Source organism: Pleurodeles waltl, chromosome 5 (genome assembly GCF_031143425.1).
Source record: "Pleurodeles waltl isolate 20211129_DDA chromosome 5, aPleWal1.hap1.20221129, whole genome shotgun sequence".
Lineage (NCBI taxonomy): Eukaryota > Metazoa > Chordata > Amphibia > Caudata > Salamandridae > Pleurodeles > Pleurodeles waltl.
Genome location: NC_090444.1, coordinates 365,222,628 through 365,294,716, shown reverse-complemented (window position 1 = coordinate 365,294,716; position 72,089 = coordinate 365,222,628).

The window sequence follows — 72,089 nt, the reverse complement described above, 5'->3', positions numbered from 1 at the left end:
CAAGTTAAAAATACATCTTTTAGTGAAGTTGGTTTTTAGATTGTTAGTTTGAAAATGGCACTTTTAGAAAGTGGCAATTTTCTTGCATTACCCATTCTGTGACTCTGCCTGTTTGTGGATTCCCTGTCTGGGTCAGTTATACAGTTGGGCTGTTTGTGAATCCCCTCTAGACAGTGAGACAAAGGGTCCTGGGGTGTAGCCTGCATATCCAGATGAGTCCTCTGTGCTAGAGTGGAGGGAGAAGTGGTCACTTACACCAGAATGGGCTGTGCCTGCCCTCTCACAATGCAGTCCCCAACCCACTGTCTGGGGCCTGGCCTGGGCAAGGCAGGATCTTGCAAACAAGAGAGACTTCCCTTTGAAGTTTACCAACTTCAAAGGCAGAAATGGGTATAAGTATTGGACCCAAAACCTCTGAAAGTTAGGTCACTTTGTGATTCAACAAGAACCTCTGCCAAGGAGAAGAGCTGAAGAGCTGAGGAGAAGTGCTGCCCTTGTCTGTGACTGTGCTTTGTTGGGCTATCTTCAGTTGCTGCTTCTGTGTGTGAAAGGGGACTGGACTGGACTTTGTTGTGCACTCCTGCTTGAGAAGAATCTCCAAGGGCTTGAACTGAGCTTGCCTCCTGTTTTGAAGTCTCAGGGCCATCAAAGACTTCCTCTGCCAGCAACTGAACTCTATGCTGAGACTCCTGCCCTGCCAAGTGGTGCCCTATCCAGTACCAGGGCCCCTTGAAAGGTGAAGTTGGCAGAACAAGAGCTGAAAATCCACACACAGAATGCTGTGCGGGGATATTTTCGATGCACCATCTGCAACGCAGTTGATAAATGACCAGCTGCCAGCTTTGTTGATGAAATTGACGCTCCTCCTGCATCGCAGCTGGGAAATCAATGCATCGCGGCTAGAGAAATGACACACAACACCCGCTTGCAGCTGCTGATAATAATGCAAACCCCATGCAGCGCGGTTTTCTAACACCGTGCGACCGGATTTTTCCACACATCATCCCTGGGTGTCAAAGTAATCCTGACTCTGCATGGATCCAAGATCCCCCATCCCGAAATCAATGCATCGCTCTCTTGTGAGGGAGAAAAACAACGCATAGCCGACCCGACTGGAGAAGAAACAACACACGGCCTCCATTGCAAGGAAGGAATCAACACATCACTGACTTTTCTGATGCACGCTCTCCCATGCAGCTTTATTTTTGGCGCAAACAAGTTACTTTGTGCAAAATCATCGTTTCTATTCTTTTCTATGGAGTAGGATTCTTATTCTTTTGAAAATTCATATTTTAACTATAACTTTTAACTTGTGTGTGTTGGATTTTGGTAATTTTGGTCTTGTTTGATTTAGATAAATATTACAGAGTTTTCTAAACTGGTGTGGTGTACATTTTGTAGGGTTTTCACTGCATTACTATGTGTGTTGGTACAAATAATTTACACATTGCTTCTGAGTTAAGCCTGCCTGCTCGTGCCAAGCTACCACGGGGGTGAGTGGGGGTTAACCAGGTGTGTTTCTCCTTTGCCCTGACTAGAGTGAGGGTTCTTGCTTTGACAGGCCAACCAAAGACCCCATTTCTTACAGGGATCATGGGAACTCCTGGAAAGTTGAATCAAGTCTGTTCAATCCAGGTTCACAGGAATCAGACAGCTGAACCGGCAGAGAACGCACCACCTTTGAAGGCGAATTAGTTTAATTTGGACCAGGCATAACAAGCATCCCCAAGGATCTTGCATCAAAGGAGGAAAGGTGGCTAAAGACAAACACTAGCCAAAAGAGACTGTAAACAGTAATGAAAAGACCAGAACCCATAAGAGAGGTTAGTGAGTTAGAGGAGATGGTACTTCAAAAGCAATCAAAACTTGAGACGGAACAAAATCAAAACAACCTAAAAGGGAGAGGAAGATCAACTACAAGTACTCAGGTCCCAATTAGCCATATCCATCTTCAATTGACATTGAATATGATGACTGTCTGATAGACATTGATGAACCCTCTTGAGTTCTAACCCAACAAAAGAAGTGATTTAAATCTTAGAAGCCACTAACCAAAGTCAAAAAGATTAATAGAGTGGTAGGGTAACTGTTAGCGGACTTGCAAAGTCTTAGGCCTCCAGCTGACACAGAATAGAATCACTGTAGCTTTAGAGATATGGTAGTGATGGTAAGGTAGAGATAGAAAAAGTAATAGCTTGATCTGGAATAACACTTATTTGCTTGGTCTGATTTAAGCAAACGTGGCACAGCAACACTGCAAAATTCTGTTTGTAGTTTTCGGCCTTTGCCTTTTCTGTCTCTGTAGTTGGATGGATGTTAGATGTTCATCTGCTGGGTGGAGATTTTTCTCGTATTTCTGTACACAACCATTAACCTTGTTGTTAGTCGATCCTTGCATGGAGGTAATACTTCACATGTTCCTCATGATGAAAGTGTTTATACTTATAATGTTCATTTTCAGATGTTGGCCTATGTGAAAATCATGCAGGTAGGAGATTGCTTTGTGTGTTCTAATCTTCTGGCCTCCGCAACTGACGGGCCTGCCTATTTCCATCTACCTTTGTCACATTCTTTTTCCTGTGCTGTTTTCCTCAATCTATTTTATCAATAAAACTTCATTTTTGTTGTTCTATGTTGCCTATGACAAACCCTTAGAAAGAGTACAAATAATAACCAATATCAATATGTATCTGGGTCTACCAAACATGCTTATTATCCCATTAAGGTTTTTAAGCTAAGGGATCAGAACGAGTATTTAATGAACATATTCATCCCTGTAACTAACTCAACTGCTACTAACCAAAGCATTCATGATTTAACTTGCAAAACTAATAAAGATGAGAGAGTCTTTGTAGACAAGCTAAACAAACGATTAGACTAGATGAAGAGAAAGGGAGCAAGAAAGTTAACACAGATTATGTTTTTGGAAAGAGAAAGGACATTTTGAAGGACCCACCTCCAGGAGTTTTGATAATGCTAAGAAGTAAACTTTGCTCATGATATAAAAATGGGAAGGAAATGAGGCTGTCGACATAGTGGGCTGGAGTAAGTATGAGCGTAGTTAGAGGTAAGTATCAAGGGTATCTATTACTTTTGTGTTAAATCAGCTTATTACCAGTTACCACATAATTGGATAGGTAGCTGTTATGCAGTTTTAGCATTTTCCAGAATCTATCATACTAATGAGTTAGGCTCACTTCTTGAACATTACATAACATGAAATAAGAAGACTTTAAAGTAGATCCTTAGCGATATCTTTGGAGCATTAGTACCCTCAGTAGGAGTTGCATTAAATGGCGTCAAGATCAGAAAACGGACAACTTCAGTAGACAAGCTTGCTACTAATACTGCAGGTGCCCTAACTGACATTAAGGTATTAAGGAACTGCATGCTATAAGAGTCATGATTATGCTGAACCTCCTTACATTAGACTTACTGCTTCCTAAGGAAGGCGGAGTTTGCAAGGTCATCTATGCAAGGGAATGCTCTGCATATTTCCCAAAGTTAGATAATCAGCTTAATGGCTATGTCACTAACATTACAAATGTCATGCATGACAAACTCAGTTGGAAGGAACAGATGCATGGGAAGAAATAGGTTCAGTATTTGGATCTCGTGGACCATAGATCATTGGAGATTGTGGACAAGTTAGTTTCCTCAGAGAGTGGGGCATCTCTTGGATAAGCCGAGAGCTGTGTAATCCCCCTTCAGAAGGTTGCATGGGCATGGGTTGGGCAGCAGAGGACATCACAACAAAGTCAGGCCAGTCTTTCGCAGCTGGAGCTATGCTTCCACTGTCAGAAGATGCCATGATTACGCTGTTGATAGAGCATTGCACTGAGAACAGAGCCCTCACATAAAGAGAAGGGAGTGGATGAGTGGTCCTGTAAAGCACAAACTAATTATAGAGTGTGGATTTAATTTGTCTCTTTAGTATATATGTAGAGGTTCTCTATGCCTATTGGTGGGAAAACATTTTCATCCACAATGGTTGGTGCTACTAGCTATCACCATCACTCACATTTAAGAGCCTAACGGTTTGAGGCTTCATTCAGTGATCTTTATGGAGGGGAAGAGATCAGTGAAGATGAGGCGTGTGATTTCTTCATCATCCTCCTCAGAAAAAGATACCAAGATACATGAGAGATGTGTCAGGTTGGAGGAAAAGACCACCCCTTCCCAGCATCTACCCCCTCCCATGATGCAGTAGGAAATAAAAAAGCAAGATTGAGGCAGCTCCCCCAAAACCATGACAGCAAAGCCCAGACAAGGACAAAGATGGCACAAGTCTGCTGTACCTGTCTTTGATTCATCTGGATTGATTGTTACCAATCAAGAGTGTCATATGGCAAATACATGAGGAGACATGACACGTTGGAAGTTCTTTCTCTTGCCTCATGTGTGGAATAATTTGGGGTTTCCCCCATTTCAGATGGATGAGGGAGGTGATGTTATAATTCCATAATATGTTAAACCCTCATCAATGTTTATGCCCTTTCATTGAAAGAATAAGGGCATGCCTATAGGGAAATGGAAACATCCGGACAACACTTCAAATTCTAGAGTCCTACATAGGCTGTATATGCTGGAGAGAGGCAACATTTTGCCCCATGCATCAGGGTAGTTGTAATATTGGTCACTTTGATTGAAAATACCTCAGAGTACTGTACTCCCACTGATCCTTCTGACAAAACGGTAGTCTCTAATTTAAATAAAGCTTTCTTTGCAGAAAATAAAATCAATAGGGGCAGAAGTGCTCTGATCTTCTTGCTGCTATGGACCAGAAAGTCAGAATGATGGCTGATATTTCTTCAAACGTAGACAGAGCCACAGCAGTGTCATTAGGCTCTTTAATTCTGTCAAGAGGAGCTTCTGGATGATGGAGTGGAGAATGGAGCCTTCTGAGCAAACCTCCCTTCATAAAAAGTCCCTCTGAAGCTCGAATGTTGTTTGATGAGCAATTGTACACTATGATTTTGAAAGCGTTCAAGGACCGAAGGTTTGTTCTCCATATTAAAGGAAGTTCAAGGTCAAGATGTTTTGGGACTGATTCTCAAAAACACCCCCAAGGGAATCATAATCCTTTAGAAGAAAGAAATATCAACGCAGATTTTTCTCTCTGCAAAAGAATGTCACTAAACAACAAAAAATCAAGCAAGAAGAGATCTTGAGAACTACAGATCATCTGAGCTGATCCATGTAGGCGGGTGGAGCCATCATTTTCTTCTGGCTTGGAAAATGGATGTCACTAATCAATGAGTCTTGAACATAATGAAAAGAAGTTATGCAATTGATTTATGGAGTTGGCTACCAGAAATGGAAGTTATCCAAAGACAGGTACCAAAAAATTGTCCCAAACACCTGTTTCTAATGCAGGGAATCACATCTTTACTAGGAAATAAAGCTATCACCAGAGTTCCAAATGCAGAAATAGGAAGGAGTCCATCCTGTTTCTGACATAGAAGTCCTCAGGTGCATTCAGGTCCATTCTAAGTATCAAATGGGTGATCTTGTGGATCAGGTGGACTCAACTCACTTCTGCATGGTAACTCTGCAGTCAATACTTCTGATGATACATCCAGGAGAGCTTTGGTGTCAATATACTTATACTTAATACCTGCTTGCATGTTCCCAGCAGACAGCCACATCAAGGGTTTTTAGGGTTTGCCGTGTAAGATTGACCCTTTCGATTTCGGATTCTTCTCTTCTTGTTAAAATCCTCACTGAGTGTTTTTATGAAAGTGTTCACTCCTCTTGTGGCTCTACTACATTCTTAAGGAGTTTTTCATTCATCCCTAACTCAACAAATGGCTTTTTAAATGTCCAAAGAAAACTTACTGTTTCTCATTGAAAGCAGATTTCGAGCAGTGTCCAGGAAAAATGTTTTCTTATAAATTGGAAACATTTACACACAACTTGAAGAAGTGTCATTTCTGGAAAAGAGACTATGCAAGCTTTTTGATCTTTTGTTGAGGATGCTGGAACAAAAACAGCCAAAAGTGTCTGCTTGGCTAACAGTCCAACTCAATTTAACTTCATCAGTCTTCATTTTTCTGTGGGCAAGGTTTCACCTACACAGACTGCTGGAGTGAATTTTGAGAAATCGGTCTCCAAGTTCTCAGAATCGATCTCTCAAGATCAGAGTAACTCAGCAAGTGAAGAGAGATCGGCACTGGTAGATGATGTTGCCTCTCCTTCTGAAAGAACCCAAGCCCCTCCTCCTCAAGTAGCTATAACCTCAGAAGCTAGTCTATCAAGTTGGGGCGCTTGGTTGGAAAAGCAATAGATCTATGGATTTTGGTCTCCCTAAGAAATACAAAACTCATTCACCTGTAGAGACTTTGAGGAACCAAGGTTGACCCAACTGACATTTGAATCTCAAATCAAAAAGGAAAATCGGTCTTGATTCAGACAGAAAATATAACAACCAAAAGTACATCAAGAAGCAGGGGGGAGCAAGATATTGTGAATTTACCAAACAGCGTGCAAGAAATTCATCTGGGCCCAGTGCTCAGGGACATCTCTGACAGCAATCCACACCTAGGATGTGATAGTAAATTACCTCAACAGGGAGGTTACTTTAGCCCTGGACTTATTCCTTCAATCAGCGATATTCGATTTGCTGGTCCTACATTGAGGTAAACCATTGGTAGACCTATTTGCCTCAGCAGAGAATGCCAAGGTTCAAATGTTGTGGTCAAGGGTGAGGGACGACCAAGTATGGGCGATACATGGTCTGACATGTCAGTGGCCACAGGGCTTGATTAATGCCTTTCCTCTCTTTTCACTATTAAGACCATTCCTCATAAGGTTGAGAAGAGAGCAAACATTGGTTCTGATAACTGCTCCTCATTGGTAACATGTCAACTAGCTTTCTCTTTTTGATGTAATAAAGAGTAGAAGTGGAGGATCCCAATAGTTCCCTATCATTTCAACTTCCAGTTCTATCATGTGGGATGCTGGCAAAACTCAAGTTGACTGCTTGGAGTTTGGGAGGAGGGGATTGAGGGAACATGGTGTCATAGAGAAACTAGCTGTAATAGTAAAAGCTTCATGAAAGTCTTCTACCCTCTAGTCATATAACAAACATTGGCAGGTGTTCTCACATTGATGTGAGACAAGAGTGTTAGACCCCACCACAGGTAGCTTAATCTTAATCATGAAATGTTTGCAAGATGAGTCAAGGTTGGGGTTGACAGTAGCCACTTTGATGGTCCAAGGGGCAGCAATTAGAGCCTTCAAAAGCTCCTGGAAGAATATGGGTGATGATGAAGGATTGGTATATAGATTTCTAAAAGGATTATCAAAGTATATCCTAGACCATCGAGAACATTTCATGAATGGAACCTAATTCTAGTCTCTGAAGCATTAGCAAAATACCCTGTTGAACATTTAGAGCGGGTGGATTTGAAAATTCATATGATTAAAACATGCTTCCTTGATGTAATCACATCAGCAAGACAACTAGGGCAACTGGGAGCATTGTTGGGTAGACGTCTTTTTTGTAAAATCTTTCAGAACAGGAAGTGTTTGGTTCCAATTCCTTTCTTTGTACCTAAAATAGGCTAGCCCTTTAACAAACAACAAGAGGTTGTCCTTTCTGAGTTCTTCCCATTTCCTTCGGAGGAGGAAAGAAGATTGCACCGTTTAAATGTGAAGACATCTCTCTTAGTTTATCTGCAGTTGGTTGAGCCCTTTAAAAAGAACAAGGCAATGTTTGTTAATTTTGGGCCAGCCAAAAAGGAAAAGTAGCCAACAACTTCTACTTTGAAGTGGTAGATCAGATCCCTAATACCCATGGCCAATGGACTGGCAAGTGCAGTCTCAATTCTAGGCATACAAAGAAAATCTACTTGTATCATGTCCGCTACAATAGCAGGGTTGCTAGGTTCTCAGTCGGAGATATGTAGAGCAGTTACCTGGTCTATTCCTTCACCCTTTGTGAGGCATTAAAGGGTTTTAAAAGGAATTACAATTGATAATTTACTGGGGTACCTAGCTCTCTCCTCTATATTGTAATAGGAGAGAAAGGCTGATATTGCAATAAAAATGTTTGAGCATACAACTATACTGTCAGTTTTTTTTTTGCCTGCTACATTTCGGATGTAATAAATTCAAAGGCGGAAGGGACGTAAGTAATCCCATATTTACTGACTAGGAATTGCATTACTCCATTTCCTATCCCATCACTAAAATTCATGGACCCTCCCCCCAACTTGTTACTGAGCAACTGAGTTGTCAGTTAGTACCATGATTATTTACTATTATAAGAAAGTAGCAGGAGAGGGACCTTTATTGGGAAAGAGTGCTTGGGATTGGTGAGTGGTTGAGCAGGGAAGCCTCTTATGTAATGAATTAAAGTGAGGGAATGGGACTTGGAGTAATGCAATTACTAGTAGGTAATTATGGCATTAACTTGCATCCACAACGTTACACCCCAGATGGGTGCACATTAATGACTGCATGGAATTGTTAAAGTGCTGCTGGGAACCGGTGACTTTTACAGGCTTCCAAGGGTACTATTGGAACATATTTGCACATTTCTATTTGGTAATATGCAGCAGCAATTCTCCATGCTATAAAATTGCACGTGTTAATGTCTTCACGTTTGCAGTGCCACATTCTTCCTTTCTTTTCAGTGGGGAAAATGATTTTCCTGTAAATAAACCCATATACCTATACCCCTGCTAATTGGGGGATATTTCCCTCCCCTTGGAAGGCCTGTAATGGATTTACTCCTGACCTATTAGGAACAAATTGTCTTCCAATACCGGAGTAGTACTGGGTCAGAAATATGTTTGGAATATTCACAGGTATTCCCAAGTTTTCTAGGGTATCATTTCACTGAGAAGCCCACCACATACATGCCAACATATTCCATTCCGATGGGAGACTCTCATTTTATGAAGTCAAAAATTGCTTTTTTGTTTACTGTCTCCTGCCTGAAATTACCTTTGCTTCAATAGTAGTCAACGGGAGGGATACATTTTTCATATTATTTTTTGAAAATCTTCCACTTTCGTTTTCTCAAATGTTTGCATGAACGCCACCACCCTTTCTTAGAGGGGGATTTACTTGCGTGCAATATTACATCACTGTAGTGTAAAGCTGTGCATGAATAAAAGGTGACTTTTTCTGAGTACACTACAATTACAAATCAAGTCATTTGAGCATGCATGTTACACCGTCAGGCCCACTGACTGCAGTGATACAAGAGAAGTCACATGGAGACATATGTACAAAGCCATTTTGCATTTCTTAACGGTACAAATCACTATTTTGGACATTAAGAAATGCAAAATGTGTTTTTCAGATGTACAAAACCCTTTAGGGAAGCACAAATTGCGATTTCTATCCAACAGAAATCACAATCTGTGATCCTCTGAATAGAAAATCGCAAATAGGAATTACCAATTTGTGGTTCCTTTTCAGATGTACAAAGCATTTTCTAAATGCGAATTGTGCATTTAGGAAATGCAATTACCATCAACTTCAAGTCAATAGTAACCATGTGCAATTTAAAAAAGCACCCCAAACTGCGTTTTTAAAGTACAATAGAGCGCACACATGCCCCTTGGGCATATGTGTGCTCTACATATGCACCACTATTTTTTAGGTGCATTTCTGGGGGGGCTTTTGCCCATAGCCATCCTTGGTTTTACATTTCTCAAACAGCAATTCCTAAATAGGAATTTGCTATTTGTGAAATGCAAAACCGGCCCATTGTCACAAATGGCATGGGAGTTCCTATTTGTGATTTCCCAATACCGATTCCTACATAGTAGGAATCGGTATTAGGAAATCGGTATCTTAGGGCCAGATGTAGAAAGCCTTTTGCACGTCGCAAACTGCGAAAAATGCAGTTTGCGACATGCAAAAGGCCGTTTGCGATGCACAACCTCAAATTGCGAGTCGGAACCGACTAGCAACTTGAGTCTGCGACTCGCAAATAGGAAGGGGTGTTCCCTTCCTATTTGCGACCGCATCGCCATGCTGAGTTGCTTTGTGACCGCGAATGCGGTCGCAAACCAACTCGCAGTTACCACCCACTTGAAGTGGGTGGTAACTCATTCGCAAAAGGGAAGGGGTCCCCATGGGACCCCTTCCCCTTTGAGAATGACAAAAAAAATGTTTTTTCAGGGCAGGCAAACCGAAACTAAATGGTTTCGGAAGTTTTTCTTTTTGCAACTCGTTTTCCTTTAAGGAAAACAGGCTGCAAAAAGAAAAAAAAAACTGTTTTAGTAAAACAGCAGTCACAGACATGGAGGTCTGCTGTCTCCAGCAGGCCCCCATCCCTGTGAGTGCATGGGCTCGCTATGGGGTCGCAAAATGCGACCCACCTTATTAATATTCATGAGGTGGGTCTTTGTGACCCCATAGCGAGTCGCAGAAGGTGTCTGAGACACCTTTCTGCATGTACTTTTGCGAGTTGCAATTTGCGAGTCGGTATGACTCGCAAATTCCAAGTAGCAAATTTATACTTACCTACATCTGGCCCTTAGTACTGAGCATTTTGCATTTCCTAAATAGCTATTTCTATGAAGTCGCTATTTAGGCAATGCAAAATTGCATCTACAGTACTTCCTACACGCTAGTCAACGCTCCACTTGCTTCAGTATTTTTTTCAGACATGTTGAGTTAAATGTATGTTTTCTCCCATGTAGTGCAGCAGCCTAGAGTTAGTTGGCTTTCTGGCCTGGGTCTTGAGGTGAAGGTTCTATCTGGCAGCGCTGAAAGGCAAACTCAAATTGAAGACCTCGGACTGAAGGCAGTTTTAAAGTGTAAACTGCAGAGTATAATTAAGGATTCCCTTTTACAAACGGATAAGAGCTATGCCTTTCTGACCCCCATTAGCAGACAAAGCTGAGTGCCATTTAAAATCAGCACTCTGAGCCCTCAGGCTCCAGAAAACATATGCTGCCTGCCTTTTACCTTGTTCAGTAAATTAACCTACGGTGCCCCCGCAAACGATTTTCTTTTCCGAGCTTCACATGGCAAATAAGAGGACTAAAGTGTTGCAACAGGTTATTTCTCGAAAGACATCAGTAATTCCATTTCATCCAAAACTGTATCTCACATAAAAATGAGGGCGGCTGCACAGGACGTTTCAGGATAATATAAAGTTGAATCCTTTTAACTAAACTCAGTACACTTTTTGGGCCAGATGTATCAAGCTCCCGGTTAGCATTTCTTAAAAAGCGATTTTTGAGAAATCGCTATTTGAGAAATACACAATGGGATGTATGAAAATTGCGATTCTTAAAAATCGCAAAAGCTATTAGCGGATCGCAATTAGGGATCGGGGCTCCATTCATCCCTATGGGCCTGTAGGCCCATACGTGCGAATGGGTTTACATTGTTGAATTAGGTAATGCAAATCCCAGGGTGCTAAGGCACCCTTTGATGCACCCCAAAAAAATATTTGTGGACATGTAAAGCGCACACATGCCACAGGGGCATGTGTGCGCTTTATGTCATTTTCAAAAATGCACATGCTTCCCACCAAACTTCAATTTGAGGTAATTGCGTTTCCTAAATGCCTAATTCGCATTTAATAAATGCATGATACATGTGCCCTGGTAATCACAAATAGGTATTCCCTATTTGCGATTACCTATTTAGGGAATCGCAATTTGCGAGTCCCTAAATGGAGTCGCAGTTTCAGGGAATCGCTATTTTAGCGATTCCTTGAAATTGCACTGTGAATGCCTTTCATACATTCTGAAAGGCATTTTTGCATTCGCAAACAGTGGACTTTTGCGATTCGCACCGTTTGCAAATGCAAAAAGCTTAGGTATATCTAGTCCTTTTTGCCTTTCTTAGGATACATTCAGAATCCAATGAGGACTCTAGTACTTTGCTTCCATGAAACCAATCACCCCACCAGACAGCTCTTTTAATTATAAAGCTGAACATTCAGTGTTATTGTAATTCATAGGAATGCTTTCCCCGAGTCCATTTACATTTTTGATAAGTTCTAGGTAGCCAAAAGCCTGAGGGTGATATATATGAAGTACCCCCTCCTGTGCATATAAGGATATTGTAGTTCACAAAGGAGTTCCATGATCATATAAAGGAATGAGGCCAATGTCCACTGTTTTGACTCTTCCTTTAATACAAACGTATAATCAGTTTGACAAAAATCATTAAACACCCCTCAGTTACACTTCAATTCTTTCAAGTGCAAAATGCCATCATCTTGCATTCAGCAATGAAACTATTGGACACAGGTGCTAATACCCAGTAGCTCAGCCTGCCCCCTTTACCTTGAACACCATCTAGCTAATTTGCAGAGTCCCACTAGGATCCTCACTCAGTCTTACTCTGTTCAATGTCTACATGACCCCAATTGCCAGCTTCATCTGTGCCCATAGAATCATGACCTTATTCTATGCTGCTGACACCTAGATCATACTCTCCCACTCCGTGTACACCCAACCAATTTCTACAATTTCCTGACCAAAGTCGCCACATAGATGATGTTTAAAATGAGGTCTCTGGCTGGCAGTCAGGAAGCACTCTGTCCAAGCAGGGACCCTCACTCTAGTCTGGAAGAGAGATACACACCTAGGATAACCCTGCTCACCCCGTTAGTAGCTTGGCACTAGCAGTCAGCCTTATCTCAGAGGCAATGTGTAAAGTATTTGTACCAACACACACAGTGACACAGTTAAAACACCAAAAAAGGACTCCACACCAGTTTAGAAAATTAGCCAATATTTATCTAAATCAAACAAGACCATAATGAGAAAAATCCAACATACACAAGCAAAGATGTGACTTTTTAAAGTAGAATCTTAATCCATAGAAATCAATGTATGCGTTGTTCTAGCACAAACTACTGGTATGCATAAAAAATAAAGCCGCGTGGGTGAGCGTGCGTCAGAAAAGCAAGCGATGTGCTGATTCCTTACTCTGAAGTGACACCATGCATCGATTCTTTCTCTGCCAAGCAAACGATGCTTCTATTCTTTCCTTACACAGAAGAGAGGTGTTGATTTCCAGACAAGCAGCCTCGGTCTGCACAGTGACATTGCAGGTTTTGGTACCCAGGGACAATGCGTGGAAAATCCGGACGCACAGCAGTGATGAATCCGCACTGCTTGAGCAATGCATTGATTTTACTGGTGATACGTTGATTTTTCCAGCCACAGTGCAGGCGATGCGTCGATTTTTGTGCCGCTCAGCTCCAGTGTGTGGACTTTCTCTTTGTATTCACCAGCTTCTCTTTCAAGGCCCCAGGGACTCGATGTGGCACAACTTGGTAGGGTAGGGGTCTCAGCTAGAGATCCCAGGTGCTGGCAGATTAAGGGGGTTATTACAACTTTGGAGGAGGTGTTAATCCGTCCCAAAAGTGACGGTAAAGTGACGGATATACCACCAGCCGTATTACGAGTTCCATAGGATATAATGGACTTGTAATACGGCTGGTGGTATATCCGTCACTTTACCATCACTTTTGGGACGGATTAACACCTCTTCCAAAGTTGTAATAAACCCCTAAGTCTTTAATGGCCCTGTGACTTCAGAACAGGGGCCAAGCTCCGTCCAAGCCCTTGGAGAAACTTCACATGCAGGATACAGTGCAAAGTCCATTCTTTGTCCTCTTTAAGGCAGAAGCAGCAACTGCAGGCCAACCAAGCAAATCACACACAGCAAAGTGGCAGTACTCCTCCTCCAGCTCTTCAGCCTTTCTTCTTGGCAGAGGTTCCGCTTGGACCAGAAGTATGCTAAAAGTCCAGGGTTTGGGGTCCACTACGTATACAAATTTCTGCCTTTCAAATAGGCAGGCTTCAAAGGAAAGAAAGTGTTGTTCACAAGATTCTGCCTTTCCCAAGCCTGTCCCCAGACGCACGCCAGCAGGTTGGAGACTGCATTGTGTGTGGACAGGCACTGCCCTTTCGGGTGTAAGTGTCAGCTCCTCACTCCCCACTCTAGCCCAGGAGACTCATCAGGATACTCAGGACACTCCTCAGGTCTCTTTGTGTCACTGTCTAGAGGAAATTCACAAACATCCTAACTGTCAGTCTGACCCAGACGTTGATTCCTCAGGCAGACAGAGGCACAGAATGGTTAAGCATGAGAAAGTTCACTTTCTAAAAGTGGCATTTTTAAACTGACAATCTAAAAAACAACTTTACCAAAAGATGTATTTTTGAATTGTGAGACCCTAAACTCCATATTTCTATCTGCAGTGTGAATCTGCACTTAAAAGATATTTAAAGGCTGTCCCCATGTTAACCTTTGAGAGAGATAAGCCTTGCAATAGTGAAGAACACATTTGGCAGTATTTCACTATCAGGACATGTAAAACACACCAGTACATGTCCTACCTTTTAAATGCACTACACCCTGCCCATGGGGCAACCTAGGGCCTACCTTAGAGGTGACTTAAATATAGTAAAAGTGAATTGGCAGTTCAAAACTGCACACACAGACCCGGCAGTGGCAGGTCAGAGACATGTTTACAGGGCTACTCATGTGGATGGCACTATAGTAGCATTTGATTTACAGGCCCTGGGCACTTCCAGTGCACTTAACTAGGGACTTACTAGTAAACTAAATATGTCATTCATGGATAACCAATCATAATCACTATTTACACAGGGAGCACTTGCACTTTAGCACTGGTCAGCAGTGCTAAAGTGTCCAGAGTATCAAAAACCAGCAAAAACAAAATCCAGCACACAGTCAAAAACACAGGGAGCAGAGGCAAAAAGGCAGGGGAAACCACACCAAATATGCCAGGTCTAACAGATGAAAACTAACTGCCTCAAGCTCAACAAAGACAAATAAACTAATCTTCAGCAAAGACACCATGCTCTGGGACTTCACCTGGAGGCCTGCTGAACTTGGACCCTATCTCTCTCAGTAACCCACTCAAAGAACCTTGGAATAGTTATCAACAACCAACTTAGCCAAGTGATTGCAATATCTATCTCCTGGTTCCACACAGGAGCTCAAGAGGATCTTCAAATGGTACCCCACCAACACTAGCAGAACATTCACCCCAGCGCTCATCACTAGCAAGATAGACTATGGCAACGCACTCTATCCTGAAATCATGGGTGGAGTGTGCGTGTTTCAATGCATCCACCCATACATTCTGAAGCATTCTTATATTTACCAATATTGACAGATAAAATAACTTTATTTCTCTTTGTTGTTTCCTCTGCCTACTTGTGCTGCATTCTGCAGCACACTTAGAAAGAGTAAAATGCCTCTCAGGATTGTTTTTGTACAGAAAGGTGTCCTTTCCTACACAATAACAATCATGCCTGTAACGCAGACTCCCTTGCACCATGGTTGGCGCTAGGCTGCACTCAGCACCGCAGTGCAGGGAAAGGACAGGAATGCACCATAACTTGATAGATATGGTGCATTCCTGTCCTCTTCCTTTGAAGCAGTGCAGTGCAGTGCAGTGCAGGGCAGCAAAGTGTCTTGCAGCGTTGTGTGAAAAATACATAAATCTGGGCTTATGTCTTTGTGTTACTTTTTAACACCTCTGCAGAATCTGCCTTTGAATGTATATCATTTATGTGGTATATTCAGTGAGCATCTGCAATAGCAACTGTGAAAGAGTAACTTACTCAGCTTCAGTCTTATGTTGTGGAGCTCCTGAGTGCTTACCTGACATTCCTCCATTGGAAACTTTGGGCCAGATGTATGAAGAAAGCCCTCTGCGAATCGCAAAAAGCGATTTTTAAGAAATCGCTATTTCTGAGTCGCAATATGCTATGTAACATATTTGAGATTCGGAATTAGAGATTTCTTAAAAATCGCTATTTGTGGTTTGCGAGGCCCAAATACCGAATCGCAATTTGCGAGAATGCAATATGCGATTCGGTAATTGAAAATCGCAAATTGCGAGAACGCACACCTGCCAGAGCCTGATGACATCACAAGCAAGAAGTGAGTCATCCCAGGCAGTTTGCAGGTGTCACACCCAAAGGAGCAGTGACAGAGACACAGCCCAGCCACAGGGAGCAAGTCTGTGAACAAGGCAGGACTGCACATCACCATGGACACCTCTGCACATGGAAAGGAGAAGGGAGAGAGGAAAAGAAAACTCAAGTTCAGTGAGCAGGAACTGGAGGTGCTCACTGAGGAGGTGGTGAGGAGCCATCACCGTCTGTTTGGGAAGAGCTCACTCCAGGTCCCTGAGAGTGAGAAGCGCAAACTCTGGGCGGACATTCAAACTAAAATCTGCGCTGTTGGAGTTGCGCAGCGCTCAGTGGAGGAGATCAAAAAGAGGTGGTACGACCTGCGTTCCCGTGCCAAGGAGAGGGTGACAAGAAGACTACAGGAGGCAAGGAGCACAAGAGGCTGACCATCCACCGAGACACCCTCCACCCCGATGGAAGACCTGGTGGAGTCGACACTCCTCCCAGAAGCTGTCAGTGGGGTCACTGACATGGACACATCCGGCATACCAAGCACCAGTAAAGGTAAGTGCAATATTGAAATGTAACCCCATTTGTGTATGTACAAATGCCCCTTAGGAATTAGCAAGTAGTGCAAAGCATTGTGATAAGTAGTCCATTCCACATCTTAGAAGCGGCACAACAATGTCTTATGGGAGTGGTAGTCCACAACCCAGAGCTGAAAGTAGCACATAGAATGTAATTAGGCAGAGCGACACCCAGAAGAACACAACACCCACTACATAGTGATATGATGTAACTGTACATTTATTACCATTGTTGAACCTTTGGTGATACATACATAACTGACATGCTGCACATTGTCGCCGCAGGTGGCCCAGGCACAGCAGCATCTCCAAGTGCAGTTGTGGGGGATGCTGAAACCCACACTGCATCAGACTCAAACACCAGTGAGTCACTGAATATTGCACCTATCAGAAGCAGGGCTAGGGCTGTACCGCTACCCGAATTGAGCCAGGACTCAGACGACATGCAGGATGACGGCCACACACCTTCCCCAGACGGCAGATCCACTGTTATGCAGGAGTCCCAGCACCAGCGTAACTCAACACCCCGCGGGAGGCCTCAGTATGCAGGCACACAGCACATGTAAGCATGAGAGGGCCCATCAGTCTTCGGTGGCCTGGAATCCACTATGCTGAAACAGCAGCGCCTGCAAAACAGGAAAATATCAGCAATAAAAAGGCAGATGCAGGCACACAATGCCAACATGGGGGGGCCGCATTGGCAGTTGGAGTGCCTTAATTCCAACATCTCAAAACTGCATGAGGGACAGATCACAGCGTCTGAGAACACCAGGGAGCTGACAATTGCAGTGAGGGATCTTTGCACAGAGCTGCGGCACAACAGAGTCAGCCACCGCAGGCAGGAGAGGCGTTTTATGGGCATGTTTGGTGGATTATGTCGCTCGAACAATCGCCTCGCTACTTCTACAGCCCTCATATCGCGGCGTGCTGTGGCCGCCCAAGTGGAGGCAGCACACAGCAGTAGGGATGTGGCACAGGGACTGGTCCAGATCACTAATGTGCTGGATAATATGCTGGGTAACCGCTCCGCTACACCCAGTGAACTTGGACTAGGGGAGACTGAGGACTCATCCAGCCTCAGCAGCGTAGCAGTGCCCACCACTGATCCTAGGCCTCGCAGTGCCAGGTACAGCAATGCCACTGAGGCCGATAACAGAGGTGCCAGTGAGGCCACTGCGCACTCGAGTGGCTTGCGTGGCCGTAGAAAGTGACTGTAATGGCCACAGGAGACTGTTTGGTTACTGTGATACAGTAAACTATGAATCAATAGTGAGACACTGTTATCTGCTTATTTTAAGACACATATTATTTTATTTTTTCTGCTAGTGAAACCTGACGTTAAGGTAATAAATGTTCTAACTACCAGTACACATATCAGTGAAGTTGTGTTGTTATTACTTACATCTGAAATGTTTGTGCGTGATGTCTGCACGCCTTTGCCTGCCCTCTGCTGCACTGGTCCTGTCACCTGGCTGTAGGGGGGGTATGGGATCATCATCCTCATCAGAGACTGAATCAGATATTTCCACAGGTATGCCCCTTGTGGTAGCTATATTGTGCAGGATTGCACATGTGGCCACTATTCTACAGGTCATCTCCGGGCTGTACTGTAGTGCCCCTCCACTTTTGTGGATGCACCGGAAGCAACTCATCAGCAGCCCAAAGGTGCGCTCCACCACATTGTGGGTTGCCCTGTGTGCTGAATTGTATCTCCATTCTGCTGGTGTTGTAGGATTGAGGTAGGGCGTCATCATGTAGGTGTGCACTTCGTAGGCACTGTCTCCTGGAAGGAACAGAGGACCAGATGTAGCAAAGTTTTGCGAGTCGCAAATGGCCCGATTCGCAATTTGCGACATGGCAAAATCGGAAATGGGATGCAAAAATCCCATTTCCGAAGTGCAAATTGAGAATCATAGCGATTACCGACTCGCAAAAATAGCGACCTGATTTAGCGACCTGCAAACCATATGAAAAAGCCAGTCGCAAATTGTGACTAGTCCCAAAAAGCCCATTTTGCACACCCAAATTACCACTAAGTCAGAGCAGGTGGTAACCAGAACCAAAGTATAAAAGGAGACCCACAAGGCATCTGGGTTTCTCAAAATGGCTGAAATATATGTGATAACAAGGAGGAGGAGAGTCCATGCCGCCCAGCAGAGGAGGAGGAGGAGCCAGAGACAGGAGAGGATATACAGAACCAGGCAGACACTTTTCCAACAAACTGAGGAGGAGATTTATGACAAATACAGACTCAGCAGTGCCGCAATATTAGAATTAATTGAGCTACTCAATCTGCAGCTTCAACGCCACACTATGCGTGGCAGCTCCATCCCCACACATGTGCAAGTGCTATTCTCACTGCACCTCTTGGCCTCGGGTAGCTATCAGGGGGGGATTGCAGTGGCATGTGGGGTATCCCAAAGTGCACTCTCACGATTCTTCAGATGTTTCCTAGATGCCATACTCACACACATGTCCAGATACATATACCTTCCCAGGAATGAGGCAGAAATTAACAGCACCAATTTGGACTTCTACAGAATTGCCAACTTCCCTCATGTAATAGGGTGTGTGGACAGGACACATATACAAATCTGCCCACCTGCTAATCTGGAATATGTGTTCCGCAATAGGAAATGTACCCACTCACTGAACATCCAGGTGGTATGCAACGCCCATAATGTCATCACTGACATTGTAGCCAAATTTCCAGGGAGTATACATGACTTATACATATTCAGGTACAGTGGGATACACCAACGCCTAGAACATGGGGAGTTTGGAGACGGATATCTATTGGGTATTGCTGACTACACTCTGTAGCCATACACACAGGTCACTGTAGAAACCATCCATGCCCTGCTAACATTGCTTATTTTTGCCAAACAGGTGACAGTGCATATGCGCTAAAGACCCTGGATACTTACCCCGTACCTAACACCTGGCAATGAGAACGAGAGGCGATATAACAGTGCACATCGGCGGACCAGAAATGTCATTGAGAGGACCTTTGGACTGTTAAAGGCAAGATTCCAATGCCTCCACAGAAGTGGAGGTGCGCTCCAGTATGCCCCAGTAACAGCATTCAAGATCGTTGGCGCATGTGCAATACTACACAACATTGCCACCAGACGTGGACTACATCTCACTCCTGAAGACACAGATTTGGAGGATGAGGAGCAAGAGCTACACATCGCCAGCCTGGGGATAGAAGCATTGCAAATCAATGCAGACAGAGACGGGACGACATTGCAACCCAATACTTTGGCAGGTACGTGGCAAATGTCACCAGACTCACTGATGTCACACAAACAGAGCCCAGTTGTGTAGGGAACAAACAAAACCTTTTTATTTGTGAACCAAATTTTGTAAGAATATAGCTGTCCGTAAGGGGCTGCACATGTCCACTTTTTATGAGGACACATTGACTTCATGTGCCTCATGAGTCCTGCTGTGTTATGGCCTACAACCTCCTCCTTGGTCGCCCAGCATGGCTCATTCCAGGTGGGTCTGTTGACCCCTGCCGTGCACTTCCACTCCTCAGTACACGCGAGTCAGTTGCAGACACTGCTGATAGTGGGCCCCTCCTCACTGTCCTGAGGGGTCTCACCTGTGCCCCTTGCCACCTGGCTGGCCTCCAACATGCCCACTGCGTGGCTGATGCAGCCTGGTCCCCTTGCCACATCCCCAGAAAAGTGGCCAAGTTCGACCTGCAGAATCATGGTCCGTCTTGACAGGCCTGTAGTGTTCGTGGCAAGAAACCCAATGGACGCTGCCATGCGGTCAAATCTTGTGACTAGGTGCCGCTCCCGGAGCCTTGCACTGTGTCTATCAGCCACCAGTTCCGTCACTAGTTGCCTGATGGATCTGGGTGAGTTTGCTCACATTGTCATTGAGTCTTGTGAACTGCGAGTTCACATCAGCCAGGCCATGTGTCATGTTATTTTCAAGTCTGTGCAAAGCACCTGAAACCGCAACTGTCTTGTTTGAAGGTGCTGACCGGTAAGGAGGGATGCCTCGACTACAGACATTTCTGCCTCCCCGAACTCCTCCTAGGGCACCGCCTGACCTTAGCATCTGCGTTTGTGACGTGGTTGTACTGCTGGCTCTGGACGTCTCACTGTGAGGCTGGGGCCAGGGGTCGTGTGTTCTTCCTCCATGTCCTGCACTTGTTCTGGAGGGGACTGTGGTGGTGTTGTGCTGGGCCCTGGAAGAGCTGCTGCAGGCTCCTTCACTGCCTGTAGCCTGCTGTCTCCTCCCTGGATGGTGTGGCTGGTGGGGGTGTCGTGTGGGAGACCTGTGGGACATATGGGAACACACTGCCAGTTTCTCACATCTGTTTTATGCCTCATAATAAACATTTGCCAATATGCTGACTACTGTACTACATTGCTCATAATGCACCATTGTGGTGGTTGCTAGTCTGGAATGGAGCTAGTCTGGTTGTGCCTGCTGCTGTGTACTGGGAGAGTGTGGATACTGCATTTGTAGGTGTGAATGCATATTTCATGGTACTCACTTTTGGATGTCCCTTGCGCAGAAGTGTCCAATGCTCCAATTCCTGACACGGCCTGGTGGTGGGATGGTGGATGGGCCTCCTCCTGTGCCTCTCATTTCCCTGAGGCGCTCTGCCACCCTCTCCTTTGTTCTAGAGCGCAGGTCGTACCGCCTTTTTTTTATTTCATCCAGGGTTTGGTGGCTCACTCCAATGGCATTGATCCGCTCCTGGATTTGCAGCCAGATCTTTTTCTTCTCAGTGTCTGGGACACTCAGGGCTGCCTTGCCAAAAGGTTGGTCATGGTGCTGGCAGCATTCTTCTGTGAGCACCTCAAGTTCTTTCTCAGAAAACTTGAGTTTTCTTTTCCTCCCTGCACTGCCTGTGTCTTCCATGGTAGCAGCAGCTCCTCTCTCCTAGTTGTTGCACAGCAGTTTGAAAAGGGTGTGGTCCTTCCTCCTCCCAGGTGTATATGATGACTTCCTGGTTCTGATGTCATTAGCAAGAGCCAGGAAGTGTTTTTCCAACTGTTATGCTGCACCTGCATGCAATTTGCGGGCAAGTCGCAATTTGTGACACCCGACTCGCAAATTGCGAGTTCGCTTTTAGCGAGGTCTCCAAAAGCGACCTCGCTAAAAGCGAACTCACAAACTGCGGTGCAACATCATTTGCGAGTCGCAAATTGGTGTCGCTTTTTTTCTGCATTGAATCGCAATTTCCGACTCGCAAATTTTTTCCTACCTACATCTGGCCCAGAGGGTATAATGAGTATGTGAGCCATCTGATGTCACAACGCCATCTATGCGCCAGTGTACAGAGGGACAATACCTAGTAGATATCCTTCACCAAACTCTTCAGTTAGCAGTCTTGTGTGAATGCCGCTGTGACGAAATATGTATGAATCATGTGTGCTCCCTGGGTACCTGGCCACGAGATCAGTTATGATGTAGGAGGCATTGCATATCACCTGTATATTCATTGAATGTTGGTATTTACGGTTGCAGTACACATACTCTGTGGCCGATGGTGGACAGATTGCAACATGTGTCCCATCTATTGCACCTAGGACGCGGGGGAACTGTGCTATCTGGTAGAAATCTATTTTTGTCTGCTGTATTTCCTATAGGGGATTCTGATGTAAGTAGGTGGAGGGAGCATAATACCTGCACATGGGTGGGTATGCTATGAGTTCTATGTGCTGTACGCTGCAGTATGGGTTGTAGCTCAGCTATCAGGTCAAGTATCATGGCTGAGTTCAACCTGTACTTATCATATATCTCCTCCTCAGTCTGGTCAAAAAGGGTTATGCGCACTCTGAAAATGTGCTCCTGCCTCCTCCTCCCTCTGCTCAAACCTGCCAAGATCCCCATTCTCCTCACCATGACGTAGAGTGCAGCCTTTGTGGAAAAGAGTCTGAGGCATTCTGGGTCCTTTATATAGGTTGCACCTGGTTACCACCTGGTTTCACCTAGTGGTAATTTGCATGTGCAAAAGGCCATTCTGTGAAAAATCGCAATTTGCGATATTTTGATGCATTGAATTGCGACTTGGTTTTGCGTGTTGCATTTTGCGTCTTGCAATTTCCAACTTGAAATACTGAATCGTTAATTGCGATTTGGTATTTCATGACGCAAATTGCAAGATGCAAATTGCGAAACGCAAAACCAAGTTGCAACGCAAAAAATCGCTGTTTTTGCGATTCCTTATTTTTGGTCTGCGAATGCCTTTCATGCATCGCAGACCACGTTCTTGCATTCGCAAACGGCCAAATTTAGCGATTCGCACCATTTGCGAATGCAAAATCGTTTGATACATCTGGCCCTTTGTTACATGTATATCTTGCAGTCTAGTTATTCTGAATGCTGAATTGCCTCTTTATTATCTGCTCTTTCCGAGCTTTGACAGTTTTGTTTCCTTGGGCAGAGCTTCCACACAGGACACCTTCTCTTTTATGATTCCATGTGTGATCTTGGGCAGCTCTATACCACGTTGTGAATTGCTTCAAATATGTGTCAATGAAAGGTGTCGGGGAGAAAGGCACCAGTGAGTCAGGTAAGAGCGTGCAGGGAAGTTCTTGAGCTCTCAAAAATGGAGAGCATCAAGGCCCAGATTTATTAACCATTCACACAATCCAAAGCAGCAAGGCAATTTGCTCTCTCCTTACTCTGGCACACTTCCGGCAGCCAGAGCCACTGCAGGAACCATTGCGTCTGTGATTTGGTCAGGAATGTTTTTATGCAAGGAGGGGCACCTTCCTGCACAAAAACAATCCTTTGAGGCATATTTCTCTTTCTATGTGTGCTGAAAAATCTCTTTCTATGGGTGCTGCAAAATGCAGCACATATAGAAAGAGGGAGTAATGACCAGAAGAAAGATATTTCTCTGTGTTACGTCTCTCTCACATAGGAACATCATTTTCATGCAAACCCGGGTTTATTGCCTTTAGTAAATCTGAGTGTGCATTAAAATAAATGGGTAGATGCGTGGGAATGGCTATACTTCACCCATGTAATATCTACCCAGCTCAGTTTAACAATCTGCATTACTTTTTTTTCTATATATAAAGCCATGCAGGGCGATGCAATTAAGACCTTGCACGGCACTGTACATTTTGACTAGCATTTTGCATCATGGCTGTGCCAAAAATGTGGGGCACCCATGATGCAAAACGTTAGTAAATCTGGACCATAGGGTCCACCTTAACAATTGAGAATGATACCCCTAGTCCTGAAAAAAAATTCTCCTCATGAGAAATGGAAATTTACTTTCTCAATATTTTGCTCATTTGCTTTCCAACACGTCTATGCCAGATTCTGACTTAATGATGAAGATATTGGGGGTGATTCTAACCCTGGCGGTCGGTGATAAAGCGGCGGCCAACCCGCCAACAGGCCGGCGGTCCAAAAAATGGAATTCTGACCCTGGCGGGAACCGCCATCACAGCCCGCCACATTAACACTCCGACCGCCACCGCGGTACAGACAAACAGTGCGGCGGTCACCGCCAACAGGCAGGCGGCAGACAATGTACCGCCCACAGTATCACAACTCACCAATCCGACACCTTTTCCGGGGCGGGAGCCCCGCCGATAAAAACACGGCGGAAACAGACTACGGATGGGAAAACTCTCACCAAAACACACTCCAGGAGTACGGAGGACAGCATGGAACCCGAATTAAACATCCTACCTGCACTCGTCTACCTGCTCATCTACCACGAGTACGAACTCCGGCGCAGACGACAACGGTGAGTACTGCACCTACGACACACGGGAGGGGGGAGGAGGAAAGGTTACGGGCACACACATATGCGACCCCCACCCCCCCAAACTATGTACACACCAATGCAGAGCAACAATGCACAGTGACACCACCCAAACCCCCCTGAAAAATGCAAAGACATAATTAAATTGTGAACCAAATTTTTATATAAAAAATAGACTCTGAGACGTATCGGCAACTATGCAAAATATCCATAACAAAATAATACTATACACACTGCCATGGCGAACCGAGGCAATTAGTCCGCTACATCCAAGTCAAATGGAACAGTCCGTGGGCTACAGTGTAGCGACACAAGGGCAAAGCCCACACAGGAGACCTGAGTCCTTTGGAGAGAACACTGCAGGGGCATCTGATGAAAATACTACAGGCACCTCAGGGGGAAGGGAAGGGGGGGGCACCACAGCCACATGAGTCCACGACGCAAGATCCACGAAGGGGCCACCATGCCCACTGTGCCATCCTGGTGAGTGCAAAGCCACAGTCTCTCAAGTCTCTACAGTGGGTGGCTTGCCCACTGTACCATCCTGGGGAGTGCAAAGCCACAGTCTCTCAAGTCTCTACAGTGGGTGGCTTGCCCACTGTACCATCCTGGGGAGTGCAAAGCCACAGTCTCTCAAGTCTCTACAGTGGGTGGCTTGCCCACTCTGCCATCCTGGGGAGTGCAAAGCCACAGTCTCTCAAGTCTCTACAGTGGGTGGGTTGCCCACTCTGCCATCCTGGGGAGTGCAAAGCCACAGTCTCTCAAGTCTCTACAGTGGGTGGCTTGCCCACTGTACCATCCTGGGGAGTGCAAAGCCACAGTCTCTCAAGTCTCTACAGTGGGTGGCTTGCCCACTCTGCCATCCTGGGGATTGCAAAGCCACAGTCTCTCAAGTCTCTACAGTGGGTGGGTTGCCCACTCTGCCATCCTGGGGAGTGCAAAGCCACAGTCTCTCAAGTCTCTACAGTGGGTGGCTTACCCACTGTACCATCCTGGGGAGTGCAAAGCCACAGTCTCTCAAGTGGATAACAGTCTCCACTGGTCAAGGAGGAGGCATGGTGGGCACAGTGAACCATAAACAGTGCTTGAGATGAAGGGGCCCAGCGGGGCGGTGCTTGAGAAGAAGGGGCCCAGCGGAGCGGTGCTTCAGATGAAGGGGCCCAGCGGAGCAGTGCTTGAGATGAAGGGGCCCAGCGGAGCGGTGCTTGAGATGAAGGGGCCCAGCGGAGCGGTGCTTGAGACGGCGGGGCCCAGCGGAGTGGTGCTTGAGATGAAGGGGCCCAGCGGAACGGTGCTTGAGACGGCGGGGCCCAGCGGAGCGGTGCTTGAGAAGAAGGGGCCCAGCGGAGCGGTGCTTGAGATGAAAGGGCCCAGCGGAGCGGTGCTTGAGACGGCGGGGCCCAGCGGAGCGGTGCTTGAGATGAAGGGGCCCAGCGGAGCGGTGCTTGAGATGAAGGGGCCCAGCGGAGCGGTGCTTGAGACGGCGGGGCCCAGCGGAACGGTGCTTGAGATGAAGGGGCCCAGCAGAGCGGTGCTTGAGACAGCGGGGCCCAGCGGAGCGGTGCTTGAGAAGAAGGGGCCCAGCGGAGCGGTGCTTGAGACGGCGGGGCCCAGCGGAGCGGTGCTTGAGACGGCGGGGTTCAGCGGAGCGGTGCTTGAGATGAAGGGGCCCAGCGGAGCGTTGCTTGAGACGGCGGGGCCCAGCGGAGCGGTGCTTGAGAAGGCGGGGCCCAGCGGAGCGGTGCTTGAGATGAAGGGGCCCAGCAGAGCGGTGCTTGAGACGGCGAGGCCCAGCGGAGCGGTGCTTGAGAAGAAGGGGCCCAGCGGAGCGGTGCTTGAGACGGCGGGGCCCAGCGGAGCGGTGCTTGAGACGGCGGGGCCCAGCGGAGCGGTGCTTGAGAAGAAGGGGCCCAGCGGAGCGGTGCTTGAGATGAAGGGGCCCAGCGGAGCGGTGCTTGAGACGGCGGGGCCCAGCGGAGCGGTGCTTGAGATGAAGGGGCCCAGCGGAGCGGTGCTTGAGACGGCGGGGCCCAGCGGAGCGGTGCTTGAGAAGAAGGGGCCCAGCGGAGCGGTGCTTGAGACGGCGGGGCCCAGCAGAGCGGTGCTTGAGAAGAAGGGGCCCAGCGGAGCGGTGCTTGAGATGAAGGGGCCCAGCGGAGCGGTGCTTGAGACGGCGGGGCCCAGCGGAGCGGTGCTTGAGATGAAGGGGCCCAGCGGAGCGGTGCTTGAGAAGAAGGGGCCCAGCGGAGCGGTGCTTGAGAAGAAGGGGCCCAGCGGAGCGGTGCTTGAGATGAAGGGGCCCAGCGGAGCGGTGCTTGAGACGGCGGGGCCCAGCGGAGCGGTGCTTGAGATGAAGGGGCCCAGCGGAGCGGTGCTTGAGACGGCGGGGCCCAGCGGAGCGGTGCTTGAGACGGCGGGGCCCAGCGGAGCGGTGCTTGAGACGGCGGGGCCCAGCGGAGCGGTGCTTGAGAAGAAGGTGCCCAGCGGAGCGGTGCTTGAGACGGCGGGGCCCAGCGGAGCGGTGCTTGAGAAGAAGGGGCCCAGCGGAGCGGTGCTTGAGATGAAGGGGCCCAGCGGAGCGGTGCTTGAGACGGCGGGGCCCAGCGGAGCGGTACTTGAGATGAAGGGGCCCAGCGGAGCGGTGCTTGAGACGGCGGGGCCCAGCGGAGCGGTGCTTGAGAAGAAGGGGCCCAGCGGAGCGGTGCTTGAGACGGCGGGGCCCAGCGGAGCGGTGCTTGAGAAGAAGGGGCCCAGTGGAGAGGTGCTTGAGATGAAGGGGCCCAGCGGAGCGGTGCTTGAGACGGCGGGGCCCAGCGGAGCGGTGCTTGAGACGGCGGGGCCCAGCGGAGCGGTGCTTGAGATGAAGGGGCCCAGCGGAGCGGTGCTTGAGATGAAGGGGCCCAGCGGAGCGGTGCTTGAGACGGCGGGGCCCAGCGGAGCGGTGCTTGAGATGAAGGGGCCCAGCGGAGCGGTGCTCTTCTGCACGGCGGGCCCCTGTTCAGCGGTGCTCTTCTCCACGGCGGGCCCTGTTCAGCGGTGCTCTTCTGCACGGCGGGCCCCTGTTCAGCGGTGCCTATCTTCACGGCGGGCCCTGTTCAGTGGTGCTCTTCTCCACGGCGGGCCCTGTTCAGCGGTGCTCTTCTCCACGGCGGGCCCTGTTCAGCGGTGCTCTTCTCCACGGCGGGCCCTGTTCAGCGGTGCTCTTCTCCACGGCGGGCCCTGTTCAGCGGTGCTCTTCTCCACGGCGGGCCCTGTTCAGCGGTGCTCTTCTGCACGGCGGGCCCCTGTTCAGCTGTGCCTATCTTCACGGCGGGCCCTGTTCAGCGGTGCTCTTCTCCACGGCGGGCCCTGTTCAGCGGTGCTCTTCTCCACGGCGGGCCCTGTTCAGCGGTGCCTATCTTCACGGCGGGCCCCTGTTCAGCGGTGCCTATCTTCACGGCGGGCCCTGTTCAGCGGTGCTCTTCTGCACGGCGGGCCCCTGTTCAGCGGTGCTCTTCTTCACGGTGTGCCCTGTTCAGCGGTGCTCTTCTGCACGGCGGGCCCCTGTTCAGCGGTGCTCTTCTGCACGGCGGGCCCCTGTTCAGCGGTGCTCTTCTGCACGGCGGGCCCCTGTTCAGCGCTGCCTATCTTCACGGCGGGGCCCTGTTCAGCGGTGCTCTTCTCCACGGCGGGCCCTGTTCAGCGGTGCTCTTCTGCACGGCGGGTCCCTGTTCAGCGGTGCCTATCTTCACGGCGGGCCCTGTTCAGCGGTGCTCTTCTCCACGGCGGGCCCTGTTCAGCGGTGCTCTTCTCCACGGCGGGCCCTGTTCAGCGGTGCTCTTCTGCACGGCGGGCCCCTGTTCAGCGGTGCTCTTCTGCACGGCGGGCCCCTGTTCAGCGGTGCCTATCTTCACGGCGGGCCCTGTTCAGCGGTGCTCTTCTGCACGGCGGGCCCCTGTTCAGCGGTGCCTATCTTCACGGCGGGCCCTGTTCAGCGGTGCTCTTCTGCACGGCGGGCCCCTGTTCAGCGGTGCTCTTCTGTACGGCGGGCCCCTGTTCAGCGGTGCCTATCTTCACGGCGGGGCCCTGTTCAGCGGTGCTCTTCTCCACGGCGGGGCCCTGTTCAGCGGTGCCTATCTTCACGGCGGGCCCTGTTCAGCGGTGCTCTTCTCCACGGCGGGCCCTGTTCAGCGGTGCACATCCAGTAGGTTCAAGGGAGCCAGACCTGGCCTGGACTCCGTGCTCAGACGCCCTCCTGCCGTGATGTTCCTGGGCCCTTCGGTGACGGGGTCCTGGGCCCTTTGGTGTCCTCCTTTCCAGCTGGGATGTGGCATGTGGGGCCCACCTGCTCCGCGCTCCTGCTGGCTAACGTCTCCGCCCTGCTGCCCTTACGCTCCTTAGATGGGGCTCTCGGGCCCTTGCCTCCCCTAGACGTTGTGGCTGGTGAAGTGGGCGAACTCTGCTCCTTGGGGGCAGCCGTGTCAGTCTTCGCACGGCGGCCCTTGTGTTTCCTGGTCCTCTTGCCGGGGGGGGGCTGGATGTGTCCTTGCTGCTGATGGAGGTGTCACTGCTGGCAAAGGGTGGGCTCCAGAACCCATGCGCAACAGTGACACCCGAAGTTGGGCTGGTGGTGGCTGTGGTGCTCTTGGGACTCTTTGTAGATGGAGGGGGTAGGTCATCGGAGGGGAAGAGGTCAAGATTAGCCAGGAAAAGTTTTTTAGGGCCAAGGTAAAAGGTAGGAGAAGTGGAGATGGAAGTGGAGGAAGAGGATGTGGTTGTAGGAGAGTCAGGTGTGCTATCATTGGGTGAAGGTGCAGGTGCTGTAGGCTGTTGTGAGGTGGATGTCTGTTGGGTGGGTGTCTGCCTGCGTTTGTGTGTCTTGGAAGGGATGGTGACACAGTGGGAGAGGACACAGGGGACGTGTAAATGGAAGTGGGGGTGGTGACTGCACGCGTGCGGACTGTACAGGAGGGTGTGGTGGTGATGGAAGCACTGGCTGATGTTGGTGTGCATGCAGGTGTGAGTGGAGACGTCACAGGGAGGGAGGAGGGAGACGAGGAGGAGGGGGACACAGGGGTGGTAGTGACTGTTGGGATGTCTGCATCTGTGTGTTGCTTGGGTGAGTGTTTGTGGGATCTGTGGTGCTTGTGTCTGGATGAGCTGCCCTTGGGTGTTGAGGTGTGTGCAGGCTGGTCAGATGGTGTGGATGGGATAGGCTGAGGAACAGGAGACAGAGACAGGGTGGAGGCAGTCAGAAGAGGGAGGCTGGAAACAGGGACAATGGCTGCCGTCAGTGCTGAGGCCAGAGCATTGATCGATTGTTGATGGGCAGCCTGACCCGAATGAATGCCCTCCAGGTAGGCATTGCTCCGATGCACCTCCCTTTCTACCCCCTGGATGGCATTCAAAAGGGTAGTCTGCCCAACAATGAGTGTCCTGAGGAGATCAATGACCTCCTCACTGAGGGCAGCAGGGGTAACAGGGGCAGGGGCTGAGGTGCCTGGGGCGAAGGAGACGCCCGCCTTCCTGGGTGAGCGGGCACGGAGCGTAGGCTGAGGGGCTGCTGGGAGGGCGGGGCTGGTGTGCTGGGTGGCGGCTGTACCTGTAGAGGCGGGGGGCCCGGATGTTGCCGCCACCGCTAGGGAGCTCCCATCCGAGGACGTGTCGCTGTCGCTGCTCTCACCAGCGGTCCCCGTCGTGGTGCTCCCCTCGCCCTCCGGCTCACTTGGGCCCTCGGTGTCTGTTCCTGTGCCCACCGGGGCCTTGTGGCTTGCAGCTCCCTCGTGCTCCGATGCCAAATCTCCTCCGCCTGATGATGCTAATGCACACATGCACAAGAAGATGAAGAAGAAGGGTGGGGGGAGAAATAGAAGACCTGGTTGAGTGCATGCAATGTCAACACCGTTGGCGGAGAGGACAGACACAGGAGCCGCATGCACTAGGCCGCGCATTCGGGGCACACTACTCAGTACTTCTGACTCGGACAACAGGTCAGGAGACGACAAGCGCGCACATGTGTGAGGCTGGACCATCAATAGCTGGACTTGTCACCCTACGGAGGTGGGGGCCGGGAGCAAGGGCCATGCCTAAGGGAGAGGACTACACTACAGAAAGCGCCCTGGCCTAATGTCACCCCCAACCCTCCTCCCCCACCCAGACGCCTCCACTGCGCAGAAAGATAGCTGAATGTGCTGATACTCACCCCCTTGTGTCTGCTGTGATACTCTCAAGCGCCCATCCAACTCCGGGTAGGCCACCGCCAGGATCCGGGACATCAGGGGGGTCAGGGTACGACTGGCACCCCTCCTAGGTTGGGAGGCCATCCCCAGCAGTGACTCGGCGGTCTTCCTGGTTCCGCGGCGGATGTCCTCCCACCTCTTGCGGCAGTGGGTGCCCCGTCTGACGTGGACCCCCAGGGCCCGGACTTCCTTGGCGATGGCACGCCAAATCCCGACTTTCTGATGGGCGCTGACCTATGTGACATGTACAGGGTGGGAAGGAAACAATCATCAACTTACTGCATGTTAGATGTGATTGGCCCCCCCTCCCCAACCTTGCAATATAGCACATGCTCTCATCTGTTGTGCGTTGCACTCCTCATTCGCCCCCCACCAACTTACATCCACCCCACTCCACACAGGCATCGCCCATTCCATGTGCACCCGGTGTACTCACCTGTTGGTCTGGAGGACCGTAGAGTAACGCATACTGGGGGAGGACCCCATCCACGAGCTTCTCCAACTCTTCAGACGTGAAGGCAGGGGCCCTTTCCCCAATCGCAGCAGCCATTGTCACTTCCAGACCGAGTTCACAGCAGCACTTGCAGTATAGGTCCTCTCCTGTGGATGATCAGGTCTCAAGTGATTAAGCAGATAGAAAATGGCGGTCACGCCCGCGGCGGTGCGTACCGCAGCAGTGCGTACCACGGCGGTGCGTACCGCGGCGGTGCTTACCAGCGACCGCCGGCGCACATCGTCATTGGCTCCTGAAACCCATAGGCTTCAATGTTATCCAATGCGGCTCCGTATAGCGGTCTTCGACCGCCTACCGCCACGGTGTGCTCCGCCAGCGCAGTGACCTCACATCCCATTGTCCTACTTCACAGGTCAGGCAGCCGCCATTTCAAGGGCCCACATGGCATAATCTCTACTGCGACACACAGGCCTAGGCCTGGCATTGCCACACATACACGCCTTTCAATACCTAGATAACCGTGTGCCATGCAAGCAGTGGTGAACGTACCAGTGATTATCTTGACTCTGTGCTCTATGTTGTCCTTCCTAGGCACCGTCCGCTGGGATTTGCGAGGAGAAGGATGAATCCTCGCGCGTACCGACCGCTGGTGGACCTGTCGACAATGGAAGAACGCCACATCATACTACGATACCGACTTGACCGTGCCACCATCCATGAACTGTGTGCCCAGCTGGAGCCAGCCCTGATGTCCCCCATCCGCCAACCCACAGGAATTCCCCCTCTGGTGCAGGTGCTGTCAGTCCTCCATTTTCTTGCAAGTGGCTCATTCCAGACAACAGTGGCCATGTCATCTGGAATGTCTCAGCCAATGTTTTCTAAGGTGTTGTCTAGAGTGTTGTCTGCCCTGACGAAACACATGCGGAGTTACATTATATTCACAGAGGAGGTTGATTTGCCCACTGTGAAGGGTGATTTTTATGCCCTTGGACATATTCCCAACATAATTGGTGCCATTGATGGGACCCATGTAGCCTTAGTCCCCCCAAAAGACGATGAGCAGGTGTACAGAAACAGGAAGAGTTACCATTCGATGAACGTCCAGGTGGTCTGTTTGGCTGACCAGTACATCTCCCATGTGAATGCCATGTTCCCTGGGTCAGTGCATGACGCGTATGTGATGCGTAATAGCAGCATCCCTTTTGTGATGGAACAGCTACAGAGACAACGTGTGTGGCTAATAGGTGACTCTGGTTACCCCAACCTGCCTTGGCTATTGACCCCAGTGAGGAATCCCCGGACCAGGGCTGAGGAACGGTACAATGAGGCCCATGGGCGAACTAGGAGGGTCATTGAAAGAACCTTTGGCCTCCTGAAGGCCAGGTTTAGGTGTCTGCATATGACAGGGGGATCCCTGATGTACTCACCAAAGAAGGTGTGCCAGATCATCGTGGCCTGCTGTATGCTTCACAATCTGGCATTGCGACGTCAGGTGCCTTTCCTTCAGGAGGATGGTCCAGATGGTGGTGTTGAAGCAGCTTTAGAGCCTGTGGAGAGTGAAGAGGAGGAAGACTCAGAGGACGACCCAGACAACAGGGACAGAGTTATCCAACAGTATTTTCAGTAGCACACAAGTAAGAATCACACACGCCATTTTAATTTTCCTGACTGCCTCGTTTTTCTCAACTTTGTCTATGACCCCCCAGTTATTTGAAACTGATGTTTGATTCTCCCTTCCCTTTTCAGTGCTGTATGACCCACTGCGTGACTTCTGCTTGGTTAGCCCATGGACTAATGCTTATTGATCTCGGTATGTGTTCAGCACAAAGTTTACAGAACATAATTGATCGGTAAAGTGTTTTACATTTGTAAATAATACAGCCTGACTCCAGCATGATTTCAGTGCATTGAGTGATTTATTTTTGGTGCTAGATAATGGTACATGATATAAACACGGTGATGGGTGGGGGTGGAGTAATGGCCATGGCAGAGTCCAATTCTCAGTCTCACAGGTGCATTGTCCATATGCCTGTGGAAGGATGGAGCAGGGGTAGTTCAAGGTTGGACAGGGTGGCAATGTGGGACAGTGGGATGACTTCAGGGGGTATCTCATGCTGGCGGGGGTCTTGACATCCTACTATGTCGATTTTGTTGATCTCAGGCTCCTCTTGCGGGGTGGTTGTTCTTCAGCAGGAGGTGGGGTTCTGGTGGCCTGTCGTTGTGGTGGGGCCTCCTGTCCACTAGCGCCGGCCGAGGTGGTAGGCTGTTCCTGGTCCGGGCTAGTGACAGGGGCCCTGTGTGGTGCCACATGGTCCCGCAACGTGTCTTCTATCCGGTGGAGGGCCTGGACTAGGCTCCCCATGGCGGTAGAGATGGTGGTGAGATGATTGTTGAACCCCATGTAGCGTTCCTCCTGCTGTGCCTGGATCTCCTGGAACCTGGCCAGTACCGTCGCCATCGTCTCTTGTGAGCGGTGGTAGGCTGCCATGATGGTGGTGAGGGCCTCTTGGACAGTCGGTTCCCTGGGCCTCTCCTCCCCCCCTGTCGCACAGCAGCCCTCCGAGTTGCCCTGTTTCCCCCGGACTCTGTCCCCTGGACGGTGTGCCCACTACCACTGCCCCCAGGTCCCTGTTGTTGTTGGGGTGGTGGGTTAGCCTGGGGGCCCTGTAGTGGCAGACACACCGCTGATTGACCTGTCCTAGAGACAGAGCCATGGGCCCGCTGGGTGGGAGCTGTGCTGTTGTTCCCAGAGGAGGTTGGGTCTGCTGTGGCCTGTGTGTGGGGAACCGACTGTCCAGAGGTCCCCGATGGTCCGGGCTGGTCGTCAGGTTCCAGGTCGACAGAGCTGCTGTCATCACTGGGTGCCTCTTCCGGGGGGGGGGATGGACATTTCTGAACCCTCCTGGCCGGTGTGTTGGCGTTCGGGTCCTGCATGGGGTAAGAGAGTATGGTTATTGTTTCTGTGTGTGCTATTGTGTGCGATTTATGAGTGCCCTTGTCCCCCAGTGCTGTCATTCCCTTGGGGGGAGGTGTTGTGGGGGTGTTGGGGGGGGGTATGTGCAGTGGTCATGCTTAGGTGATGGGTGTCCATAGTTTGTGGTGGCATGCAGGGGTTGGTGTTGGGTGGGTTGTGCTGGGGAGACATTCTCAGGGAGGATGTGTGATGGGGGGTTGGGGGTGAGGGTGGTGGTGGGGTTTGGCATGCTGGGGGGGGGGTGAAGTAGTTGAGATTGTACTTACCAGAGTCCATTCCTCCGTGTACTCCAGCGAGGCCATCAGGATGCAGGATGTTTAGTACCTCTTGCTCCCATGCTGTGAATTCGGGTGGTGTGGGTGGGGGTCCCCCGCCAGTCTTCTGCACTGCGATGTTGTGTCGCGAGACCATCGAGCGCACCTTTCCCCGTAAGTCGTTCCAACATTTGCGGATGTCCTCTTGATTTCTGGGATGCTGTCCCACCGCGTTGACCCTGTCCAAGATCCGCTGCCATAGCTCTGCCTTCCTGGCTATAGTGGTGTGCTGCACCTGTGAGCCGAAGAGCTGGGGTTCGACTCTTATGATCTCCTCCACCATGACCCGGAGTTCTTGGTCCGAAAAGCGTGGGTGCCTTTGGGGTGCCATGGGGTGGTGTGGATGAGGTGTGGGGTGGTGTATATGGTGAAGAGTGTGTTGGTGTGTGGTGCTTTGTGCTTCTATGTGGTGTGTGTGATGGTGTAGTGTGCCTCTGTGTGATGTAGCTCTCTATTCTGTGATGTGTCTCTCTCTCCTTCGTCTATGATCTTCGGTCGTAGGGGTTTGTGGGTGATGTGGGTGTGTGTTTTATAGTTGGTTGGATGTGTGGGAGTGTTGTTTGTATGTGTGTCAGGTGTGTGTATTTCAAATTGTCCAATGTGGCAGTGTTTTGGAGCTGTGTGTGTATTTTGAGCGCGGCGGTGTGTCCCGCCAATGGAATACCGCGGTTGAAAGACCGCCGCGTGGATTCGTGGGTCAGAATGGCATGGGCGTGTTTGTGTTGGCGTGGCGGTGGATGTTTGGTCATCTCCAGTTTTCCGCGGCCCGCTGATGTGGCGGCCTTCCTTGGATGTCGGGATTTTGGCGGTTCCGCCGTTGTGGGTCAGAATGACTGTGGCGGTTTACCGCGGCCGCGGCGGTAGAATGGCGGACTTCTGACCGGCGGTAAGGGCCTTTTACCGCCGAGGTCAGAATGACCCCCATTATGTCTGTGTCAGCCTAGCAAAAGGTGAATGATATATTACTCTGTTTACTGTCAAGAGTTCTAATTCTCATGTTTGGTGGAAGTCGCTAGAAGATAGAAAATTCAAACACACAACAGAAAAAGCAGATGCTTTACAATGACCTCTGTTATCCATTCAAATGGTGTGGCCACTCATCTAACTTAATAAATATCAGAGGGGGTTATTCTAACTTTGGAGGAGTGTTAATCCGTCCCAAAAGTGACGGTAAAGTGACGGATATACCACCAGCCGTATTACGAGTTCCATAGGATATAATGGACTCGTAATACGGCTGGTGGTAAATCCGTCACTTTACCGTCACTTTTGGGACGGATTAACACCTCCTCCAAAGTTAGAATAACCCCCATAGTCTCTAATAGTGAAGAGACATGAGTAATAAATACTATGTTCACAATGAATAAAGATCAGTTTAGCAAAAGAGAGAAAATACCTACAAGAAAGCAAGCAGCAGGGAGACAGTTTGAACATGTTCCAAGGCCTAGTGCTGTTGCCAGTTGTGATATTGTCAAACTTGCCACTGCCCTTGCAGAGAAGTTATACAGCTTATACAGGATATAATCAAATCTAGAATTATAGATTTACAGTGAGAGAATAAAATGTTTCAGACCTTGTTAAAAAACTATAACCCAAACTGCAAATGAGAATCTAAAACCCCTGTTCAAAACTATTTTTTTTACAACTACAGCAGTCTGCTTCCAAATGGAGAATGAAACCTTGCACTCTTTTTTTGCGTTCACTTCAGAGCTTGTCCCTCAAATAATACTGGGGATCTGTATCTAAACTGTAGCGCAGTCTTGGTACCTTGTTTTAGAGTTTAATGAATTCTATGAATTCTACATTTTATAACTATTCTGATGTTGGGTTTTCTAATGCTGAAGTAGATTTAGGCAATGAATCTGACATATGCTCCTGTGCTCTTCAAGTACCCCAAAAGACATACAAAACACAAAGCACCTCTTTACTTTTGGTTCCTAGTTGCAGTCAGTTCTACCCGAGAGGTAATGAATGCATATACAAGCCATTGATCTAAAGACACAACCTAAACAAGTGTCCCAAAAATACACAGATGTGAGAATAGCCTGTGACTCTGACCACACTCTTGAACTAACCACTGACTCATCCGTGAACCTCTTGACTGTTGCCTGAGAAAGAACACAATCCTGACCCCATGTTTGCGCTTCGGGTCAGAAGTACGAAAGTTTGCATTTGCAAATACCAAATAGCGATTTTTATTGAATTGGTAAATGGGATTTGCAAAATGCGATGTAACAACACCATCGCAGAATTTTTTGCGATTTCTTAAAATTCGCAATCGCAAAAAGCGAGTACCAAATATTTATTCAGTAAAATATTGAATCGGTATTTGGAAATCGCAAATTGCAAATTTGTATACCGGAGCAGCATGATGACATCACAACCAGGAAGTGAGTCTGTGCATGCTGTTTCCAGAAGTCTGAGCCACAGGAGCAGGCAGAGAGACCCTGCACAGCACCAGGGAGGCACCCAGGAGAGTCAGCCAGGAACAGGAGAACACAATGGCCACTGATGGAAGTGGCAAGGACATAGGAGGGAGAAAAAGAAAACCTAAATTCAGCGAGCATGAATTGGAGGTGCTCATGGAAGAGGTGGTCAAGAACCATGACCAGTTATTTAGTAAACACTCACTACAGGTCCCAGAAAGTGAGAAGAGGATACTGTGGACTGACATCCAGACCACAATTTGTGCAGTGGGTGTTGCGCAGTGTTCAATTGAGGAGATACACAAGCGCTGGTCCAGCTTGCGATCACGTGCCAAAGAGAGGTTAGCAAGCAGGCTGAAGGAAGCAAGGAGCACTGGCGGAGGACCATCCACCCAGACACCATCCACCCCTTGGAAGACATGGTGGGCTCAACACTGCTGCCTGAAGCAGTAGCTGGTGTCACTGACATTGACACCTCCGGCACATCCTGCATCAGCAAAGGTAAGGGCGGTAATGATTTGTATCACCATATGTGCATGTGCAAATGTCCCCTAGAAAATTGCAATGGTACTATGCACTGTGATAAAAAGTCCATGCCACATATTCCATTCAACACAACAATGCCTTATGGGCTTGGTAGTCCATACCCCAAAAGTGCATCTACTACATATACAGCAGTATAGTGTAAAACTTAACACAGAAACAACACAACAGACAATCAGAGACACCATGCCAGGGGAAATGTTTATAATGAAAGTAACTGTAAGAATACAAATGCAAGGTGAACATCATGAATGACATGCTGCGCATTGTTGTTGCAGATGTTCTGGGCCCTGACGCAGCAGAAAGTGGAAAAGGGGGGAATGACGAAAGTCAGACACAGTCAGATTCAAACACCAGTGAGTCCATCATACCAGCACCAACCAGACGCAGGGCAAGAGTGCAACCCCTCCATGAGTTTATACTGGACTCCGATGAATTTCAGGAAGATGTTCCCCCACCACCTTTACAGGGTATAAGCACCGACAGACAGCAGTCCCTGTTCCAGCTTCAGTCTACTCCCCTCAGGAGGTGTCATGAAGAAGGCAGACAGAGCACAGTGGAAGGTGAGGACCCATCACTGTTTGGTGGTCTTGAGGCATCCATTCTGAAAGTACAGTGCCTGCAATGTACACACATGAGATCAATGCACAGGCGGTTGGTGTCTCTCAATCACAACATGTGCAAGCTGTATGAGGGACAGCAAACTACAGCAGAACATGTGAGGGAGATGTTGTAATGCAGCAGGAGCATGTCACCCACTGTAGGCGCCATCACCAATTGATGGGTAGGTTGGATGGGTTCAGCAGATGTGTCAGTCGGCTCACTAACACTACTGCTTTACTGTCACGACGTGCTGTGGAAATGGCACATTGCAGTCGGGATGTTGCACTAGGATTGGTGCAAGTCACCAACGTAATAGAGACAATGCAGACAGCCCGGAGTGCTGCAAACAGCGATCTGAGTGGTGAGGAGAATGAGGAGCTCTCTAGCCTCAACAGTGTCACAGCCCCTGTGATGGATCCTAGGCATCGCAGTTCCAGACAGTTATGCCTCTGAACCTGCAACAAGAGGTGCCACTGAGCCTACTGAGCATTCAATTGGAGTGCGTGGACATAAAAAGTAACGTTGAGAAGTTCAGGGCCTTGCATATTATGTAGCAATGCATTGATACTATGATGTTAATAGTATCACACTGTAATTGGGACCTGATTGTGTCTTTTGATTACCTACGGCCTATTCACACATACATGTCCAGAAGTCAAGGCAATAAATGTGATACCTACAGCAATAAATGAAAGTAGACGTGATGCTGTTATTACTTACATCAGAAATAGTTGTGTGTAATCTCAGCACGTCTTTGCCTCCTCTGTGCTGCTCTGGTTCTGTCTGCTGGGTGAAGGGGTGGAAAGGGGTCGTCATCCTCATCTGAGTCCGTATCTGTGGGTTCAACTAGTATGCCTCTTGATGTCTCTGGGCTGTATTGCAGTGCGCACCCACTCTTATGAAGGCATCGGAAACGACTCTTCAGCAGGCCGAAGGTCCTTTCAATCATGCTTTGTGTCCTCCTGTATGCCATATTGTATCTCCGTTCACTTGGCGTGGCAGGATTGAGGTAGGGTGTCAAGATGTAGGACCGCACTGCATATGCACTGTCTCCTAGAATGACAGAAGTGCAATATGAGTTTTTGTTATATGTGACATCACATACACGTTATACGACATTGTTCACTGCTACATTACGAAGTAGGTATTCTTCGCCAAATTCCCCAGCAAGTAGTCTTGTGTGCATTCCACTGTGCCTGAAGATGTATGAATCATGTGTGCTACCAGGGTAGCACACATGACCTGGATGTTCATTGAATGTGTACTTTTCCTATTCCTATACACGTACTCTGTTGCAGATGGTGGACAGATTGCTACATGTGTCCCATCAATGCAGCCAATGACGTGTGGAAACTGGGCTTCCTGATAGAAATCTAATTTAATTTTTTGCAAATCCTGTGGGGTGTTGGGAATTTTTATGTGCAGATGTAGTTTTGTCAACATAGCATTTAGGAATGCATTAAAGAAGTGTGAAAGCGCACTTTGTGATACACCTGGAGCTGCTGCAATGACCCCTTGAGAGCTTCCTGAGGCTAATAGGTGCAGGTAGCATAATATCGGCACATGAGTGAGTATGGCATTGGTTCTGTGTGTGTGTCTCACTGCAGTGAAGGTTGTAAATCAGCTATTAGGTCAAGTATAATGGCAGAGTTCGACCTGTACTTGTCAAACATCCCTCCTCTGTCTGATCAAATAGGGTAATGCACACTCTAAAAATGTGCTCCTGTCTCTCCTCCCTCTCCTAAAACCTGCGAGGATCCTCATCCTCCTTGCCATGACGTACAGTGCAGCCATTGTTGAAAAGGGCGGATGCATTCTGGGCCTCTTTATATAGGTTGCACCTGTTTACCACCTGATTTCAATTCATAATCGCAATTTGAGAATGCTTCATACATTGTATTGCTATTCGTTAATTGCAAATCACAGTCTGCAATTCGCAAAATCTAGTCACAATTTTAAGGAATCACTATTTTTGTGATTACTTAGAAATGCACTTCAAACGCCCTTCCTACATCGTGACTGGTGATTTTGCATTCTCAAACGGTGTAATTCACCGATTCGCACTGTTTGCGAATGCAAAATCCTGTGATCCATCAAGCCCTTAGGGCCAGATGTATCAAAGTCCCAGTTTGCATTTCTTAAAGAGCGAATTTTAAGAAATTGCTATTTGAGAAATGCAAAATGGGATGTAAGAAAATAGCGAATCCCTAACAGCGATTTCTTAAAATTAGCAATCGCTATTGGGGAATAGCTATTAGGGAATGGGACTCCATTCATCCCTATGGGCCTGAAGGCCCATAAGTGCGAATGGTTTTGCATCTCCCAATTTGCGAATTCCTGTTAGGAATTCACAATTTAGGTAATGCAAATCCATGGGTGCTGGGGGCCTAAGAACCCCTTTGCTGCACACCCCACCAAAGAAATGGTGCACATGTAAAGCGCACACATGGCCTAGGGGCATATGTGCGCAACATGGCACTTTTAAAAATGCATTTTAAATGCATTTTTAAAATTGCACATGGTTACGACCAAATTGGATTTTGTGGTAATTGCATTTCCTAAATGCCAGTTCGCAATTAGGAAATGCATGATACATGTGCTTTGGAAATCGCAAAAAGGAATTCACTAGTTGCGATTTCCTATTTAGGGAATTGCAATTTGCGATTTCCCTATTTAAAGTCACAATTTTAGGGAATCGCTAAAAATTGCAAATCCCTAAAATTGCACTGCACTTCCTTTCATACATCAGGAAAGGCGATTTTGCATTCGCAAACGGTGGAATTTACCGATTTGCACCATTTGCGAATGCAAAATCCTTTGATACATCTGGCCCTTAGTTCCAAGCATTTGGCATATGAAACAGCCAGGAAATATAAGACATCTCTGCTCTGATGTATTAGTACCACCTTGTAATGCAAACAAAAATGTGAAACTCTCCCAAGGCCAAGGGGTCCCTCACCTACTTTCTCTGACTGGAAGATATGATCTGCCAAACAAGGAATGCTTTGTTATTGGTGACCCTAAGATTAAGAGTTTTCATAGCCATCCTGAAGAAGTTGAAATGTTTTTCAGTGTAGCAGGGAACTGTAAAGCTGGTAATGTTTGAGTGGGGGTGGTTGACAGATACTTGTTAAGGAGAAGGCCAACTACTACTACTTTATGATTGTTGCATGGCATCTAGGAAACGGTGGGAAATCCAATGTGAAGGGCTGCCTATGTTGCATTGTCTTGTGCAATGATTTATATTGGTGATAGCTGTAACGGTGAAGACCAACATGGTAAGTATCAGTATGCAGCAGAATTATCAGGCATTTTGCAGACAGAATAACTAAGAATTGGAAAGACAGTAAATCCTATTGGCTTTGCCAGTACTTGTTATACACCCGTATAGAGGTGTGCCATCCATATTTGAAAGGATTTTCCTTTGTTTGAAGAAATTAAATGGCTGCCACTCATGAATGTTCAATATATGACGGAACTATGTGCTTGGTTAGTTTCAAGTGAAAGAAAATTCAACCAAAGAGGGTGTTGGAATAGCTTTTCTTAGAGGATTGGCAGTAGGAGGTGAAGAGATGTAAGGGAGCTGAAAGCTACAGAGTTATGGGAGGGGGTAAAAATAGCCCCTCATACGCAAACCAGTGCACAAAATTATGTAAACAATGGAAGAACATATGCCTTTCAGTCAAAGGCACAGGGTCAAATATACGAGGTCTTTTTGCAGTTGTAAATGGTCCGATTTGCAAAATCAGTCTGTTTGTGACTGCAAAAAGGCTTATTCTGATGTATCAAATGTAAACTGCAAATTAGTAGTATATTACAGAATTGCAATATGTGTTTTCGACCAAATACTGATTAGATATTTGGAAGGGATATGTTTAGCGCTTCCCTTCTAAATATCGAATTGGGATAGCCTGTATTAATGTTTTGTGACCAAATTCCAGTTGCAAAACATTAATGTTCTACCACCTCCTCAAAAACAGTGATAATGAATACGTAAACGGGAAGGGGTCCCCAAGGGACTCCTTCCCCTTTGTGAATGTTGAAAAAAATATTTTTTAAGACTGCTATTGAAAAATGAAATGCCACTTTTCATTTTATTTGCTTAAACTCATCCCGTTTTCTTTTAAGGAAACCAGGTTGCATTTAAAAAAATGCTTTATTTAAAAGCAGTCACAGACATGGCAGTTTGCTGACTTCAGCAGGCCATTATCTCAGTTATGGCTGCGACTCCAAGTGGGTCACAATTTGCAACCTACCTCATTTTTATTTATGAGATAGATTCAATTGTGACCCACTACAAATCTGTCACCACAAAATTACCACAATGGTCGACAAAATACTGGTTGCAAATTGTGACTAGTATTTTGTGACTTGTTGTACTTACATCTGTCCCACAGTGAGATCGAACTATGGGACAAACAAAAGAATAGGGAGGAACTTCTTCAATCAAGAGCAGAGAAGTGAGTGCTAAAGCTTTCAATGAGAGCATAAATTAATATGAAATTACTAAATGAAAGAATGAAGCTAGGCCCAACTGCAGCTGTTTTTCGTAGTCATAAACATGTTCTAAACTCTGTGTGACCAATGCTGCCTGACTTGCTGAAAAACTGTTAATGTTAACATATTATTTACAACACCAATGTTTCACCTCTAACCTTTGCATGGCCTATGCAGGTTACAAAACCTCTTCTTATTAAACAATGAAAGCAGTATTACGTATAATGTTTGCTTGCTAACCTGGTTTGGAATGCACTGTCTTGCACACAGTATTTACTTCATTGCTTCTTTTATGAATAAACCTACAGTGTGAAAGCCATGCAAGGGGAAATTATGATTCTATTCATGCATGTCTTTATTCTTTCAGAAGTGAGCTATACACGGGAAACCATGATGATGTTTCATTTCTTCTCTGAATATGAACAGCGCTAAAGAAAGAATTGCATTTATGATCAATTGTTAATGATTGTAACAATCAATTTGTTGTAAAAGGTGTCAGAGGAAAAGAGTAAGGGGTCCCGACTGCAGAGCGAGGCAGATGGGAGAGAGTGCTGCTTGAGTACCTGGTGTTTTAGGCATCCCATTTTAGTCATTGTAGCTTTTTTTGTTTTCCTGCAGAGCAGCTTACTGACTGTTGCTTTACAGAAGGATGGAGCTGGATAGACCATTGCAGAATAGTGTGATAGCTGAAGCTTACTAATTTGATTGCTGTAAGAGCTGTGTTAAAGATAGAATAAATAATTATTTTATTAAACTCTTAACTGTATTTCCCCAGGCTGCTTTAATGAGACTTGACTAAACTACAATAGTATTCTTTATGAGCACAGGGAGCTTTTGCCAAATAGACCGAGAAAAATGGAACAGGTACCGATTCAGGACACGCTACATGCAATTGTTCTGTAAACTCTATTGACTAATAAAACCTATTAAACCTATTAAAATTATTTTGAATAAATATTTAAACTTTCTTGAAACTCTTATTACTGTATGTATATAGGTAAGTTGTGATTAACAAAACTTTATGTTGCAGCTTATTATGGTACCTAACAGCCACACTAAAGATACAAAAACCAGTAGTGGGCTCAGTAGTAGGATGGTTAGTTGTAAGAGTGGTGTTGGCAAGTATATGCTTCCTCAATCCATTTAGTAGCAGAGGAAAGGTTATCAGTGTTAGGGAAATATCAGCTGCAAAGAAGATAGGGAGTTAGAAAAAAATCAAAGTTGGATGCCAATGCCAGGAGCCTGATTGCGATGACTGACGAGGTGCGGTTTCCGAAGCAGCTGTGGCTGGCAGTCGCAGAGTTGGTGAACAATACAACATGTGTGAGTATTAATAGGTTTGATGCACTGAGTGATTTGGAGATTGTAATGTTTTCTTGTAAGCCAAATCTTGAATTTCTATGAGATATTATAGATTGTTGAATAACTAAAGAGGTTTATCGGACTAAGAAGTAGTCTGGGATCCCAGGACAGATAAATATAGATATGAAAAGTTGTCTGCTAGGTTAGTGTAAGTTGTGAGACATCATCAACATTACACACAGATAGACTTTTGTTGTGATTGTAACAATAAATTGGTGATTGGAATATGATGGGCAAAGGAGATTCATCACTAATCAGGTGATTTCCCACAGGTCAAGAACTCATCTGAATGAATAGTGTATTCTTATAGGACTGAGAAAAGCTTTCAAAAGAGTGTATCTTTTGATTCCTTTAGAAGAAGCAGACACGAATTTAGTACTTTTGTAATGTTAATAGTAAAAACTTTTCATTCATTGCCAAAAAGGGAACAATTGTAAAGGAGGGTGAACTGCTGCAAGGAGTGAATTGTGACGAAATAGTGTGCCACACAGGTATTGGTCAGTTGGTGTTAGGTCACGCTGTGATTGGTTGAAGTTCGGTAAGAGTGACGCAGTCATTGGTGGATTATATTGCTGAACTGTATTGTGATTTGCCAAAAGGGAGGGCAGGGCTTTGATATATATGGAGAAGATTCTAAACACAAAGACAATAAGATTTTGATATTAGATTTTAATATATGAACCTGAAAGCATGAAATTATTGAAGGCTGTTAGAACAGTGAGAGGTGATGTAGTGATCACAGTTAGAGAAGGTGAGGAGACTACACCAGAGGGTACGCCAGCATATCACATGATTGTTGAGCAAGACTTACACACATATGTTTGAATTCCTGAATGGTGTATGGTCCCTAAGAGGGAGGAGACATTGAGAATCCCTCAGTGGGGATCATTTAATTTGGGAATTCTTAGGAAATTGAGAGATGTTTTATGTGAGATGAACCTACATCCTAGACCAACGCAATTTGATGCATTATGCAAATGGGAAAGGATGGCATTAAGACATGTCAAGCAGAGGTATGAAAGGAGGACTAACAAAGCTGTAAGAAATTAGATGTATGCGAATTGGGATCATAGAGCACAGATATGAAGGAAAGGTGTAGCTGAGGTCACTAGATGGTATCCCTTACGTACAAAAGATTGTGAAAGGGCACCCAGAAATAAATTTAAGAGTGATGGTGAAGCAAAGGATGAACAATAGATAGATGCTGATTCAGACTCTGGAGATAATATATTGGAAGAGATGTTAGCCACACGTTCACCACCACATGTAGAACCTACAACGATTGATACTGTAGGTAACATAGTTACTGACATAGTTCCTGTGGATCCGGAGATTTTACAGATTACTAGCCAGATGCAATCAATAATGCCTGTAAAGATACAACCTGAATTGAACCAGCCAATATTAGTACAATCAGTGATAGCGCAACCAATTACTGCACAGCCTGCTATTGCCTGTTATCTCAGAGACTGTAATTCAACAAGCAGTTACTAGTTGTCCTGCACAATTCAGAACATCTCAGACAATACCTCCAACAAATGTTCCAGTTAACCTGGTCATAACTACTCAAGTAACTGGATGAGTTACTCATCAGACAGTACATACACAGGTTATACCAACTACAGTGATTCAGCAAACGACAGGGGATACTCAAGTAACTAGGTTTGCCCTGACTTCACAAAATTCATAGATTGTTGTGTGGACTCCACCACAAAGCACTCAGGTATTAGGGAAAAGTAGGCATTTTGTCTTTTTGACACAGCTACACCAGCTGAAGGGGATGCAAGAGAAGGGTAGGTTCCTCCTTGGATTAAAGAAGTTATTCAGAACTATACAAAAGTTTAGGATGAAAAAAACCCAAGTACTAGTACAAGTGTAGAAACTAGTCCAGTTACTCAAGGGGAAAGGCCAGTAAATGTGCTAAAATTGAAGGTCGAAGTAGTGGAAATTCTGATGTGATGTTTAAACCTTGAGCACATGGAACAGTACAGAGAAAGGGAGCTGGTTTATTGGCATAAAGAAATTATGAAGCTTACATATTTCCAAAATTGTACTACTACAGAGAAGCTTCAGAGTGTAACTGGAGGACAAGTAAATTGAAAACATGTGTTCTCCAGAATGGCAAATTCATCTCACAGAATTAATTAAGAGTATGCACAGATGGAGTGAGATGGCACAAAAGCAGGGCAAGAGAAAGAAACAAGCAGAAGAGGCTGAGGAGAAAAGAAAGCAGAAAGAGCAGCTAGAGAAAATAGATACAGTTACGGCATACTCATTGAGAGAAACACCAGTTGGGGTATATGTACATGTTCCTTGGAATAGGGAAGACCTTGTATCATTTGCAAACAACTTTCCAAAATTAAGAGATAGTCCAATGCAGTGGTATACACTGGTTGAGAGGTTTGCAAAATTGTCTAATGTGTTGTGGTTTGATATAGATACCTTCTTTGACATTGTGGTTCTGAGCGATTTTTGGGAGGAATATAAGATTGTTGATCAATGGCCAAAGATCCTGTTAATAATGCACCATCACCAGTGGTTATGACCAAATATATGAGGCGATAACCTTTTTGAAAGGTAGAATTCCACCTAAGGATTTGAATTATCTGAAGTTAAATAGAATGCAGCAAGACATTAAGGAAACTGTGCATAAGTTCTATGAGTGATTGATGAGAGCTTTTCAGAAGCATACAAGGGAGACACATCTAGATTGAGGACATATGTTTTTTTTTCTTAACATATTTGTGCTTGGCTTGAGGCCTGCGATTTGTCAGCATATACAGCAGAATTTGTTTTGTTGACAGATGAAATCTTAAAGTATGCACTGTGCTGTAGTGATGCACAGAAGATAAAGAAGCAAAAAATTAAAGAGGAATTCATGTTGGCTCAGACACATTTTGAGCAATGGGGTTTTCAAAATTTGTCGGGTGCTAAGAATATTGATGCAATGCAGAATATGAGAGATGTGTCAGTGAGTGGAATTCAGACAGGAGCACAGGTGCTGCCAGGAAGAGGAAGGGGTGTTCCTGTTTATCGAGGTACAGTTGTTGTTGTCAAAATGCCGAAGAAAATGACCACTTGCCCTGTGTGCCACTGGGTGGGGCTTTGAAAGCAAGAATGTAGGTTTAATCCAGATAGAAATCAAAATAATCAGATGCAGGATGTGAATCAAGTTCAAATGTCAAATGTCCCAGTACGACGAAGACAAGCCTGGTACAAACTCAAAATCAAATTGTACCCATGCCACAACCTCCTGTGATTCAGCCTACTATGAATGTAGTACATCTTAATCAGAACCAGACCCTAGAATGAATTGAAATGTGGTGCAGGCTCAAAATCACAATGTAGTTCAACAATTCTCAATAACTGATAACAGCCAGATGCTGAACTCCGGCACGTCACCATGACAGTGCCCCGAGGGGGGAGGTAGACTGCATCCTTCGTGCCATCTTAGAAGTAGATCAGATTGGACCATATCTAAATGGAAGTGTGAATGACCACCAATTGTCATTTCTGATTGACACTGGAGCTACCCATTCCACTGTGAGAACAGCGGAAGTGTCAGACCTACCCCTCCCAGGAAGAGAAATACAAGTTGTGGGAGTTGTTAATAAACAAGTTACCAACTCAATTTCAGAAGAGGGACCTGTAAAAACAGGCTTTTGTGAAGAAAAACATAGGTTTGTTGTTTGTCATTTGAGTCCTCTTAATCTATTAGGAAGGGATTTGCTGTGTAAGTTAAATTGCACCATCAGTTGTACTACAAATGGAATTGAGTTCCAAATACATGACGATGACATTGAGTTAAAATTGAGCCCAGGGCAAACAGCAAAGTTCTATCCCATGTTATTGTTAAGTATTTGCCCTATTGGCTAATTGAAAAGTTTGAATCTGAGGTGTGGATGTAACAGGAGTGGATATTGGATTGATTAGAGAAGCTGAGCCAGTTTGAATAATCCTAAAGTCAAATGCTTTTTTTTTAGAGAACACCACCTTACCCAATGGCTCCAGAACTAATAGAAGGAATCACACATTTGAGTACTGAAATGCCAGAGAAAGGCATTTTGAGGGAACTAATTAAATGTCCATAAAACTCACCAATTATAGGATTATGGAAGTCTAATGGCAAATTCAGGATAGTGCAGGATTTGTGGAAAATAAACAAGGTTGTAATCCCATGTTATCCTGTGGTACCAAATCAACCACCATATTTGATCAGATTCCATGTATAGATGAGTGGTTCACGGTGATTGATTTGTGTCAAGCTTTTGTTTCAATACCTCTACACAAAGATAGTGAATTCTAATTCTCCTTCATGTTCAAGAAGCCCCAATCCAAAGCGCACTGGCAGTGGAACAAGCCTTGGCGGCCTCATAGATCATACCCCAGATGCTACAATGTCTCTGCCATCGATATCATCCCCTCTGTTAAATTTAAATTTGGAAGGAATTAGTACAGTTGGAGGCAATTCCTCTAGAGACATTTCTTTGCTACCTCCAAATATTAGGTCTCATGAACTCGGTCTAATAGATAAGGCATCAACCGAAGGGATCGTCCCCTATTTTACTGAAACAACAACTAGCCTGATTACGTACGATCTCAGAGGGGACTGACTCTCCCATGGATCTACTAGCAGTTAAGACACATCCGAGTTATTCTATATTTGGAGGCAATAGTTCAAGCAGGAGCTCGAGGCCTCACTAGGCACAGTCACCACAAAGACATCAGTACCAGCACAAGCAGCAGTGTCAGTCAAACTTGTCCTTGGCTGAGCAGGACAACGGGACACAAGCAACTTGTGAATCATCTCAGCGCCAGAGCCAGACTCAGAACCAGATCAGAATGAGAGGAGTGGAGCAAGGCCTAGAAAAAGAAACAGTATTAATGGGCTCTGAGGGTACGCCTGACTTCAGCAAGGTCCTGAAAGGAAAAATGACCTTCTTATTGCCTTTGTCACCTTCAGTCGAGACCTTATTGCAGCATATTTTGAGCAAGCTCTGCACAATGAAGCTTTCTCAGGAGGAAGCTAATAGGCAAAGAAACAGGCAGATTTGGATGTTGAGCACCAGTCTTGAGAACTTTAATACTAGAATGGATCAAGCCAAGCAGAGAGTCTCTGAGATCAAAGATTACAAGGTCAAGTTGGATCCTGCTTTCTCTGAACTACAGCTTGAGCATGAGGATCTACGTGCCAAATTTTATGAGTTGGAGAACAGGTCACGGCGGTCAAATCTATGCTTTGTTGATATCCCAGAGGGTCATGAAAGGGGGACGTCGGCTGCAGCAGTAGTAACTGAATTGATTAGCAAGTATATCTCCCCAGACATGCCCTCTAAAGAAACAGACTTGACCATTATGCCTGCATATCGGGTTCCTTTCACCCAGAATCCAAACTTGCAACATCCAAGTACTGTCTTGGCGAACTTCCACGACTACAGAATAAAAGAAAAGATACTTTCTAAGGCTATTAAGGATAAAATCTATCATACAACTGATAATATTTCATACAGGGTTTTTTCAGATATGTATACTTTTGCAGCCAGATATAGGAAAGAATAAAGAGGCATGCTTGACAGTTTTAAAGCCAAGGGTGCACCAGCTGGCATTGTTCAACAGTCTAAGTTCAAAGTCTTTTATAAGGGTCATGTGCACATATACCATACCACTGAATAAGCCAAGGGCTTTCTAGAGCAGAATAACTCAAAATGAATGTGGTATAATAAAAAAGGGGGGGGGGGCAAATGATCTTATTTAAGAGTGAATCAGTTAATTGTTTCTTAATGACCATCATAATGTATATAGTAATATGATGTCAATCTCTTGGTTGAAGTAAAATATACTGCCAATATGTGGGGATTCCTACTGCAAACCTGTCAGGCTCTAACCTTGGCACCAAGACAATTCACCATCAACTAGGTACACGGGGGACTAGGAGGGGGAGGGAGGGAGGGAAGAGTGATCACAGAGTCCCTAGATGGGAGAGCCTCGGGGTCAGATCGCTCAGGGAGGGGAGGGACGGGAGCGGCAAGTGGGGTGCACAGGGCTGGACTTCTTTCAAACAGGGAGAATGGGGGTGGGTTCGGAGAATGGTGTGTGGGGTTGAGATATGGGTGTGGGGCCAGGGTTCGAGTGGGGGGCAGTATGTGGGGGGTTAAAAGGTTGAGAAAATTTAAGTATGTCCAAGAGGTAGCCGGCACCAGAATAGATCATAGTAAAATTTAAGATTATTTCCTGCAATGTGAATGGAATTTCAAATTGTCAGCAATACGGGGCAATGTAAAAGTGGTTGATATCATTCAACCCTGAAGTCTGTTTTGTTTAAGAAACCGATGTAAAAAGTAATCACCCCAAAATATATATTCCAAAACACTACTCAGTAGCTCTAGTCACATCTTCTGGGCTGGCAGTAAGAGGGGTAGTAATATACTTCAGTAATAGAGTTGATTGGATTATAAAAGGGGTTATTAGAGACCCCAGAGGGAGATGGCTATGGCTAAAGGTACTAATATCAGGAACTCAAATTAACCTGGTCAATTATTATAGGCCACTCATGGATGAAGTAGAGCCATTAGTACAAATGTGTATCATAGCAAGGAGTGCCAGAGGCCCCTTTATTATTGGAGGAGATTTTAACTATATTCAAGATATTACTCTAGATACCTCTAACCTGGGGAAGAGACAACTAAAACCCAAGCACTGCACCAATCTCTTCAACACCAAAGGAATGATACTGCAATGATGAAAATCATTCCTGTCACTTTTGCCACGTTCTCAAGTTCTCCATAATGTGTTCCAGTCCCCTAGGAGTATCCAATCTACTGCATTTGCAAGTGCGTCTTGCAGGGGAATGGCTATTTATTCCTCCACTTCTTCAGTGTTACAGGAATACTCTGCAAGAACCCCCAGAACTCCCAGGACACCAGACAGTGTAATGGAGAGAGTGACCAATCACTAATTTACACATGCTTCAGCTAAGCTCTGACAAGACCACACTCACGGATTTTCCAAAAGAGAATTATGAATACAATACAAAACGATTTTCAAGTTATAGATCCTTTATAGATCCTTTGCGAGAAAAGCATCCTGCAGCCACCCAATATATTTGCTTTTCACATCGCTATAAAACAGCTTCACAAATAGATTTTTTTCTAATCTCTCGTACATTGAAGAATGATGGTTCATATATATGGGTAAACGCTTTTTCTGACCATTCAGCAGTCATGGTGACAATAGAGATTGAGGCAGTTAGTAAAGAGAGACCCATATTACAGTTAAATAGATCCTTACTTAGCAATCAAGAGTGGGTTGAAGATATGAGAACATTCATACAGGAGTTATTCCAGTTAAATCAGAATATTGCATCTCTGCTTGTCGTCATATTATCTCCTTCAAAGCATCTCAGAATCACCAGCGAGAGCTCAAAAATAAAAAGCTGAAGGTGGCTATAGATAAGGCTACAGATGATTGAATGAAAGCAGGAGGGCAGGACATGGCAAGGTGTAATCTCGCTCAAACTAAGGGTAATTTAAAAGATTTTTTTTATCTTCGAGGAAGTAGCTAGCTTGAGGGCTTAACAGCAGCAGGTCTATGAGGAAAGTCAACAAATAGGTAAATACTTGGCTTGGACAACTTGTATAAAGCAGGAAAAGCAGACAATACATCAAATTCAGGATCTTAAGACAAGTGCAATCCTTACACAGGAGGAGGCTATTGCTCGGGTATTTATGTTACATTACTCCAGAATTTATGAGGTTATTTATTCAGTTTCACCAGCACAGATAGAGCAGTATTATAAGCCAATTACGATAGAAAGGATGCCATTATCCTTTCAAAAAGACATAGCACAGAAGATGACGTCCTCTGAGATAAAGAAAGCTATCCAGAAAATGGCAAGTGTAAAAGCACGTGGTGGCGATGGGTTTCCTATAGAATTTTCCAAATGTTTCTGCTAGGAGCTGGCACCTTTCCTAACTGGTTTACGTAAGGCAATATTCGAGGGTGAATAAATACCCTCAACATTTAAAGAATCTACAATAGTGAGTTTAAAAAAAATATATATATATCAGCTGAAGCCAGATTCACATCGCCCAATCAGTCTGCTCAATGCAGATTACAAAATTTTGGCAAAGCTCTGAGCTACTAGGATGATAATAGTTGCTCAACCGTTGATACATAGAGATCAAAACAGCTTTGTAGCTAACAGACTGATGGCATCCAATACCGATTTCTTAATACAGGCTGTTGAGTGCTTTTCGATCAATACATCCTCTGCACTAATGGTAATGTTAGACACAGAGAAATCCTTTGATCTAGTGAAAGGAGAAGCCTTATTATATAGCCTGACCAAATTTGGTTTTCCCTCACAATTCACATCTATAATAGGAGAGCTATATCAGCGTGCTTATCCTAGAAATGTCATCAACTCAAGGGTTAGAGGCACAATTCAGATCAAAAGGGGTACTTGACAGGGCTGTCCTCTTTCTCCCATAGTGTTTGCTTTTTTGATCAAACCTCACTGCCATTTGTTTAACTTAAATTATATCAGGATGCTAAAAAAAAAAGTACAAGCAATTTTGGAAAGATGGATGGTTGACTCTGATAGGGAGAGTTTACCTAATCAAGATGTCAATACTTCTGCTTTTTCTGGCTTTGATCAGGTCCACCTCTTTTTAATACTTAATGGAACCTTCTGGCAAGTTGACACTGAACAGGTATTCTGTTCAGTTGAAAAGTGGAGGGGCAATAAAAGATGCCTTTACATCTTGTTCTTATGTCACATTTACTCTGTGTTCACAGACAGAGGTCAAAAGTCAGTTTTTATTACAATTAATTTTCCTTCTGACTGCAGAGTTCCAGGAGTTTGTAAGGTGAACTGTGTGACCTGCTGCTTAGAATGTAAAATAAAAGGACATAGGGTGTCAGGTTTTTCCTAACACACAACATTTAAATGACTAAGGCCCTCATTATGAACACAGCAGTGAAAACCGCCGTGTTCATGCTGGTGTTCTTCTCCGTGACCGCCAGTGCCCCCGGAACCCCACCAGCCGTATTATGAATGTTCCTCTGAGCCGGCAGGCGAAAACATTGTTCCCACCCACCGGCCCAGAGGAATGCCTGGCCGGGACATTAACGGCAGCTCCACCCGTTGCGCAGATCATTGCCTGTAAATCGGGCAGTGACCTGCGCGATGGGCCACTGCACAGGGGTCCCTGCACTGCCCATACCACTTGCATGGGCAGTGCAGGGGCCCCCAGGGGAGCCCCGGTGCACCCATTCTGCCAGCCTTTCCCAGGCGGGGAAACCTGCCAGGGAAAGGCTGGAGACTAAGGGATCATTATCCGAGGGGCAGCACCACTGCCCTGTTGGATAATGATGCCGACCACCGCCAGGCTGCCTGACGGAGGCAGCCTGGCGGTGAGTGAAGGCCGCCTAAGGCGTCCCTCCATGGGTTCATTATGTGGCGGTTTGGGCCACCATGCCAAGTTCATAATGACCGCCTAAGTCAACCATGCAAACATTTCAAAATATTTCAGTAGTTGTGAAAGCCCTTTTTTATATTTCTGTGTGATGAAAAAATATTTTAATAGGATGAAAACAAATCAGAATACTTTACATGTTGATGTGCAAAAGATATGTTTTCTGAAACCCAATTTTCACAGATTGTTAATACACTATATAGTTTTCTCAGTGAAGCTGCAAGTTAGTGGAGAGGTTTTTGGAATTTTTTTGGAAAGTTACTGTGTGTAGTTCACAATATGTTACCACATCATGGTTTGGTAATATTTTTTATTAAACTTGAGTGTTTAAACAAAGTGAGAAACACTCCTGCCCTGATGGCAATGTTGTTAGTAAACTAAAAGAAGTCCTAGGTTATGTAGGCTAGACCTCATGGGTATGTGGGCTAGATTCTTGTGATGCATGCAGCAAACTTTAGTCTACTTAATCAAACAAAAGAGGTTTTTTTACTGCAGAAATGCTGAGCTCATATACTGAAGGTGCAATCATATGTGAGAAATTAAGAAAAAGGCAACTCTGTAAACTATTTGCCTAGGATCCCACAATTTGAGACCTGTTTACGGGTTAAGTACATTACAGTTCGATTGCAGGACTAGTAAAACTTTTATGATTTTTTTAGCCCTGTACCAATAAAAATAAATAGCTCCTATTTTCGAGAATTGGATTCCATGGTATGAAGTTTTACATGGAGGGAAAAAAAACCAAGGGTAATGCTCCCAATTGTGCAGCTCCAAAACAAAACAGGAGGTTTAGCACTTCCTAATTTTCAAGTTAACTATCAAGCTGCATTGCACGATACATTGGCACATTATTTGGATAACAAAGATGCCCTGGAAATATTTTTGGGTCAATAGAATGATTGCAGAGTCAGCAATAATACTCCCAGCATTTATTAAAACCACCAAACTTCAAAAAAAACATCAATATAAGTATATCCGTGATCTTAGTAAGAGAGCAGAGATTTTAAGTAAAACAGATCAAATACCACCAGGCTACTTCTACTTAAAACTACAGGAGTGTAACTATCTTGGCCTCGATCTCTCAGGTGCAGTCATAGCCCAGAGGAATAGCAAAGGTTTTAAAGAGATGAGTGATTTCCTACCAAGAAGTAGATAGATAATTTGACAGAAGGTTTCAATAAGGGTGGAGAATATGGGAACTAGGCTCTTTTTGAGCATTTTTCAGATCTCCCATTTCCTTAGTACTAATACACCAATGTCAAGGATACAAGAACACCTGACATGGAGGCATCTGGTAGAAATCGCTAGTTGATCACTCAGCCTGTGAATTAATTGCAGGTTTTAGGGAAAGAATTTTCAAAGCAACACAATGCGTCATTTCAAACAAAGATTGGTGAATATGCTCGGAATTAGGACACAAATCTTTGAGGGCAGCTAACTATAAAAGGATGTCTTTCCTCTCTCGATGGATGGTGTACTACACTCCTGAGGCAAATCATAGAATATTCCCATCAATTCCGGGTCAATGTTTCTGCTGCTATGAGGAGGGGAAGGGGAACGGGTTTCAGATTTTTTCAGACTGCGCCAAATTAACAACCTTCTGGTCAGGCAATAAATCATAGTTCAAACTTTTGGATTGAGGTAGAGCCAAGCTTAGTTCTGTTTGGAGTATCTAAGAAATCACGCAAGCTAGTGAAATATCAACAATATTTTATTGTTATCGCTTTTGCAGTAGCTCTATCGCTAATACTGCAACATTTGCAGACTCAAACGGTTCCGTCGCTACAGAACTGGTGGAATAAGATGCTAAGAACTAAGAAATATGAGGATGTATACTCAAAAGAGTTGGGAGTATAAGAAGGTTTACAGCTATATGACAGTATTTAGTAGAGTATTAAGCCAATATAAAGCTATCTCATTAAGAGGAATAACGGGAGTCGAAGTAGGAGTTGCTTATCAATACTGTGTAAACGTTACATAAAATGCTTAGCTAAACAAGGTACTTCTTTTAAATCAGAAGGATAGATTAAAGTGTTGCTGCGATCATAATGCTGATTCTGTGGTTAAGACAAACACAATAAGTAACTGTTGGAAAATTGATTATTGGTAAGGGCAGGTAAGTTCCTACACTTATCAATAGGCCACTAACCTCCACTTAGGTCCAGTTAGGTCTCAAGAAATTAAACCCAGCTCAACCCTTGCTAGCATGGCAACGAGTGACAAGGCTTAACTTAGGAGACAAATGTGTAAAGCATTTAAAAATCACAAAACAGTAAATAAGTAAAACACAAAACACAATAAAAATCCAACACCAATTTATAAAAATAGATTACATTTTTATCATTAAAATGACACCAAAACAATTACAATCGTATAAGGGGAATGGAGATGTGATTTTTTAAAGAATGAATGCTTTCTAGCGTATAGAAGCAACTAGCGCTCAAAGGGTTAAAAAAAGGTCACACTGGAAAGGAACAAAGTCCAGAGTTCAGGCCACCCACGAGGTAACACTGTCACACTTACTTTCAGAAGTGTTTCTTGATTCAGGAAAGTGGTTCAAAGCACCAGCCAAGGGTTCAGAGGCTCTTGTTTGCCTCTTGTGGTCTCGGACTACAACTCCCACAAAGCACCTCTTCAACTTATGGAGTTGCTCCAAACATCTCCAAACTTCTAGATCTTCTTCCAGAGATCCTTTTTGGGTCCTTGAAGTTTCCACAACATGATCCAAGGTTTCAGAAGCTCTGAGTTTCTCCTTGGGGGTTGGGACTACAATTCCCAGAATGCACCTGGCCAGAATTCTCAAATGGCCACTGGACGCTAGTCATTTGGGCTATGCTTGCAGGGGACTCTGGGCAGCTCCTTTGTACCTGCAGCAAACAGAGAGTCCCTTCTTGAAGCAGTAGAAGACATGCAAAGTCATTTTTGTGGTGAAGTTCAAGTTTGCAGCAGGTGCAGTCCTTCTGAGTGCAGTGTCCAGGTACAGGTCAGGGGTCCAGCAGGGCAGTCCTTCTTCTTCTGACGTTTTTCCTTGTTGGGATCTGGAAGGGAACGGAGGTGTGGGTGCAGCTCCGCCATATTTATCCTTGCTCCTGGGTGAAAAACAGGGGGGTCCTGGTTCTCCAATCAGGTGCAGGGTCCTTAACCCTGTGATGAACACTTCCTGGGAAGTGTGGCAAAACTAAATCCCAGGGAGCAACATTCTTCAAAAATCCATTATGGCGTATAGAGGCAACTAGCGCTCAAAGGGTTAGAAAAAGGTCATACTGGAAAGGAACAAAGTCCAGAGTTCAGGTCATCCACGAGGTAACACTGTCACACTTACTTTCAGAAGTGTTTCTTGATTCAGGAAAGTGGTTCACAGGACGAGCCAAGGGTTCAGAGGCTCTTGTTTGCGTCTTGGGGTCTGGGACTACAACTCCCACAATGCACCTCTTCAACTTATGGAGTTGCTCCAAACATCTCCAAACTTCTAGATCTTCTTCCAGAGACCCTTTTTGGGTCCTTGAAGTTTCCACAACATGATCCAAGGTTTCAGAAGCTCTGAGTTGATCCTTGGGGGTTGGGACTACAATTCCCAGAATGCACCTGGCCAGAATCCTCAAATGGCCACTGGACGCTAGTCAGTTGGGCTCTGCTTGCAAGGGACTCTGGGCAGCTCCTTTGTACCTGTAGCAAACAGGGAGTCCCTTCTTGAAGCAGTAGAAGACATGCAAAGTCATTTTTGTGGTGAAGTTCAAGTTTGCAGCAGGTGCAGTCCTTCAGAGTGCAGTGTCCCCCCTTTCTGCTTCTCCATCTGCTCAGGGAAGATCTCCTCCCACGGGCACATTCCTTTGTGTGGTTCAGCCCAGGCTACTTCACACCTCATCAAGGCAGCCTGGCCAGGCTGCCAGAGGATCGCCAATCAGAGCAAAATACTACAGGGCTAAAGTTGGCAACTTTTTAGGTAAAGTTTAAAACTCTTTACCTGAACAAGTTATATTAAATCCATCAATTGTAATTTGTGGGATTTATTTTAACTATTAATTTGATACCAAACATAATGTATCTAACACTTAAGGGGACTTTATCAATTAAAGTAAAGTCTCCCCATACTAGCCCATGGACGCCGTTCACTACAATGGGGGGAAAACTAATTTGGCTGTTTTACCTCACCAGGGCTTATCAAACTATTTATATAAGGTCCCTGCTTATAGTTACATGGCACCTAACCCTAGGGGCATATAGGGCACACCTTAGGGGTGACTTATATGTAAAAATAAGGTAGTTTAAGACTTTGGAACTACTTTTAATCCGAAAGTCTAATTTGTATATAACTTTAATTTAAAAGCAGCCAGCAAGGCAGGCCTGCCTTTAAATGACACTGGGCACCTCAGCAGTACACCTGTGGGATCACCACCTATGCTGGGGTCCCTAAACCTACATGCCCTACCATGTACTAGGGACTTGTAGGTAAGTTGACTTAGCCAATTATAATTAGCCTAATATGCATACTCTTTTTATTCAGAGCACAGGCCCTGGGACTGGTTAGCAGAGTCAGGAAAACACCAGCAAAAAGTGAAAAATGGGGGCAAAAACTCAGGGTGCCTCAGCAATCAGCCCTGTTTTCTCACATTAACGATTCTGTACAATACGACTAATCGACCAATATGAAGTGATAAGCACAGGCCATAACACTGTGACTAGCCTAAGTGAATTAATTGCTATTGTAGAGGTGTTAATGTGGTTACATGGAGCCAGATGTACTCAAATGCAATTTCACATTTCTTAAATACCGACTTCATAAAAATTGCTATTTCGTAAATGCAAAACGTACCAAGATACCGATTTCCTAATAGCAATTTCTACAAAGAATTCGCAAATCAGAAATTCCATTCAATTTGAGACAATGGGCCGCTTTTGCATTTCCCAAATAGTGTTTCCTGTTAGGAAATTGCTTTTTGGGAAATAGAAAAACCAAGGACGGCTATGGGCAAAAGGCCCCCCTTTCTGCACCCCAAAAATAGTGGTGCACATGTAGATCACATATGCCCAAGGGGCATGTGTGTGCTCTATTGCACTTAAAAAAACCATTTTGAGGTACTTTTTTTTAATTTGAACATGGTTACCGTCGACTTGAAGTCAATGGTAATTGCATTTCCCAAATGCTCATTTGACCTTTGTACATACGAAAAGGCTGTTTTGCATTTCTTAATAGGCCAAAATTATGATTCAGCCCATTAAGAAATGCATCTGGCCCATAGTTTTGTGTCCCACAGGGGTACACAGAGAGCCCATCCTTTTTTAATCATATACTAAAAAATAATCTAGAGTCCTTGACACTACCCGAAGTTCAGTTCTGATGCAGTATGTTGATGGCTTCCTGGTTGCATCACGTACTAAGGAAATCTGTTGAATGGATTCCATAGCCTTGTTAAACCATTTGGCTGAGAATGGACGCAAGGTATCATCTAACAAATTGCAATACTGTCAGAGAGAAGTACAATACATGGGACACATTATTGAAAAAGGTGTGAGGACAGTGTCCAGAGAAAAAGTTGAGATAATTTTGAAAAGGAATCCCTCAAAAATACAGAAAGACGTCAGGGTGTTTCTTGGAATGGTTGGTTACTGTAGACAGTGAATATCCAACTTTTTATTGGTTGCAAGACCTATACTGAGGATGACTCACAAAGCTGTAACCGACCTGAATCCACGGGACAACGAATACATGAAAATGTTCTTAGAGCTGAAGGAAAGTCTGTCATGCCTCAGCACTGGGAATGCCAGATTATACAAAAATGTATTTTGTTTTGCAGTGAAAAAGAGGGCTGGACTCTCTCAATGCTAACCCAAATTCATGGAGGCTAAAAAAAAGGCGTATCACCTATTTTTTGTGACACACGATGTCCTGTGGTGGCCGATTTGCCAGGTTTCCTAAAAGCAGTGGCTGCAGTGAGCGTGAGTCTTGAGAAGTGTGAAAACATTTGATAGGATTTCTTTTGACTATCATGGTCCCGAATTCAGTCAAACTGTTACTAACAAAGACCAAAATGCAGCATCTCATGAATTCAAAACTTACCAAGTTTGAGCAACAGATATTGGGCCTCATTATGACCCTGGCGGGCGGCGGAGGCCGCCCGCCAGGATCCCGCCCTCCAAATTACCGTGCCGCGGTCAAAAGACCGCGGCGGGTATTACGAGTTTTCCCCTGGGCTGGCGGGCGGTTCCAGTAAAACCGCCCGCCAGCCCAGGGGAAAACGACCTTCCCACGAGGATGCCGGCTCGTAATCGAGCCGGCGGAGTGGGAAGGTGCGACGGGTGCAGTGGCAGCCTTCGCGTATTTCAGTGTCTGCAAGGCAGACACTGAAATACTTTTTGGGGCCCTCTTACGGGGGCCCCTGCCGTGCCATGCCGTGCCCCGCGACCCCCCCTACCGCCATCCTGTTCATGGCGGCTTTCCCGCCATGAACTGGATGGCGGTAGGGGGGGTCAGAATCCTCATGGCTGCGGAGCGCGCTCCGCAGCCATGGAGGATTCCAAAGAGCAGCGGAAAGTCAGCGGGAGACCGCTGACTTTCCGCTTCTGACCGCGGCTGAACCGCCGCGGTCAGAATGCTCATTGGAGCACCGCCAGCCTGTTGGCGGTGCTCCCGTGGTCGGTGGCCCTGGCGGCCACCGGCCGCCAGGGTCAGAATGACCCTCATTATCTGGAAACAATGGTGTGCTGAGGAGATGTCAAGTTCTAAATCTAGCACTCTATTGCCCATACTTGAATAAACTCGAATTGATTACTTTGAACATGATTGCCTTGATGTCACAGGTCTATGCATCAAACCCAGACCAGATATAAAAGATGAACCTTTGGATAATCCAGATTATGTCCTATTTGTAGACGGCTCATGTACCAGAACAATGGAGAGACTTAAGAGTAGCATATGCAGTATGCACCATCCAGGAAATAGTTGAGGTTTCATAGCTTCAAGGTATTTCTTCAGGGCAAGTTGCAGAATTAGTTGCCCTCACTAGAACTTGCAACTTGATGACCAAAATGAGAGTGATTATATTCACAGACAGCCAATATGGGTTTGGTGTGGTCCTTTATTATGGGCAATTGTGGTCACAGCGAGGTTTCATGACCTCTGCTGGCATTGTCTTTAGAAATGGGCAACAGGTAAAAGAATTGTTGGAAGCTTTTCACCTACTGAAGTTGCTGTTGTAAAATGTGAAGCACATAGGAGTGATTATAGCGATGTCACATTCGCAAAAAGGTATGCGAATGAAATGGCACGCTATTCTGTGACTATGTCATGCACTTATAATGGATCATACAAGACAAAAGGCCATCAAGGAAGTCTTCTTGCTATGATTTTGAGAACAGCTGACAATTGGGATGAATTGAGCCAATGCAAGAACATGTACTTGATGGAGAGAGACAAGCTTGGATCAGGGCAGGTTGTGTAATTGATGACAACAATGAGTGGTGATCAATGGATGAAAGACCAGACAATTTACTTGACTAAATGACTTGATATCTTCATGGACAGGCACATTTAGACAGGGATGCCATGGTTAGGACCTTCAGACAGTCCTAGTACAATTCCAAATTTAGAGCACATGCAGAAGAGGTATGTCACAGGTGCATAGCTTGTCAGCAAATGAATATTGGCAAAAGAACATGTCACATTGAGTCACGTAGGAAGATCAGGAGGTCCTTTAACCAGATGCAGATGGAGTTCACAGAAATGCCCATTTGCAATGGTTTAAGGTATGTTATGGTGATTGTTTACATTTTTTCCCTATAGGTGGAAGCCTACCCAAGAAGGAGAAATGATAACCTCACTGTAGCAAAACTACTTTTGATGGAGTTAATACCAAGGTACAGTATGTCTGTCTCTCCAGAATCTGATTGAGGTACTCACTTCAACAGTGAGATTAATAAATTGGTATGTGTAGCATCATGAATTGAACAGACGTTACATTGCAGTTATTGTTCAGAAGCTTCAGGCGTTGTGAGACAGTCGAATGGCATCATTGAATCCAGACTAGCAAATTTTTTATTTAACACCTTACCCTTGGTGCTGACGAGTCTGCGTAGTACACCTGATAAAAGAACTGGTCTATCTCCTCATGAAATTCTGATGGGGAGAACAATGAGATTACCTGCAGTTCGAACAAATGCATATGTGAATATTTTAGATGACATGGTAATCGATTATAACAGAGGATTGGCTGATGTGGTGCATTCTGTGTCTCAACAAGTTGAAGCTGCTACTGAAAATCCAAGACAGGACTAGTTTACAACTTAAATCCTGATGACTGGGTCCTAATAAAAAAACATGTGAGAAAGTCCTGTTTAGTACCCTGTTTGAAAGGCCCTTATAAAGTGATACTGACTACAAACACTGCAGTTAAGTGTGCTGGGATGCCAAACTTAGTGCATGCATCACACATCCAAAGAAAGTGGAATCCTCAAGAAGAAATAGTGGCGGGGGCGGAGTCTGGCTGCCGTCTGAAATGGCCGCCTCAACGTAGAGCTCGGAGACTCGAGGGGAGAAGGATTACCCAAACAGCTGTCAAAAAGGCTCCTTGGAGCCAGAATGAAAGAAAATATGCATGTGATAACAGCTGAAGTGAGAGATGACAGTTAAAATGGAGTTCTTAATTGAAGCCCTGAAACCCGGCTTAAAATCACCTGAACATGGCCTCTCAACTGAGCAAAGAACAACACTTTCTGTCAGGAAACAGGGTCAGCTGCTGAAGAAAGAAGGGGCTTTCTTGGTGTTTAAACTGGGCGGCTGATCCAACGGAATTAAATTAATGTTGACCTTTGGTTGAACTCTCCACACAATACAGGGAAGCCTCTGACAACTCTCAACTCTGAGGTATTTTCTCTTCATTTAACTGTTCAGACTCCATTACGTGAATATGTGAGCATAGGAATTTCTTGTCAGCAGAGTGTGTGGAGCAAATGCAGTTCGGAAAGTGAGTGTTGTACACCATTCCTGCAGGTGAGAGATTCTGTGAAAGTTGCTAATTCTGTCAGGAAATACAGCCAGTTTCTTAACAGATAAGTGGAATTCCCTTTCTTGAAAACTGAAAAGCTGCTGTAGGGGAAACATATGAACTTTCACTTCTGAGGTATTTCTCTTCATTTGACAGTTTAGAGTCTGCTCGGCAATTAAGTAAATTCTGGAATTCCTATCAGCAGAGATTGTAAAGTGAATTTGGATAGGCAGGCAAACGATGTGAGCCATTTCGGATGCACTGGTTTTCAGGGACACCTGTCTGAAAGCATTCAGTCATTATGTTTTAAAGATTCTAGAAGTCTGTGGCAAAGACTAATTCTGTCAGGAAACACAGCCAGCTCCTGATGAGATAAGTGAAAAGGCTGCTGTAAGAGAAGCCTCTGACAACTCTCAACTAGTTTGGCAAGTGAGGATTGTACACCATTCCTACAACTGAGAGAGTTTTTGAAAATTACTCATTCTATCAGGAAACACAGAGAGTTTCTGAAGAGATATGTGAAATTCCCTTCCTTGAATGGCGAAAGGCTGCTGTATTAGAAGCATATGAACTTTCACTTCTGAGGTATTTCTTTAAATTTGACAATTCAGACTCTACTACGAAATTAAGTAAATACCGGAATTCCTATCAGCAGAGGGGGTAAAGTGAATTTCAGTAGGCAGGCGAAAACTGTACAACATTTCTGATGCACTGTTTTTCAGCGACGCCTGCTCGAAAACATATAGCCATAATTTTAAAATCCCAGATGTCTGTCACCATTTACAGTGTTAATATCTACCTACTTTGTGAGTCGATTGGATATCATATTTGATTACTAGGCTGTACTTATTTATTGTCTTCTCTAACATTAAAGTATAACAGTATGGCCAGTGGCAACTTTACACAAATAGTAGGGAACACTGTACCTCCACCCACGTCTACTATTGTCCCACAAGACATTGCTTCTATGGACCTTATTTTAAAAGAGATCTCTGCCGTGGGGCAAAGATTGGGATCTATGGATGTCAAAATTTCAGATCTCGCAACAGAAATTAAGACAATACGAATGGATCTAAACCCTTTTCATACCAAAGGGGAAATTTTAGATTAAAAAACACTTTTTTGGAAGAGAAATTAGATAGTGCAGACTATTGGGGTTTGGATATCTGGCACCTAAAATAAAAAGTTATAGATTTGGAAGACGGGGCCCGAAGAAATAACATTTGTTTTTGTGGAATTACAGAAAAAATGGAAGTCAATAATGATGTGGTGAACTTGCTACTAACGTTAATACCGCGGCTACTGAACATATCTTTTGAACATCCCCTTGAGTTGCAGAGAGCTCACAGAATTCTATCAAGAACTTCAACTTTAACTCTTGAATCTAGACCTAGACCGATTATAGCATGCCTCTTACATCATGAACAGGTCCGCCAAATATTAACAGATGCTCATAAACATGGTCCGTATGAATTGGAAGGCCATAAAGTATTTATTGCTGCAGACTTCTCCACTGAAACCAATGCCAAACGAAAAGCGTTCCTGCAACTTAGGCCAAGACTTTGCAAATGGGATATAAAATATAGGGCCATATGTATGAAAACTGGGGTCTGCGAATCGCAAATTGCGATTTTTAAGAAATCGCTATTTCCGAGTCGCAAATGTAACAAAATTGCGATTCGGAATTAGCGATTTCTTAAAAATCGCTATTTGTGGTTTGCGAGGCCCATTTACCGAATCGCAATTTTCATACTCGCAATTTGCGATTTTGTTTGCGATTCGGTAAAAAATCGCAAAATGCGAGAAAGTTCGGGAATGCACACCTGGAGGAGCCTGATGACATCACCAGCAGGAAATGAGTCATCCCAGGCAGTTTCAGGTGCCACACCCAAACCAGCATCCTGAGAGAGAGCAGCCCAGCCACATAGAGCAGCACTCAGCAGGAGCAGCAACACCTGAGCCAGAATGGAGCCCCAAGGGACATCACAGGAGAAGCAGGAGAGGAAGCGCAAACTCAAGTTCAGTGAACAGGAGCTGGAGGTACTGACTGAAAAGGTTGTGAGGAACCATGACCGCCTGTTTGGGAAATCATCACTCCAGGTTCCTGAGAGCGAGAAAAGAAGGCTATGGCTTGACATCCAGGGTAAAATCTGCGCCATTGGAGTGGTACAGAGCTCCATTGAGGAGATTAAGAAAAGGTGGTACGACCTGCGCTCCCGGGCAAAGGAGAGGGTGGCAAGGAGACTTGCAGAGGCCAGGGGCACAGGTGGCGGACCACCAACCGAACCACCTGCCACACCACTGGAGGACCTGGTGGAATCCACACTCCTCCCTGAAGCTGTGACAGGGGTCACAGATATCAACACCTCCGGTCAACCGAGTACCAGCCAAGGTAAGTGCAATGTTGTTGTGTGAACCCAATATGTGCATGCACAAAAGCCCCTTAGGAATTAGCATGTAATGTGAAGTAGTGTGTGAAGTAGTCCAGTCCACATCTGAGAAGCAGCACAACAATGCATTATGGGAGTTGCGGTCCACAAACTAGTACAGACAGTAGCATGACAATGTAAGGAAGCATAGTGACACCTAAGGTAACACAACACCATGTAGAGCAGTACCTGTACCTTTATTGACATTTTCAGACAGGTAATGTAACATACAGAACTGACATGCTGCATTGTGTTGTTGCAGGTGGGCCTGGCCCAGCAGCCACACACAGTCCTTGTGTAGGGGAGACGGACACCCAGCAGCCCCCTGACACCAACACCAGTGGGTCCCTCCACATCTCCACTGTGCGCCACAGGCCCAGGGCATTACCACTGCCAGACCTCAGTGGCGACTCGGATGTGCAGCAGGAGGGGCCAAGCACACCGTCTGCACCAGACAGGCGCAGCCAGATACCGGAGGACAGGGGTCATGCAGCACAATGCAGGAGTGCCACAGTGTCCCAGCAGCAACCGCATGAGGAAGGTGAGGGTCCAACCTTGTTCAGGGGACTTGAGGCTGCTATGTTGCAGCAACAGCGCCTGCAAAAAAAGCGAATACTGAGTTTGGACCGGAACCTGAGAGTCCACAATAGACACATGATGGGCCTGCATCGGCAACTTGACACACTGAACAGCAACATCACACAGCTGCGTGAGGGACAGGTGCAGGCCTCTGAGGACACTAGGGACTTTACTAGTGCAGTGCGTGACCTCTGTCAGGAGCTGCGCCACGAAAGGGTGAGCCGACGCAGACATGAACACCGCTTTAGGACAATGTTTGCAAACTACTGCAGGTCCTCAAACAGGATGCCAAACTCCACAGCACTCATCGCCCGTTGCGCTGTGGCGGCCCAAGTGGAGGCTTCACACACCAGCAGGGACGTGGTCCAGGGCCTTGTACAAATCACTCAGTCATGGGACAGAGATCTGCCACTCCCAGTGAGGTAGCCTTGGGGGACACTGAGGACAGTTCTAGCCTCAGTAGTGTGGCAGTACCTGCAGCAGACACCAGACGGCGCAGTGCCAGGCGTAGCACTGCCACTGAGGGTGACATTCAGGGTGCCAGTGAGTTAACTGGGCACCCGAGTGGTATGCGTGGGAGGAGGAAGTGACTCTTGCTGCATTGACACTGGTGTTCCCACTATGACGTAATAGTGCATGACTCAGTTCTTTTGTTAATTTTAGTTTTTGCCATCACCTGTTTACTTCATTTATCACCATTCATTACCTGACGTAAGGTAATAAATTTCTATCACTACAGGTACAGTTGTCAGTGGAGTTTTGTCATTCATACTCACGTCTGAAATGGTTGTGTGTGATGTCAGCACGCCTTTGCCTTCCCTCTGCTGCACTGGTCCTGTCTCCTGGCTGTAGGGGTGGTACGGGATCGTCATCCTCATCTGATTCAGTGTCACTGATTTCTATAGGCATGCCTCTGGTTGTAGCTATATTGTGCAGGATTGCACAGGTAGCCACTATTCTACATGTGGTTTCTGGACTGTACTGTAGTGCCTCTACACTCTTGTGGAAGCAACGGAAGCAACTCTTCAGAAGGTCAAAGGTGCGCTCCCCCACGTTGCGGGTTGCCCTGTGTGCTGCATTGTATCTCCGTTCTGCTGGTGTTGTTGGATTGAGGTAGGGCGTCATCATGTAGGTGCGCACTGCGTAGGCACTGTCTCCTGGAAGGGACCGAAGGTGTGATGAGTAACTCAGCCATCTGACATGGGTTTGTCATCTATGCGCCAGTGTACAGAGTGACATTACCTAGTAGATATCCTTCACCAAACTCCCCAGCTAGCAGTCTTGTGTGAATGCCGCTGTGACGAAATATATATGAATCATGTGTGCTCCGTGGGTACCTGGCCACGAGATCAGTTATGATATAGGAGGCATTGCATATCACCTGTATATTCATGGAATGTTGGTGTTTACGGTTTCGGTACACATACTCTGTGACTGATGGTGGACATATTGCCACATGTGTGCCATCTATGGCACCTAGGACGTGGGGGAACTGTGCTATCTGATAAAACTCAATTTTTGTCTGCTGTATTTCCTGTGGGGTGCGGGGGAATCGGATGTACTGATGGAGTTTGTTTAGCATGGCGTTGATAAATGCATTGAAAAATCTGGAGAGGGTGCTCTGTGACACCCCCCCAGCCGCTGCTATGACCCCTTGATAGCTCCCTGAGGCGAGTAGGTGTAAGGAACATAATACCTGCACATAGGTGGGGATACTATGTGTCCTTAGTGTTCTGCGCTGCAGTAGGGGTTGTAGCTCAGCTATCAGGTCAAGTATCATGGCTGATTTCAACCTATACCTCTCATATATTTCCTCCTCTGTCAGGTCAAAAAGTGTAATGCGCACTCTGAAAATGCGCTCCTGTCTCCTCCTCCCTCTCCTCAAACCTGCCAAGATCCTCATCCTCCTTGCCATGACGTAGAGTGCAGCCATTGTGGAAAAGAGTCTGAGGCATTCTGGGCCTCTTTATATAGGTTGCACCTGGTTAGCACCTGCTTTCACTTAGTGGTATTTTGCATGTGCAAAATGCCATTCTGCGAAAAATCGCTAATTGCGATTTTTTTATGCATCTATTTGCGATTTGGATTTTGCGATTAGCATTTTGCACCTCGCAATTTCCTACTGGAAATACCTAATCGCAAAATGCGACTCGCAAAACCAGGTCGCACCGCAAAAAATCGCAAATTTTGTGATTTCTTATTTTTGGTCTGCGAATGCCTTTCATGCATTGCAGACCAAGTTTTTGCACTCGCAAACTGCCGAATTTACCGATTCGCACCATTTGCGAGTGCAAAACTTTTTCATACATCTGGCCCATGGTCTTTTACAACCTGTCACAATGTGGATCACGATGGATGGGAAATCAAGGGATTACACAGATCCTGAGGATCTGGTATGCTTCCTAGACAGTTTGGATGACCAACATATGGACTCAACACCACCACCCCTGAACAAAACATATTATGAATAGTCTGCTTCAATTACAGAATGATCCACAAAGCCATTGTACCAGTAGATTACACGTCCATACCTTTAAGAAACAGTTTGACAGAGATAAAACAGTCCACTGCGTAGAGGTACTCACACAGGAAAATCCCAGAGACAAATCGAGATCACCTCTAAAGTCATCCACGTCTTTTAATAAAGTAACTGATGCTCAACCTTCTACTATCACTTCTTCCAGCTAGATGAGTATATGTGCACATGCTATGTATTTATATACTGTTATTACTGTTATATTGCAGTTATTAATTCTGATGGATATGATTAATTTTCTATCCTCATATATTGTTGTTCAATAACCATGTACATTTCCTACTGTATTTGTATATGCAGATTTTCTCTTGGATAGATTTCATAACTCCATGGAGTGTTTTTTCTTATAATCTATTTACCATGTGTGGTTTCCTTTCCTCCCCTGCAGAGTGTGGGTTTTGAACAGTACAAATATACTCTAACATTTCCAGTCAGCATCATGACAACAAGTCCTATACAAATTGCCTCTCTCAATGTAAATGGCTTTACTAATTGCATTAAAAGGAAGAAAATTCTTTCCTATTTAGCCTCCAAACATACTGACATTGCTCTCATCCAGAAGACTCATCTAGCTGATATAGAATCAGAAAAATTAAAACGAGATTGGGTAGGCCAGATTCTTTACAGCTGCAAATCCCCTTCTCACATATCAGGAGATGCTACATCCCACACTGCTACTAGGAAAAGTGGTGTATCCATTCTAATATGGAAACAATGCAATGCCAAATACTACAGTCATGGTCGGATGAGGATGGTAGATTTGTTTTAGCCAAGCTTAAAGTTGGTAATAATATATTAGGAGTGGGTTCCATTTATGCCTCCTGTTGGGACTAAAGCCCCCTTTTTCCTTCATCTAAATAGAATTCTAACAGAAATGGGAATTTCCAGAATAGTTTGTTGGAGGCGATTGGAATCTTGCACCAGATGTGATCTTAGACAGAACAGGTCCCCTGGACACAACTCATGGTAGAGATAGAGCCATACTGGGAGACATCAGAGAAGATCATGGTTTGATTGATATCTGGCGTTTACTACATCCATCAGATAAGGGGTTTACATATCACTCGGCAGTACATGATTCCCATTCTAGAATAGATTACTTCCTTATTTCACATTCTATTACACCACAAGTACTAGATTGAGATATTTTAGAAATTGCACTGTCACGTCACGCTCTTATCAGTCTCCAGCTTGACTGGGGTCTGAAACGCCCTTGTAGGAAACCATGGCGATTAAACATATCTCGCTACAAACTACCAGCAGAAAAGTCACAATTACAGTCACATTTGACTACTTGTATGAAAGATAACAAAGGCTCAGTTTCTTTTCCACAAATCTTATGGGCAGCCTCAAAAGCCACTATTAGGGGGCAAATTATGAGGGATTCTGACATAACAAATAAACCCAGAATAGAACAACAGGCCATTTTGGAAAATGATATCAAAACACTGACACATACTCATTTTAGTAATCCATCTGAAACTTCCAGATGCAGATTGGAAAAAGCTAAAATGGAACTTAATACACTATGGGGGTGATTCTGATTCTGGCGGCCGGCGGAGGCCGCCCGCCAGAATTCCGCCCTCAAAAATACCGCGCCGCGGTCAAAAGACCGCGGCGGGTATTTCAAGTTTTCCCCTGGGCTGGCGGGCGGCCGCCAAAAGGCCGCCCGCCAGCCCAGGGGAAAACGACCTTCCCACTAAGATGCCGGCTCAGAATTGAGCCGGCGGAGTGGGAAGGTGCGACGGGTGCAGTTGCACCCGTCGCGTAATTCAGTGTCTGCTAGGCAGACACTGAAATACTTTGTGGGGCCCTCTTACAGGGGCCCCTGCCGTGCCCATGCCATTGGCATGGGCACGGCAGTGGCCCCCAGGGGCCCCGCGGCACCCCCTACCGCCATCCTGTTCCTGGCGGGCGAACCGCCAGGAACAGGATGGCGGTAGGGGGTGTCAGAATCCCCCATGGCGGCGCAGCAAGCTGCGCCGCCATGGGGGATTCCCAGGGCAGCGGTAAACCGGCGGGAGACCGCCGGTTTACCCTTTCTGACCGCGGCCAAACCGCCGCGGTCAGAATGCCCTGCGGGGCACCGCCGGTCTGTCGGCGGTGCTCCCGCCGACCCTGGCCCCGGCGGTCTAAGACCGCCGGGGTTAGAATCACCCCCTATATACTTCCAAAGCAGAATATATGCTATATAGACTTAAGGCTCGCAGTTACGAACAAGGAGAAAAAGCAGGCCATTTACTAGCGCCACGATTAAAACAGCGAGAAGCTATGAAACTATTCCAGCTATATATAACCCTGAGGGTAAACTAATAACTGAGACTCAAGCAATAGCTAATACGTTTGCAGATTATTATATCAAGTTATATAGTTCAGAAGTTGATGATGAACAGGAATTCTTTGATAAAGTAACACTCCCCTGTCTCAATGAACAGGACCGGCTCAAACTGGCAGGCGAAATAACAAAGGATGAAATTGTGCAAGCAATCTCTAGTCTCCCATACAATAAAGCACCGGGAGAAGATGGTTTTCCTGGGGAATTTTACCATTGGGTAAAACCAGAAGCAATAGATGCCCTTTATGAGGTTTATAAAGAAGCAGAGGAAACTGGTAGTCTCTCCTCACTCTCAAATAAAGCTATCATAACTGTCCTTCCCAAACCTGAGAAAGATCCATTATACTGCAGTAACTATCGTCCGATTTCTCTTGTGAATACAGATTCAAAGCTATTAGCCACCATTCTTGCCAAAAGACTCAAACAAGTTATCTCTAAACACATACATAATTCTCAAGTTGGTTTCATGCCAGGCAGAAACGCTTGTAGCCATCTCTGCACTTTTGCTCACATACTTTGGTTTTCCAAGGATGCTGGAGAAGACAGAGTAGCATTATCCTTAGATGCCGAGAAGGCCTTTGACCGCATTGAATGGAGCTATATGTTCCGTACATTGCATAGGTTGGGACTAGGTAATGATTTTATCTCTAAGGTTAAATGGTCATACAAGACACCACCTGCACAAGAGAATTGTGGGGGTTTCCTTTAAAAAAAACTTTTTAGTGCAAAGAGGTACCCTCCAGGGTTGCCCTTTATCACCCCTCTTATTTCTTCTTGCACTTGAACCACTGGCTGCAGCAATAAGACAGTGTTCACATGTAGCAGGCATTCCCACACCAGCAGGCATCTCAAAACTACTTCTATACGAGGATGACATATTACTCATACTTACGGATCTACCTACTTCACTCTCAGCACTCATGTCTACTATTTCTCGCTTCTCAAACATTTCTGAATACAGAGTCAATTGGAATAAGAGTGAAGCTCTCCCATTGTTCCGGGACACAACAAAAGCAGCTATCTTAGGCTACAATTTTCAATGGAAAGCGGATCGCCTAAAGTATCTAGGTATTCATATCAACACACGTTTAGAACATATGATTCAAGATAACTTAGACCCACTCATTGCTAAAACAAAGTCAGATTATGAAAAAGGTCCCATCTTAACCTGTCCTTTTGGGGTAGAGTTCAGGCAGTGAAAATGGTTATAGTGCCTTGTTTCACTTATGTTATAGGTATGTTACCTTTGACAGTTAAAATATCAATATTGCAAGACATTGATAAAGGTATTAAAACCTTTATTTGGGGATCTCTGAGACCTAGACTCAAAATCTCCAAACTGATTACTCCCAGACGATTTGGTGGCCTTAGATTACCATGCATTGAACATTACTATATTGCTGTCCATTTATCTCAATTGGTTTATCTTTGGCCAAGACAGGATGACCCCCCTCTATGGGTTCTTATTGAAAGGCAATCTTTACAGACATCTTCAGGTTTGCAAATGTTTTATACTCATAAATCGCCTGCTTTACAAACTTCTAACCCTATTATTCAGTCTATGCTTAACATTTGGATACACACCCACAAACTCTTTAAGGGTAACCCGAGGCTACATAATAAGGCTCCCATATGGCATAACACTGATATTAGAATAGGGAAACAGACAATTTCCTGGGATACATGGGAGAGAGCAGGTATTATAATGCTGGATCATTTATTCACTTTAGAAGGGGAGCTTAAAACCTTTACGATGCTTCAGATAGAATTTCAACTCCCTAGCTCTCAAAAGGGGAAATACTTACAATTTAAACAAGCTCTACTTAGTAGACTAGGACTATTTCCGTGGATACCTGAGGATTCCCCAGTCGTACAATACTTAAAAACTTGGGGGGAATTGAAAGGAGCGGTCTCTGGATTTTATAATCTCATTGTACATAAACTACACTCATCACCATTACTAGCACAACTCACATCAAATGGTAAGGGTTACTTAATGTAATGTATTCCAATGAGGACTGGATGGATGTTGTTATGAACATGGATAAAGGAATCAGAGAGGCAAGAATGAAATTTACTCTTTTCAAAACTCTTCATAATTGGTACTGGTCACCACAAGAACTGAAGGCAAC